This window comes from Lissotriton helveticus, chromosome 2_1, assembly GCF_964261635.1.
Source record: "Lissotriton helveticus chromosome 2_1, aLisHel1.1, whole genome shotgun sequence".
Taxonomy (NCBI): domain Eukaryota; kingdom Metazoa; phylum Chordata; class Amphibia; order Caudata; family Salamandridae; genus Lissotriton; species Lissotriton helveticus.
The window spans coordinates 2,095,516,176-2,095,588,264 of NC_136059.1; positions in this window are offsets into that span (position 1 = coordinate 2,095,516,176).

A 72,089-nucleotide genomic window follows, 5' to 3' on the forward strand; every position below is an offset into this window, starting at 1 on the left:
ATTACAGCTTATAAGTGTAACAAGGAGTGTCCTATGTTAACCTATGAGAGTGGTAGGCATCACAGTAGTGAAAACGAATTTAAGTGTTTTTCACTACCTGGATATGTAAAACTTAGAAGTACATGTCCTACCTTTAAATTACACATCACCATGCCTTATGGCTTACTTAGGGCCTACCTTAGGGGAGGCTTATATGTAATAAAAGAGGAGTTTAAGGCTTGGTATAGGGTATTAAATGCCAAGTCGACATGGCAGTATTCAATTTCAATTATAAATCTTTATTCGGCACTTAAAAAGACACCATAAAAGTACATACACAATATATACACATATTAAAAACAATTTAAAAAGTAAATTAAAAATTAAAAAATGGGCTAAAAAAGCATTTTATGAACGAAGGGGTTTAGAGGAAATTTCCTTACATGGGGCTCTATTTAAATAGCATTAAAATCAATTATTTCTCTCGTAATCCTTAACCGCATTGCAACCCTGATAAAACCTACGGTACAAAACAACGTATAAGCATCTGAGGCTTCCTGAAGAAACCTCAAGGCAACATTTGCTTGTCTAAGTTTGGTTTCTTTCAGGATCCCTACTAAAAACTTGCGTCTTGGGGCGGAATAAAAGGGGCATAACAGAACAAAGTGAAGGGTATCCTGCGGAGACCTAGAGTCGCAGCCGCGGGTACCCTTCACCTCCACTGTGAGAGTGAACCCAGAGGGAACAGCAAGTAGATGATGCAGCATATTTAGTCTGAATCGAGTCATATAGAATCGATCCTGGGCGTTATGCATCATAGTGAGGTATGGTTCCATACCTTGTTTCTTTGTTAATAAGCAGTAAGATAAAACAGTAGGTTTACATCTTTCCACCTCAACCCTAGTCATGTGTGACCATTCTAGAAAAAGTTTTTTAACCATTGTTTTGTTCTAGCCGGTTAAGGATTCTGGATCTGTAAAGAGATTTTTACAGCCAATTGCCTCCATGGAATCCCTTACATACTTCAATCATGGTATGTGACCCCCTCTGTCACGTTTCAAACAATCTTTTAAAATTTGTCTTGTAAGGTCCGCTTCTGGGTTAATTTTAATACGGTCTTCAATGTAGGGCTCCCCTACTTCCTCGTGAATGATGAAGGCCGGGGTGCTCTGCGGCAATTTCAAGATTCTTCTAAGGAATTTATTTTCTTCCACCTGGATCTGCTGCAATTGTTTGTCTATAAAGCCCCATACTTCGGCTCCATAGGTGACCTTAGCGCAGCATATCGATCTGTACAGGTTTAGCATTTGCTCTGGGGACCATCTGCCAAGTCTTTTCCCGTACCCCATGATGGCCCCTGATGACGCAGCCAGTTTCGCTGCGTGTTTGTCCACCAGGGGGTTAAAATTCAGTTGATCATCAAACAATACACCAAGGTACGAGAAAGTGTTAACCTGTCCAATCTTGTGTGACCCAATTTTATAGGTAAATTTCCCTTTTTCTTTAACTCCTGCTGACATGACGTAAGATTTTTCCAGGTTTGTCAATAAATCAAGTTTAGCCATAAAGTCGACGAAACCATCGATCAGCTTTTGTAGTCCTGGCTAACAATACCGCATCGTCGCCATAGAGTAATACCGGCACTGCTCGATGTCCAATTTGGGGTGAGTCCACATGCAATTTGATTAGGTCTTTGTCCAGGAGATTAATATATATAGAGAACAGGAAGGGCGCTAAGATGCAACCCTGCCTCACTCCACTGGTGCATAAAAAGGGCTCAGTCCTACTACCCTCTTGATTGTATCTCACTGTTGCAGAAGTGTTCCAATGTAAACATTTTAGGACGTCTACTAGCGATTGATCCACTCCTAGGTTTAATAATAGGCTCCAGAGTTTTTCTCTGTTTACACGGTCAACTGCCGCGGAGAGGTCCATGAACCCCATATATATAGCCCCCCTGCCAGCGATGGTGTATTTAGCCGTCAAGAGGTACAGGTTCAAACATTGGTCAGTGGTAGATCTGCCCTCCCTAAACCCATATTGGATATCTGTCAAGACCTGGTTCTCCTCCGCCCATTCCTGCAAGCGATGTAAAATGACACGGCCCAATACCTTGGCCGTAACATCTATGAGCGAAATAGGGCGATAACATTGGGGGTCATCACGATTCCCTTTTTTATAGATCGGGACTATAGTTGCCGTCGACCAGGAACGAGGTAGTCCTGCCACCACTGCCTCGTTCAAAACCCTCGTGAGCAGAGGGGCCCATAGATCTTTAATGCTCAGGTAGAGGTCGGGGGGTATACCATCAGGGCCGGGTGCTTTGTTCTTACTCAGTCCTGCTATTGCCAGTTCCACTTCTTCCAGGGAAAAGCCCAATTGTATATTTGGGTTTAACCTTGGTCCTTCCCCCTGGATTAATTGTCCTGTGTGGTTATAGAGGCTCTGGAAATGGGTCTGCCATTGTTCAGGTAAAATAGTGTTTATTATTTTGGGTGCTCCTGGGTCCTGGAAACATGGGGTATTAATGACTTTCCAGAATCCCGAGATATCTCGCCTTTCTGCCGCCTCCCTTAAATCCTCCCAAGCTTGAATTTGTAAGCTCTTTTTGCGGAATCTCAGTGCTTTTTTGTATTCAGCTCTATACTGTGCTATTTTAATATTGTCCCTAGGTTTAAACTGGAGGTTAAGTTTGAGATTTCTATGCGCCTTGGTACAGTCAGTGTCGAACCAGCGCGGGGTAGAGGGTGCTTTACTATCTTTAGAGGTCTTTAATAAATTATCTACATGGCGTGCAATTTCTTCAAATGCACTAACCACTTTTGCTCCCCCCATGTTAGGATCGAGGCATGTGTTTATAGCAATTTGTCCTTCTGTTATAAGTCTTCTATAGAATTTATCTCCGTCAATCTTAGCCCACTTGATCCTCCTTCCCTGGTCCACTGCCTTTTCTAAAATATCTGTTCTACGTATGGGTTTTTTAAAATTAAAACCTTTTAATACTAAAGTCAAAGGGTTGTGGTCGCTAAAGATGCTTATGTCTATGGCCAAACTGCTAATGCTTCTCTTTATGAGGGGTGAGGCTAAGATAAAGTCAATATACGAATGGCAGCCTCTGCCTCTAAATGTTGGGTTGAGGTCTCCATTTTCGCCTAACTCTATCAGGTCCATAGTGTGGGCCAATTATGCCTTTTTGTTAGTTTCTCTAAGTCCCACCCCTCAGTTTTGTGTGCAAAGTGTGGGCCTTTTGCTACAGTGCATCGTGACCAATCTTTGTTAAATGGTTTTAGGTTGTCACAAAGATGACAATTAAAATCCCCCATAAGTATTATACTAGGGGGGTTTGGTGTCTTATTTAATAAATCCTGCTTGTCTAGGCAGGAATCCAATTCTTTTGTGACGGTCCCCTTTCCCATCGTGCCTACGGCGTTATACCAATTAAGTAAAAGAAGATTGAACCATTTCAAAACGATACCCTACCGCTTGAATGTTTCGTGAACCCCAGTTATAATTAGACCAGGTTCCTTGCATATGGAGGTCAACATACATTATCAGTCCCCCAATCGCTCTCCCCGATGGGGATTTTTTTGCCGGGGCAGAAAAACATTTGTACCCCTCTAAACTGTACAGATTTGGGTCAACCACCCATGTTTCTTGCAGACATATGATTTGGAAGTTAATTATGTAATTCCGCCATTCCTGGGAATCAAATTTAGCTGCTAATCCTGCAATATTCCAGGATATAATTCGAAGATTATCATGATTATCTCCCAGGGGAAGCTCTTCTAAGCCCCTTAGTGAATGCTGTTCCTTATCTTCCTCTATAGATGTTATTTTAGTACGGAATTCTGGTATAGTGTCGCTGTTCCGTCTAATTCGATCGGGGGTTGTATTTTGATCTGATTGCTCTATTATTTTCTTTCCCCCTTTTTTTCTTATCAGATTCTTTTTACTAACTCCCCTACCGTCACTATGTCCTGAAGTACTCAGTGTGCCAATTCCTATTCCAGCGGGCCCTTCCTCCTTTAATCTCATTGTGAGATCGAAAGTGCTAGTTTCCTTCAGTGCAAGTCAGTCAACCTCTTCAAGAGCACTGAACCTATTCCAGTGCACATGTTGAGGTAGGAAAGGGTCATAGTCTGGGGTGGCTTGGTAAGGCATTTGCCATTGGGTGGGTCTATACTGTGGTTTTATCTGTTGAGCCCTGCTCATAGGGATTCTATTTGTCTGCACTGGTCTTTGAGGTGTATACGGGTAGAAAAACGATAAATGTAAAGGGTGGATTTGTGTATGAGCTCCACTAGGGGGTGCATTGCATATATAATTCACTGCTGCAATGTCTCTAAAGTTGACTGTTATTATGTCTCCTGCTATTGTTTTTATTCCTCTCCCAATCCACTCTCCCCTTCTTACTGTAAGTATTTCGCCACAGATATTTGGAGGTAGGGGTCTATTTATCTGCAGCCATTGCACACATTTGTTTCTTAGTTCCAAGTATGTTTCCCTTTTTCCCTCTTTTAATGGTGGAACTCCTGTCAGTACCACCACAAAGGGCAAAGCTTCTGGTGGAAGATTGATTGCCCGAAATCGGGTTGATCTTATTTTTTCAGGTGCATTCTTTGAAGTAGCGGGGTTTGCGGTAGTCTTTTCTTTTGGGGTTTGATCTGGTTTTTCATTTGGAACTTGGGGAGTTCTTTTACAATGTTTTGTTTGTCCCTGTGTTGTCTCATTAGAGCTGCAAGGGTTGGAGGGTATTGGGACTTTTTGTACTATTGGAGTATTCATTTGCCTGACTTTCTTTAGATTGTTTGCAGTAGATTCATTAACTAGCGCTGCCTTGTCTTTTAGTGTCTTGTTGGACATGCCCCCATCTTGTCCCGCTTTGGATAGTACATTATCCTGTCCCAGTTGCCTAGTGGGGCCAACCCCCTTATTGTTTATTAAAGATGTTAATCTGTCGATTTTTGACATAAGGGGTTTGATCAGGGCAGTGATTGTATCTTCTAGGTCTGCTTTCAGGTCGGCTACCATATTTGAAACCCAGCAGGGTATTCCTGGTGTGGAGGTGGTTATGGGTGCTACTAAATTATGATTTATTATTTTGTTTTGTCCCTTTTTTCTCCCCTGTTTTTGACCATCTCTGGACCTTTTTTCTTCCATATTATTTGGGATCGCCTTTTCTGTGTCACATATGGTGCTTAGGTTGGTATGGATATTCACTATGTCCCTCGTGGTCTCAGTGGGGGCCTAGGCACATGGAAGCTCAGCAAAAGAGGAAGTAACACCGAGGCTGGTATCTGGGTCGTCCGTAGCGTCTAAAGTGACTACTGACAAATCAGGTGTCGCTTCCTGTGTATCTTGGATAATTGTCATTGGTGGTAGGGACATCCTTCTCTCTGTATTTGCTATCGCCATTGGCTACAACCCCTATTGTCTGCTGTAGCATTTTGTCAATTGCTGTAAGTGTAGGTACTGACTGGGGGGAGTACACCTTTTATTTGGTACTAGATCTTAGGGTGGGCATCCTGGAGCTTTTGGATACCTTCCTCATACTTAGTCACCAGTCAGACACAGCGTGGGCAGCTTGAGTGTCCGTTTAGTGATCTGGTTGCAGTAATCCCTTTTATGCGACAATAGGAAGGATTTAGGGGGGTGCCCCAGCCCAGCCTCTTCTGGCCTCTGAGGGCGGTAGAGGGCCCGCCCTTTGCCCGGGCTTCGCCCGGCGCTCCCGTGAAGCGGGGGGTGACGTCGGTTTTATGGCGCCTCCTGGCACGAAATCCCCCTTGTCAGGGCCGCAAGGGAGCTTGGGATGTGTAGTTCCCAGCTCCCCTCGGACCTCCAATCACAGCGGCCGCGCACGAGTGGAGAGGCTGCGGCGGCGTGGAGTGACCGGGCGGTATCTGGCAGCGTTTGTGGGCAGTGCAGGACTCGCTTCTCTGTCCCCAGCGAGGTCGGCAGCAAGGTAGGGTGTCAGTTCAATCCCCTGCTCCACCGGGGGTGACGTCGGTTTTATGGCGCCTCCTGGCGCAAAATCCCCCTTGTCAGGGCCGCGAGGGAGCTTGGGATGTGTAGTTCCCAGCTCCCCTCGGTCCTCCAATCACAGCGGCCGCGCACGAGTGGAGAGGCTGCGGCGGCGTGGAGTGACCGGGCGGTATCTGGCAGCGTTTGTGGGCAGTGCAGGACTCGCTTCTCTGTCCCCAGCGAGGTCGGCAGCAAGGTAGGGTGTCAGTTCATAAACTGCCCACACAGGCTCTGCAGTGGCAGGCCTTAGACATGTTTAGAATGCTACTTGTGTGGGTGGCACAATCATTGCTGCAGTCCCACTAGTAGCATTTAATTATAGGCCCTGGGAACATGTAGTGCACTCTACTATGGATTTACAGATGAATAAAATATCATCATAATCATAACTTTGGGCCTCATTGTGATGGTGGACAGACTTTAGTCTGTCTGCCATCATCTCAGGAAGTGGGGCCGCCTGCCTACAAGGCGGCAGTCCCGGAGGAGGATATTAGGATGTGACCACCACTGTGGTGGTTGCACTTGCTATACTTTGCATTGCGGTGGGTGCTGCTGGCTGCAGCACTAACCACAATGCAAAAATGTTTACATTTCTCTCCTCTACGTGTCAGACACCATGCAGTGCCTGCCACATGGGGCAGGGAAATGTAGGGGGGGCACCATAGGTGCCCCTCAAACCCCAAACACAAGTGCCCCTGATGAAGAGGTGCCCGCCTCAGGCCTCCAACGTCCATCCCCGCCAGACTTTTCAATGGCAGGTGAATCTCCATGGAAAGGCTGGTGAGGATGGACCATTATAATCCCAACAGCATGTCTGGTAGGCACTGCTGCTATGTATGGGATTGAGAGGGCTCAAAGAGCCCATCGATGGATCACTGACGTATTATCGACAACCAAAATATGGAATGGACAAAATATCGGCATCATAATATCAACCACAATAATATTGGTTACCAATACTTACTTAAATAAATAAAAAAATATCGAAACAGATACAAAATAGCTAAAATATTGAATACAAAAATATAGATATCACAATTATCGATTTTTTAACAATATCAACTATGTAAAAAAAAGTAAATTAAATATATCTTTAACACATAACTTTACATTATAAAACTACTAAACACTTAAATAACATAAAAAAATACTTTACAACCACATAAACATATAAAATGTACACTTTTTTGCAAAATAACAATATTAAATATAAAATAAAAGCTTTAAAAATATAATGTTTGCATCATATCATATTCAAAATAATCTTTAATACATTTATAATAAAAAAAAGGTAAAATAATCACTTTATACTAATACGTTCTTAATTAGCATTTCCCTCATAAGGAAACAAACAGCCAAAGCAATAAAAACAATTAACTAGAACGAATGAAATGCTCACATTTTCAATTACACCAATCGCATAAAGCAAGCAATTGAATAACCACTATATAAGCATGACATGTTGCAACTCTTTTACACTTCTATCCTCCAATAAAGAAAAAGGGGAAACTCTGCCGACTGTTTCCTGACAGAAAATGTTTATCATTGAAGAAATTAAGTAAAACTGCATTTAAAATATAAAAATACTACTAGACTTCAACCTAAATTATTTATTACACATAATTTACAAACCTTTTATTTCTTACATTACATCTCCACTACAGATATCTTCTAAACCAAGAAAAATATTTTCAAAATCCTCACAAAGAAAATCACAATCAATGTAAGTATATATTTTTTCCCTGTTCACCTAAAAATAATTTGCAACCGTTATTCACTAATGTATAATTCTTTTGTTATTTATCTCCTCTACAGATAACTAGAAAAGCATCCAAAATCATCTTCTACATACTCACCAACTAAATACAATCAAATAGTGAGAAAATACTTTCCTTTCATTAAACACCCTTAAAGACACATCCAAATATCACTTTCCCCCTGAAATCCCTATCAGCTACAAACACAGTTATCAAATTATTAAAATATTTTTTTCTCTTACCAACAGCAAAGACATTAAGAAAATAGAAACTAAAGCTTCAAATTATTTTGTGAACCTTTTTATTTACATCAGACTAAACATTGTAAGTATATTCACTGAAATGCCAGTAGGTAGTTATAGTTAGGACATAGTTTCCATAGGAAATCAGCAACATTCTATTTGGAATAACTTTCGTGCCGGTAGACGAATCTTCGCGAAATTCTCCAAGAAAATGGCCTGCTCCGCTCCGCTCCTTCTCTGAAAGGGGGATCCCAAAATGCATTTTCCCCATGCAATTTTCCATAGGGTTCTTTAAGTGAGGCTACAGCCCGAACTGCTGAATGGAATTACACCAAATTTGGCAAAAAGGTAGAGTTTGGTTTGCAGAATACGCTTTTTGTTAAATGGTGTAAACCTGAGAACCATTAGGGCACGAGCTGCATGCTCATTGGCTGTCAACTGTCTGTCAACACTCCAAACCAGGAAGTGTTGGCAGCCATCTTGTGCCTTGGTAGAACCGAGGCACAAGAAAGCAGTGAAAGAACCACAAAAAACACGCAAAAGGGGCAGGGTAGAAACATCCTGACCTCTAGGACTGCTCAGGGGGTCCCACGAGGCCCTAAGGCCATAAAATGTTTTTTTTGGTTTTTTTTAAATCGCGTGATACGCGTATGAAACGCGTATGCGGTGAAAAAGAAAAAAAAACGAGGTCCGCTTTACTGTTAATTAGCCCCCGGGGGGGCCAAATCCTGGGGGCAATGTTTTTATTGAAAATGGGGGGCCCAGAGGGGCCCCCTTGCCTACGGACCGCCACCCCTGGGCTTTAACTATATGTATGCGGGGGGCTCTTGTCCCCCCCGCAGCCCCACAGACCACCACCCCCAGGGCTTATTTTATTACTTTTTTTATTAAAAAAACCTGTGTTGGGGGCTCAACCCCCCCACCACTTCCCCGGGGCTCTAATATTGAAAATAGGGGGGTCCGTGACCACCACCCCGGGGCTTTTCAATGTTGGGGGGAGGCCTGCGGCCCCCCTCCTGGAGCCTTGTGGTGGCCCTGGGGACCACCAGCCCCCAAGGCCAGCTCCTGCAGTGTCCCGGGTGCCTACCCCCGGGACACTGCTGTTTGCTATGGTAGGGCGGGAGCCTCGTGGCTCCCACCCTGCCATAGCAAACTGCTTTCCTATTTAACAAGAGAGCAGGAAACCTGCTTTCTTTTTCAAGTAGGAAAGCAGGTTGTTTTTCGTCAGCGAGAGCAGCATGTAAGCTGCTCTCTGTGACGAAAAGCAATGCCGGCTCCCGAAAGATGCCGGGAGCCGAGTGGGACCGTGGGGGCACGGGGGTCCCCCCACGGTCCCCAACGTTGTATTTCAGCACCAGGGGATGGGGTCCCCGGGGATTATAAAAATTTGTGATTGAGGCTATTTTTTTACGGTAGATTTACCGTGCGCTTACCATGCACGTACGTACGACGTACAGTGCAAAGTCTGTAAGTCGTTCCGTAAGGATACCTAAGCAAGAAAAAGAAAACATTTTTTCAGATATTTATCAAATTTATGTGTTTAGATGTTGGGGGGCTCTAAAAAGAGCCCTTGTGCTTATTGGAAGATTTTAGTACCTACAAGTAAGTACCGATGCAGAGTCTAAAGTTCTTGAGGAAGACTCTGTTTCTTACATCTGTAAAACGTACACCATCTCCCCTATAGATGTCTTGCATATTGAAATGCAGATTGTTGTTGTAAATGGACCCCATTCTATAGTTTCGGAGAAAAGCAGAAACAGATTTATTCACATGTTTCCTAGCTTTCTCAATTTTTGGACAAAATTGATTGGACCAGTTCTAATTCTGCCGTTGGCATATATTAGAAAAGACAAAGGTAGTTTTGGGGAAAAGTGACATCAGTTCAGTAAAGGTGTCCTTCATAAACATTTCCAGACCTACCCCAGTCAAAGTGTCTAGGTCATTGCCACCACAGTGCACAATTATGAGGTCAGGGTGTTGGAGATGCAAAAAGGATTTCACCAATGGCATCAATTGGTGCCACTTTAACCCTCTCTGTCCAATCCATTTAATGTCTACATTTGGTAAACCTAGGTTTTTGTGAATTCCTTTCTGTTCTGCGTACCTTTGACTCCAGAAAATATAGCTGTGTCCCACAATCCACACTCTAAGCATCTTGAAGAGAGGTCTTGATGCACTCAGATTGTCTCTGTAAATGAAAGGGCAGTTTGAAGATTTTTTTGTCTAAAATGGTGGATAAGTGAAGTTTAGAAAAAAACAAAGAAGTGATTGATTTTTTGAAAACTTCTTAGATAGAAAACTAGGGTGCAATTTTCTGTTTTTTGAAAGCCTGTTATTTATTGGTTAAGAAAAAGTGATAGAAAAAAACATTACTTAAGATAAGCTGGTATTTTGACAAGTCAAGCACACTTGCTGTTTTGATTTGCAACAATGTATGATGAACTTTTCACATGTGTGCTCAGTTAGGTGTTCCCTGAAGTGTTTCTATGGTAACAGGCAGAATGTGGAATGGGGGTAGGGTTGAAAGGTTTGTCAATTGGAAAGGGTTCAAAAGTTCAAGTAATAGAAATGTGTGTTTCCTTTTGATTTATGATTTGCTATTTATTTGTATATGTGTGTAGATTGAGTGTGTAGATTGTCAGGAAAAGTTTTCTATTTGCTGTGGGACTTCCTGACCCCCTAGGGCGGCTAAGGGGGTTTCAGAATGATCCCCAAGGTCAAATCTTTTTCTTTTAAATTATAGAATACGCGTATGGTACGCATACGGTGTGAAAAATGAAAAAAAAACAAAGCCCGCTTAATTGTTAATTAGCCCCCGGGGGGTCCAAATCCTGGGGGCAATGTTTTTATTGATAATGGGGGGCCCAGAGGGGCCCACCTGCCCCGGGGACCTCCACCCCTGGGGGCTTTAACTATATGTATGCGGGAGGCTCTTGGCCCCCCGCAGCCCTGGGGACCACCACCCCCGGGGCTTCTTTTTAAAAAAAGTTTTAATAAAAAAACCTGTGTGGGGGGCTCAAGCCCCCCCACACGCCCAGGGGACCGCCACCTCCCTGGTGCTCTAATATTGAAAATTGGGGGCCCGTGACAGACCCCCCAGCCCCGGGGACCACCGCTCCCCAGGGTTTTTCAATGTTGGGAGGGGGGCCACACAGCCCCCCTCTTGGAGCCTTTGATGGCCCTGGTGGTCCACCCCCCAGGGCTGGCTCCTGCAGTGTCCTGGGGTGCCTACCCCCGGGACACTGCTGTTTGCTATGGTAGGGCGGGAGCCTCGTGGCTCCTACCCTACCATAGCAAACTGCTTTCCTACTTGAAAGAGAGAGCAGGAAACCTGCTCTCTTTTTGAAGTAGGAAAGCAGATTGCTTTTCGTCAGAGAGAGCAGCATGTAAGCTGCTCTCTGTGACAAAAAGCATTGCCGGCTCCCGAAGGGCGCAGGGAGCCGGCTGGGACTGTGGGGGCATTGGGGCTCCCCCCATGGTCCCCAACTTTGTATTTCAGCCCTGGGGGATGGGGTCCCCAGGGATTATAAAATTTAGTGATTGAAGCTATTTTTTTTACGGTAGTTTTACCGTGCGCGTACCATGCACGTACGTACGATGTGTGTAAGTCGTCCCATAAGCGTACCTAAGCAAGAAAAATCTATTTAAAAATATATTTTACAGATATCTATAAGGTTTATGTGTTTATAAGTTGGTTGGTTTTCATGAGACCATTTCTCTTTATTGGTACTTATAAGTAAGTACCTATGCATAGTGTAAACTTGTTGAGAAGTAGTGTTTTATAGAGTGCTAAACTTTTGACCTCTGTGTACAGTTGACTTTTGCATTATCTGTTGGTGGTAGGGTGCAATGTTATGTCAGTTGGAAAGGGTTGAAATGTTGAACCAATGGAATTGTGCGTTTGGTTTTGAATTAATGTGTGAAGCAATTTGATTTATTAACTTGTATATATGTGTAAATTGAGAGGGAAAATATGCAATTTTTTGGTTTTGCTGCAAAGACAGAAGTAGAGAGATTCTGTATAAGAATATCTGTTGTGTGAGTGGCATTCTTCTTAATCTACAAATCAATTTGAGAGGTGAGTTGATAACTTGTAAGGGAATGTATGTGGTGCATTTTATTTTTAGTAAGAGTAATGTGTTTATCCTTCTAAAGTTTGTAGAATCATATTCTGAGTTTGTCTGCATTTGGATAACTATTGTGATAAAATCATTTGGTAAGTTAATCTGTTTAGTGAGTCACCTTTGTGCAATAAAGTGCAGTACTAAAAAATATAGAATGTGTACAGTCACTTATTTAGTTGTAGAGTAGTTAATAGTGTTGCTTGCTTAGAATTAGACATGCGTTCTAAATCTAAAATTTTCCAGTCAGTATACATAGACTGCTGCATACACTCTTGGGCAGATTTACAAGCCCCCTGCGCCTCTTTGTTGTTCAATTGTGTCACCTTTTGGATGTAATGTTGGTAAAAATAATGCATCAAATTGTAAATGTATTTGCAAAATGAGTCAGGGTTGTTCATATACATGGAATGTGTGTAGTCACTTAACTATTTTACAGTAGTAAATATGTTTTAGTAAAATGCATGGTCTCATTTCTTTTGTCTAATATCACACTGTGCGTCTGTGTACATTAAGGAATCATATTCACCCCTTTTTCCATATTCTCCCCCTCTCTTATCATACTCCCCCTCTCTCCTCATAGTTCACCTCTCTCTTCACACTCCCTCTCTCTCTCCTCATACTCTTTCTTCTCTCCTCATACTCTCCCCTCTTTCCTGTTATTCCACCCTCTCTCCTCAAGTGTCCCCCTTTCCTCATACTCAGTTCTTTCATCATACTCCCCCCTATTTTTTGATATTCCTCCCTCTTTCCTCATACACATCCCTGTCTCCATATACACATCTGTGTATTTTATACTCCTCTCTATTTCTTCATTCTCACTCCTCTCTCTTCATATTCTTTCCTGTTTCCTCATACTGCTCGTCTGTCCTCATACACTGAAGCACTTACAAATTCAGTCAGGCACTCTCCTTACAGAAGTGTAATCTTATAGTCAGTACTCAAGTATTGATGCAGTGAAGTAGGCCTTAGCAGATGAACTGCTTAATTTTTTTTATAATGTTACATATTTTTTATAACAGAACACTAAAAGAAATACATCATGCCTTCAAAAAGTGAAAAGAGGAAACAACATAATGAAGCTTATTGTTTAAAGAGAAGTCATCTACAAGATTTACCTGAACAACAATTTGTGAACAAAAAGAAAAAAAGTCCTGTTAAGAGAGCAAAGATATTTTTGAAGAACACTAATAGTAGTGTGCACAATGTAAAAAATATAAATTGTGTGTCTGCAATTAAAAAGAAAAGCAAGAGAAAAGAAAACAACCATGGGAATTCATCTTGTAAAAAAACAGTGTATAGTAAAAGGAGGAAAAATACATTTCAGGAAATTAGAAAAAAATGTGTTATAATAGAGTTTTGTCGAATTTGATCAAGGAAGTGAAGAAATGTAAAAAAACTGCATTTTATAAGAAGAAGAAACGTATAGAAAATATAGTTGAGAAAGCTTTCGAATTGAAAAAAAATTGTTTATTTTAGTAATCAATAGAATTCGATCACTAGATAAGCCAATTCATTTAATGAAGGCCAAAAGTAAGTGGAGAAGAGTAATTAACAGAAGTAATTTTTCTGAGTTTTTTTTTGGGTGAATGAAAACATAGTTCAAGTTCTGAGCTTTTTTTTAATGAAGAGAGTTATTTTCAGAGTAATGATTTGTTGCATGCAGTTGACACTAGTAGTCGTGCTTATGAGGTTAGAAATGGTTGTCCTATTGAGAAAGAGACAATTGTTCCTAGTAATGCTGAAGAGGTGTTAGCTGATGAAGTTTTAGGGAGACGTTCTAAAGCTCCAGTGTACACTTGGAATTGCAGTAGTATTTGTAGTGTACGGCAGGAATCTATTGATTTTATACGCAATTTCTTACGTATCTATAGTAAGAAAAGTGTTAAACAAAATATTAAAATGTTACAAGGACTAGACTCTTGCAGAGTGAGAGAAAATACTGGTTTGCAAGGTCATTCTCTGGCTTGTCTTTCTAAAAAAAGTATGCCGAAGTGTTTTTCTCCATTTCAGGATGTTAGCAGTACATCATACTCAAATGAGGAAATTAGTCAGAAAATTGTATTATGCAAAAAGTCCAGCACTAATGTTAAAAAAGTTCAACAGTGCTCTTTTGCGAGGATCTGTATCAGATGTAATGAACGTTTGTGATGCAATTCAGGTTAGTTACTTTGGTCCTGAGAAAGACAGTGCAGAAATTGATACATTAATAGAAGGAAATGTGGAAGAGAATGTACAACATTGTAGTACAGAAAATTTTGAGCAAGACATTACAAAGTTTAAGGTGATTTCATGTGAAAGGCCAAATTATTCTTGTATTTGTTGTCAACGAACTCATTATAAAAATCAGACCAGGACTCTTGATCTGTATTTAAAAAGTGAAAAGGAAAATAATAATGAGTGGATGGAATTTGCAACGTATTTGTTGGTGGAGAATTGTTTTGATTTGAGTTCTGACCAACGTATTTGTAAATATTGTTATAACAAATTACACGAGAAAAAGATGCCTGCTAGAGCTGTGCATGATATTCTTGGGTTGTTAAATGTTCCTTCTGAGCTGATGGATTTAACCCCTTGCGTGCTGATGACGGCTGCCGTCCGTCATGCGGCACAGTGCTCGTGTGCTGATGATGGCCGGGAGCCGTTATGAACATGCCTGCGATCGGAATGTCCAGCATAGGAGTGGAATTCCAGCCACGGGCAAGGGGTTAAATACCTATGAGTCTATTCTTATTCAATGTGTGCATCCATTTCAGGCTATTGTTCGTATGGAGACTAAGACAGGAAAATTGCCTCCTTCGGATTTACAGAGAGGATTAAAGGGAAGAGTTGTAAATTTGCCTCTAGATTTCAAGAAAAATATTGAAACAATTGGTGTAGAAAATGTAGAAGATGAACCTTTAGTTATTCTTGTTAATGGCCTTCCTACCAATAGTAAGAAAATCTGGCAAGAATTAGTGGATGTTAGGAAAGTGAAAAAGGCAACGTTGTATCTGGTAAAAAATAATCAATACTATAAAAATGTGTATGTGGGAGAAGATAAAATAACTGTAGAAGAACATAGTGACTCACCATCTGGACTATTTGAAAAAGTGGATGTGTCCAGAACTGAAGAAATCTACGAACATTGCCGTGTTCATCCACTTCATTCCAAAGAAGTGATGGGGAATACTATAGAGTTATTCCAAATGAAAGAAGCAAAGGGAAGTCCCATTAGTTTATGGGAAAAAAGCTTGGAAGCTCGTTGTTTCCCTCAGTTGTTTCCAACAAGAAAAGGAGGACGATATGATGACCAACTTGTGGAGATTGCTGCATCTGAATACTGGACATCAAGATTGTATGCAGAAGATCCAATATTTGGACAATGTATTCCGTATTTGTTTCATCTTTTGTTTGAGAATGATTTGTCTGGACTTTTTTATGCAGTGAACCATATACTGAAAACAGGTGTACATCTGCAAAATGTTTCGGCAAAGGAATCTATGGATAAAGTACAGCAGAAAGATAATAGTTTGGAATCTCAGCTAATTAATATCACGTCATGTCAGCATGGTACTAATGATTACTGGTACCGTCGTCATGAGGAACTTAAATGTATACTACATGGTTCCTTACTTTAAGCTGTGCTGAATATGCTTGGGATGATTTACTTCAATTTCTTCGAGAGGCAAATCCAAAAATACTAAATATTGAATACAAGACACCTGGAGAATTGTGCACTTTGGATCCAGTAAATGTATGCAGATATTTCAATTATAGATTTGAAGCTATGATGTCTTTTATCACCAATAAAAAATATCCTCCTCTTGGAGAGGTTCTGGATTTCTTTTGGAGAAAGGAGTATCAAGCGAGAGGTTCTCCTGACATACATATGCTAATATGGATCAAAAATGCTCCCAAAATTTGGAACAGACTCAGATGATTCTGTGTTGTCTTTTATTGAAGAATATGCTACATGTGATATACCCAAAAGTACAGAAGATAAGGACTTAAGACGGGTGTAAGTTGAGGGCACTGTTTACCTTGAACCTGCCCAACGCTAGTTGTTGACTCTCGGCGCCGCATTTATCATTGGCGATTTCTGATTGTTTTTAAAACTCTGCTCACTGTCACTCTAATTACCTATCCCGTGCACCACTTTGTTTTTTTAAAAAGAAAGTACTTAAGGAAACGCTACCAACAGGGAGTATCTGACTTACGAGGACTCCTCAATGCTTGCTCCGCCGTCTTCCCCGGTCCACCACGGGCCTTCATCCCGATTGTGTGGAGGGAAGTTACTTCCGGGCAGGCTGGAGGTCGGCACTCAGTCTCCTCCCCATTTCCTAAGCCGTTATAAACACATGCAGAGCATAGCGCTCAGCGAACGAGCGCAGCGGGCGCGCCAGCGCCGCGCCAAAGGCAAGCCCGTCTGCGCCCATCCGTGGCTGACAGGGGCTAGGGGCCACAACCCCTCCCCTTTTTTCCTCAGCTCCAAGGACCTACAGTTCTAGTAAGCTTCGTGAACTTGGAAGCATAGCCCCACCACCCTGCCATCACCCCTGGAACCCTGCAGTCCCCCAAACCGCCTGTTTACAGTGTGGTTTTCAATTCAAATGTGTGCTACCAAATAGCATCACTAGTAACCAACACAAGATGTTCCTCCTAAACTGCAGGTCAATTGTAAAACACTCTCTGGTAATCCACCTACTCATAGAAGAGCTTAATCCAGACATCCTATACCTAACAGAAACATGGCTGAAAGATCTGCCCCAGATCTGGTCAAGGCCATGCCCCAAGGATATCAAATCTCCCGCTTAAATCGTAAAGCAATTATCTAAAAGGACTGTTTCCAGTGTCGCAGTTCTTCCAATCTGATACCGGACTGCGAAAGTCTCTCGTTTGCGATAGACTTTACTCCCACAATCACGTTCTCGGGGGTCCTCTTATATCGCCCACCCAGAACCTTAGGTGAGTTTGCCAACAGCCTCCCCTCCATTATCGCCAGCCTAGCCTGTACACCAGCTAACTTCACTTGATTGGGAGACCTCAACATTCACTTTGATGACACCACCAACCACACTGCTTTACACCTGCTTGTGAGTCTCTCAGCCCTGCAATTGATCCCATTAGTACTTGACCCAACCCAGGTTAAAGCTCATCTACTCGATCCTATCTTTAGTAACTGCACAGACATGAAAGTAGGTACTCCCTCCCCCATCCCTTGGTCCGATCATCATGTGATCCCTTTTTTCTGGATTGCTCGACAGAGGTCCCCCTCTCAACACTAGAACACTTGTGCAAAGAAACTGGGCCAAACTCCCGCTGGATGACTGGTCAACAGTTCTAGATAACACCAGACCACATAATAATCCAGATCCTATCTTAGCAAATGAGGAATAAAACAACTGGATCTCTAACTCCCTAGATTCAGTACTCCCCTTGAAATGCGCGGAATCCAAGCGCAGTTCAAAAGCCTCCCAATGGTACTCCCCTGGATTACGTGAACTTAAATGTAAATGCAAAAGACTAGAAAGGAAGTGGAGATTGGACTTCTCCCCCTCCAGCAAAACTGCATACGGAGAAATGCTCAGAACCTATAAAAATGAGATTAAACTGGCACAATCAGCCTTCTTCACAGAAAAAATCAATGCAGCAGCCTCCAAACTAAAAGAGAGCTACTACATAGCAAAAACCATCCTTAAACTCCCAGAACAGCTTCCTGACCCCTCTAATACACAAGCCCGCTGTAAAAATCTGGCTGAGTTCTTCTTCCATAAAATCCAAATTATCTACACCTCTTTCCCCCCTATACTCACCACCGTCCAACCATCTACCCCTCCCACCACAGACATCTTGCCCCAGGTCTCTCTCGAATCTCTTCTCCCTCTCGGCCTTACAACATTAGAGTCCATTTTACCTCTGGTAAAATCAGGCTCTCCCACTAACCCAGCCCCCCATGCTCTTTGAATTTAGCAACAAGCTCCTTCCAACGATACTCACTTTGCTCAACGCTTCTTTGTCTACTATCTCTGTCCCTCCTACCTGGAAGTGCATCATGGTAAAGGCCCTTCTTAAAAAACCCAACCTTGACCAGAGAGATCCTAGTAACTACCGACCAATATCCCTACTCCCCTGGTTGAGTAAGATATTGGAGAAGCACATCAAGACCAGGCTGGTAAAATTTCTCGAGGCCAACCACATGCTCCATCCCTCTCAAACTGGATTTCATCCGATGCACGGGACCGAGACCGCCCTGTTGGCAGTGATGGAGGAGGCAAGGAAGATCTTAGACCAGGGGGGGATCAGCTGCTATAATCCTCCTTGACCTCAGTGCTGCCTTCGACACTGTCAACCACAGCATCTTACTTCACCAGCTCTCCAGCATTGGGCTCTCAGGAAAGGCCATCTCCTGGTTGAGATCCTATCTCTCTGACCTCTTGTCTACGGCGTACTGCAGGGCTCCTCCTTGAGCCCGACGTTGTTTAATGTCTACATGGGCCCCCTAGCTGAGGTAGTCCGCCCATATGGAATCAAAATCATTACCTACGCAGATGACACTCAGCTAGTGGTGGCCCTAAACCAACTAGATACTGCGCCCAACAATCTTAGGACCTGTCTGGAAGACGTCTCCAAATGGATGACTTCGTCGTGCCTCAAACTCAATGGCGAAAAAACCAAGCTTATGCTCCTAGGTAATCCCTCTCTGCTCTCGATCAAGTCACTGTGGCCCACTTGTCTTGGCTCACCTCCCGTACCAAAGGATAAAAAAAAGAGCCTGGGCATCTGTTTGGACAAATTCCTCAATTTTAATGCCCAAGCTGCCAAACTACCTGCCACCTGTTTTGGCCTACTCCGGCTCATATGTAAGATTCTTCCCTTACTACCTTTCCAAGCCAGACAGATAATGATCCAGGGGCTCGTTCTCTCCAGGTTGGACTTTGCGAATGCCTGGCATTTAGGAGCTCCCCAATCCACTTTGAATACGCTCCAGATCATACAAAACTGTGCAGCACGAACACTTCTTCAAATCCCCCGCTGACTTTCTGTGAAATCCGGCCTGAAAAGCCTTCACTGGCTTCCGGTCAGACAAAGAATTCAGTTCAAGACCCTCTGCATAACACACCGTGCTTACTGGAAAACAGGAGCTGCCATCAACCACTCTCTGATTACCTCATATAACCCTGCCAGACAGCTCAGATCCTCATCTTCTCTCCTAGTAATGGTACCCAGGATCAAGAGATCCAGGTGCAGAGGTCAGTCCTTCTCATACAATGCCTCAAAGCTTTGGAACTCCCTTCTCTACCACCTTCGTGCAGAGTCCAATCTCTTACCTTTTCGTAAAGAACTAAAAACTGCTTTTTAGGAAAACCGATTAACCTTATCCCGCCCCTACAAGCACAAGTCTGCAGCGCTAGGACGCATCAGGGTAGTTATCGCGCTACACAAATGACCTTTTCATTTAATTTCATTTCAAGACAACTAGTCTTACGATTCCAAAGCCATCGTTGTGGGAAATACTGTCGTCGAAAGTACAAATCTAAGGACAAATTCCACACCAAATGTCGTTTGGATTTCCACGTCCTGTAATATAGAAAGGATGAGTGAACAGTTTTATGTCATCTTTGCGACATACTATCACAAGAAAGTCTCCAAAAAATAACTACAACTTACGAAGAAATGAAGACTCAAAATGTATAAATGACTACAACCCAGTCATTTTGTCCACGTGGAATGCTAACATGGATATTCAATACATTGAGGACAATTCCATTGCTGTTGCTCAATATGTAACATCGTACATAACAAAATCAGAAAAGAAGGAATTGAAGGAAATGTAGGAAGAGATTTCCCACAAGTCTAAGTAAGAAAATATATACTTACAGTGTGAAGATGTTATCTCATCGAGAAATTGGAGCATATGAATGCTCGGATCGCTTATCATCTGCAAGTCTATACTCCAAATCTAGAAGAATCATTTGGGTGAGTCTAGGTCTTGCTGCAACACCAAATTGAGTACTTAAATCTGTACAAGAAATTGAATATTGAGCTGAAAAAGAACTAGAAAGTACAGATATTGTGAAAACTAATATGTTGGATATATAGTATCCAAATAGAAGTCATCATCTTGAGAACCTTTGTCTCTATGAAGTGCTGCAAAACTATATTTTTAAATGGAATATTACAGAAAACATCAATAATGGCATATATGCCGTGATTGGTTATGAAGGATGTTTGGTAAAACAAAGAAAAGGACATTTGATTAATCACCGTAAACTGAGTTGCAAAACTCCTGACAAAAGGGAATTTTACTATTTAGCTATTTTGCAACATTTCAAGCTGTGGCGTCCAGAATTGTAATTACTTGGATATTTTGAGAGCTACGAAGACTCCTTCAATGCAAGTAAAGATACTGTAGAATGTCATGTTTTTGCTAATTATGTGAAAATGTTGAACCACGAAATTAAGCAAGAAGCTACAAATGCAGCTGAGATTGCTAGAGACAGTTTTCAAGACAGTCAAACTTCTGCTCCGTTGAGTCAGGATCCACTAGGAGAACCAATTGTTCAAATGAAGGAGCAACTGCTATGGAAGAGATGGAAACAGCAATATATCAAGATCAAGAAGATGTAACAAACTTAGGAAACTTGGAAGAACAACTAAATGATGAGCAGAAACAAATATAGGAGCAAGTGAGAGAACAGTTTGACCATGGATTACTTCATGAAAAGAAAGACTGCTGTTGCTCATCATTTTAACCTATCTGAATGTACGTGAGTGGACAAGCTGGAACAGGAAAACATTTTTTAATTAAAGTAATTACAACTTATCTACAGAAAAGAACTGGGTCGCATTTGCCTTGTGTTGTCACTGCTCCAACCGGGTTGGCTGCACACAATAATAAAGGAATTAGTTTACATCGTTTATTAATGCTACCAGTAGAGCATGAAAACAAATTGGAATACCACAAGCTATCTGGAGAAGCTTGTTGTGAAGTTTCAAGAGTGTTGAAGAAAATGAAACTTCTCATTATTGATGAGGTAAGCATGATATCAAACTTAACCGCATGCGTGCGGGCGGAATTCCGCTCGTACGCTGAGATTTTCTAAATCGCACTTTACGTGACGAGCTGGGCTCGTCATGAGCGTGCGAGGAGGCTACACCATGACGAGCCCAGCTCGTCATCAGCGTCGAAGGGGTTAATGCTTGCCTTTGTGCATTTAAGAATGCAGCAAATTCTTAAAACAGAGTATGACATAATATTTGGAGTTAAGCACGTCACGTCATAGTTTTTGGAGATGTACTACAACTTACTCCTGTAAAAGTACAACCAGTGTTTAAAAAACTGGCACATGAAGATACCAGAAAGTCTTTTGGGAGCATTGGAAATGTTAACATTTGGTCATTTTTTTAATATAAGGAACTTATTACAAATATGCGACAGGCAAATGATGCTGATTATGGAAGTATTCTTCAAGATATAAGAATTGGAAAAGTGACTGAACATGCCCAAAAAGCTTTACAGAGACGATTTAATTTCCAATTTGTTTCCAAATGAAAATATTGTTCCTGAGAAAATATATATGAGAATTGCAGAAAACAAATCTGTAATCTGCTTAATGCCAACACTGCGTGAATGTTCTATATTCAATGAAGAAATTTTAAAGTTGGAAAATGAAGAAATTATTAAATTGGAAGCTATTGATAAAATAAAACATGAAGGAATCACTATTATTTTGACTGAAAAGTTGAAGAGGAACTTGGATTCTTTGGAGAAATTGAAAAGTAAAACTGCTGGTTTAGAAAAGAATTTATATGCATGTGTAAACTGTAGGGTAATTTTATGATGTAACTTGAATAAGGAAAAAGGTTAAGTGAATGGATCAATGGGTAAAAATGTTGATTTCGGTAATTATGTAAACAGAGATGGTATTGAATTTTTGAAAATCAAATTTGATGAAATTGAAGAAGTACAACAGTTTAGTCGTTGTTGAGCTCGGTTTTTGCTTGTAAAAGATTTGTATGTTTGCAGAAAACAGTTTCCTATTTCTTTCTCGTATGCGGTGACCATTCATAAATCTCAAGGTTTAAGTGTAGATAGTGCTTTAGTGAATATTGTAAGTACCGTGTTTAAAGAAGGTATGGCATATGTTGCTTTGTCTCGAGTGAGAACTTTATCTGGATTGTACTTAATTGATTTTGATGAGACAAAAATTAGTGCAGATGCGAATTGTGTGAAAGAGTATAATAGGTTAAGAAGAGAATATGCACCCAATTTAGGTCAATATCCAGTATTTGAAAAGCGTGTGGTAGGTAGAAAAAAGAATGTGTTGAAGAGAATGTTGGTTATCAGTTTGAAAATAGTTCTGGTGTCATCTGCTATGCTAATGTAGTTGTTAATGTTTTTTTCTTGAAAGTTTGCAACAGCAAATTGTTGAAAATCGGGACGAATGATTCTGTTCATTGTTGTATTCTGTTTATGAGAAATGTAGTAGTGATAAAACTAAAATACAACGTGTTTCTGATATTCGAAATGCTTTGGACATATGTTCTGGTTGTACTCAATTTATGCAGAATATTCAGCAAGATTGTCAGGTTTGTTGTATTAGAAGATGAAGGTATAGATATTGAAAACCTGTTTGGCCTTTCTTATAAATGGCAACATGACTGTGAAAATTGTTTGTTTACATGTAGCACTAACATAGACACTGACAGATTTATATATTTGACTTTACCAGACTGTGAATCAGTGTCTTTTAACAATCTAGTTAGAGGAGCAAGTCAAAACATGGAGTGTAGCCAATGGAAATCAGAAATGTCATCTACATTATTTATACAAAGATATGGACATTATGTAATTTTAATGGTGCAACGTTGTAGAGCTGTTGGAAGAAATTGGAAACTTTAATAAAAAAATTTGTAGCTACTCAAATATCAATATCAGGAAGAACTTTTGTAACTGTAGCAATTATTTTTCATGATAGACCTTCTACAACATCCGGACATTACACTGTTTATTTAAATGTCTGAAAGGTTGGATACAGTGTAATGGTAGTCAATTGGTTTTTAAACAACGTTGCCTAAAGAGTTACCAAATTCTTACCTAATACTTTAAAGCCAAAATTTTAAGAACAAAATTTGGCCTTTCAGGATTACTGCTGTTAAGGTAGGTTGGTCTGGTGTTGTAGAGTACTTTGTAAGTGAGGGTGAGGAGCTTGAAGGTGATCCTCTTGTCAACGTGAAGCCAGTGTAGATCTCTCAGTTGGTGGGTGATGTGGCTGCGGCAGGGGACATTGATGATTAGTCGGGCGGAACTGTTTTGGACTCGTTGTAGTCGTTGTAGGTGTTTGTCTGAGTTGAGATTTAGAGGGTTGATCCTTATGCAGTTGGTGATGTCTTTTGGTGGTATGTGGCTCCTTGGTGAGGGAGAAGATGAGTTGGGTGTCGTTGTCTTAGCAGATAATGTTAAGGTTGTGATGGCAGGCCACTTGTGTGAGGGTGCCATGTAGAAGTTGAATAGCGTCAAGTTGAGGGATGAGCCCTGGGGGACATTGCAAATGATGTTGGTGGTTTTGGATCAGAAAGGTGGGACACGGATGCTGAGAATTACAATTGCGGAACTTCAGAACTAGGAATTTGAGATATGCTATTTGGCCATGAGGAAAAGTATGTAAAACCATTAAGGACTATTTGTTGTATATTTTGGCAGCATATATTTGTAAGTAACTTTATTTTCAGTGTATGAAAATTAATGATAATGTTTTGTTATTTTAAGATTTTTTGAGATATCTCATAGTTACGTAAGAAATTGCTGTTAGAAAAAAACATTAACATATGTTTTATTTCCATGTTTCAGATTGTTATTGAGAATGTTGAATGTTTTTTTTAAGATAATCTTATAGATTGTCTATTTTTTGCCCGCTGTTATGAGATGAGTACTATTGAACTCACTGTTTCTAGTGAAATTCAATAAATTCTGAGAACTGCAAAAAAGGCAAATGAAATGCTTTACAAATGATTTTGTTTTGTTAAAGATATATTGAAAATATATATTTTTTTATTATGTATTATGGTTAAGGTAGGTATAAGTAACTGTAAAACATGGTCGATGGGATGTGCTTCTACAGAGTTGAAGTAACAAAATATGGATGGAGTACATAAGTGTGCAAAGATAGTTTGTATCTTTTAAAGACATTTGAAAAACGTAATATATATATATATATACTGAGTGTACCAGTATTCTTTGCATTTTACTACAAAACATCTACTAGTTTGGAACAGGTAAGGTGAATAGGCATATTGTACATTTTTTAGTATTTCATTTTATTATAACAGCCTGAGTTTTTTCCTATAGTGATAAGGAGTGACTGGTTTTAAAATTCAAGAAAATTTAAACACTGAACATTCATATAAATAATTATATTTATATAATCTTTTAAAGTAGTTGAGAATGTTTTTTGTATAATATTTTTTAAAGGGCAACATAGTTAATAAAAGCTAGTTTTGTATTATGTATTAGGAAAAATGATAACATGAATTGTTTATGTTTTTGTACAAGGACCTACAACATAAGAAATTCATTATGGAAAAACAAGAGAACAATATGGAAGAGGGTTTCGAAATTATAAACAGTCTCATAGAAGAGCTAAACATACGTTTCACAGGCAACGAGAAAGAAGATGAGTGATTTCCTAGACAAAAGCTTGGATGCTGATTTTGTGGAAGTATTAGATGATATCGAGTTTGATCATAAAACTTCCGAAATTAATAACCAGGAAAATTAACTACCTGATGAAATTATTTTAGAAGCTCTAATAAATTATGAGATGTTACAAGAATACATTTATTATTATATAATAATAATGGTTTGAGTACTATGTATTAAAAAATTCACAATAATAAAAGTGTAGCACTTATAGATTCCCTTATACATTTTTTAAATTCTTTGCCCAGTCTGTATCCTCTACACTTCCTTCAAACACTCTATTACTGTTGTTTTAGTATTATAGTGAGCCATTCAGTAGAATGTCCATATCTATGCACTGTGCTAAAAATTAAGCTCTTTTAAATTCAGTCAGACACTCTCCTTGCAGAACTGTACTTATCCAGTCAATACCCAAGTAATCATGGAGCAAAGTAGGCCTTAGGCCATTGACTGCTTTAAACCCCTATATACTATGCTTGCCGTCTTCTATGCACCTGCAAACATCTTTTATACCTTCAATTCTCCCAGCCTGTATCCTTACACTTGCAGCAAATACTCTGTCATTGCTGATTCAGTATTGTACTGAGCCATTCAGCAGAATGTCCTTATCGATGCACTGTTCTAAAAATGAAGCTCTTATAAATTCAGTTAGGCACTCTCCTTGCAGAACAGAACTGTAACCATCCAGTCAGTACCCAAGTAATTATGGAGCAAAGTAGTCCCATATAATAGACTGCTTTAAACCCCTGTAGACTATGCTTGCAGTCTTCTATGTACCTGCAAACTTGTTTTTTATACCTTCAATTCTCCAGTCTGTATCTTTAGACTTTCACCAAACACTCTCACACTACTGTTTCAATATTGTAGGGAGCAATTCAGCAGTATTTGCTGATCTATGTGTTGCGGTAAAACTCAAGCTGTTATAAATTTAGTCAGGCGCTTTCCTAGCAGAACTGTAATCATCCACTCAGTACCTAAGTACTCATGCATTAAAATAGTCCTTAGATCATAGAGTGCTTGAAACCCCTATAGACTATGCATGCACTCTTTCATGCACCTGCAAACTTGTCTTTTATACCTTCAATTCTCCAGTCTGTATCCTTACACTTTCACCAAACACTCTCACACTACTGTTTCAATATTGTAGTGAGTCATTCAGCAGTATTTGCTTATCTACGTACAGTGGTAAAACTGAAGCTGTAATAAATTCATTCAGGCACTTTCCTTGCAGAACTGTAATCATCCACTCACTAACTAAGTACTCATGCATTAAAACAGGCCTTAGGCTATAGACTGCTTCAAACCCCTATAGACTATGCATGCAGTCTTCTATGCACTGGCAAACTTGTCTTTTATACCTTAAATTCCGCAGTATGTATCCTTACAGTTCCAGCAAACAATATCACACTACTGTTTCAGTATTGTAGTGAGCCATAAGGCACTATGTGCTCATCTATACACTGTTCTAAAAGTGAAGTTGCTATACTTCAGCCAGACACTCTCCTTACAGAATTGTAATCATTCAGCCAGTATCCAAGTACTCATGGTGCAAAGTGGGCCTTGGGGCATGGACTGCTCCAAACCCCTATAGACTATGCATGCACTTTTCTAAGCACCAGCAAACTTGTCTTTTATACCTTCAATTCCCCAGTCTGTATCCTTACACTTCCAGGAAACATTCTGTGATTGCTGATTCGGTATGGTACTGAGCTATTCAACAGAATGTCCTTATCTATGCACTGTACTAAAAATGAAGCTCTTATAAATTCAGTCATGCACTCTCCTAGCAGAACTGTAATCATGCAGTCAGTACCCAATTAATTATGGAGCAAAGTAGGGCTTATGCCATGGAGTGCTTTAAACCCCTATAGACTATGCTTGCAGTGTTCAATGCACCTGCCAACTTGCCTTTTATATCTTCAATTCCCCAGTCTGTATCCTTACACTTTGAGCAAACACTCTGTCATTGCTGATTCAGTATTGTACTAAGCCATTAAACAGAATGTCCTTATCTATGCACTGTGCTAAAACTGAAGGTCTTATGAATTTAGTTAGTCACTCTCCTTACAGAACTGTAATCATCCAGTCAGTACCCAACTACTCATGGAACAAAGTAGGCCTTAGGGCATGGACTTCTTTAAACCCCTATAGACTATGCTTGTAGTCTTCTATGCACCTGCAAACTTGCCTTTTATACCTTCAATTCCCCAGTGTGTATCATTACACTTTCACCAAACAGTCTCACACTACTGTTTCAGTATTATAGTGAACCAGATGGCAGTATGTGCCTATCTATACACTGTTCTAAAAGTGAAGCAGTTATACATTCAGCTTGACACTGCTTGCAGAACTGTTATCATCCAGTCAGTACCCAAATATTCATGCGGTAAATTAGGCCTTAGGATATGGACTGCTTCAAACTCCTAAGTACTATGCATGTACTCTTCTATGAAAACTTGTCTTTTAAACCTTTAATTACCCAGTCTCAATCCTTACACTCCCTCCAAACACTTTGCACTACTGTTTCAATATTGTAGTTAGCCATACAGCAATGTGTGCTTATCTATACACTGTAGAAAAAGTGAAGCAGTTATACATTCAGCTCTACACTCTCCGTGGAGAACTGTAATCATTCAGCCACTACCCAAGTAGTCATGCAGCCAAGTAGGCCTAAGGGCATGAACTGCTTCAAACACATATAGATAATAAATGCACTTTTCTAAACATCTGCAAACTTGGGGCCATATGTATCAAGCTAATTAGCATTCGCAAAGGCCGAAATTCTGCGAATTTCGGCCTTTGCGAATGCTAACTTGACAAATGGTATGTATCAAACATGTTTGATGCAAAATAAGGAATAGCAAAATTTGCAATTCCTTATTTTGCGATTGCACTTAAGGAACCGCAAATTTTGCGATTCCTTAAATGCAATGTATCAAACTAAAAATATTCAAAAAATGCCATTAAGGATTCGCAAATTACCACCAACTTCTAGTTGGTGGTAATTTGCGAATTCTTTGCAAAAAGCTTTTTTCCAAAAAACAAAAGGTGCCATATGATGCCCATACATGCCCTCAGGGCATGTATGTGCGCCATATGCCCCCAAATGTCTTTTTCAGGGGTGCAGCAGGGTGTTCTTGAGACACCCCTGCACCCTTGAAGAAATTCCTAATTTGCGATTAGCTAATTGCTAATCGCAAATTGCACCATCATTCCTATGGGCCTCCTGGCCCATAGAAATGAATGGGTAATTTGTGATTAGCAATTAGCTAATCACAAATTAGGAATGGTAAATAATCGCTATTTAATAGCGATTTTGTACATACATACCATTTTGCGAATTCCAAATAGCGATTCCTTAAAATTCGCTATTTGGAATTCGCAAAACGGTAGTATGATACATATGGCCCTTGGCTTTTAAACTTTCAATTGCCCAGTCTGTATTCTTACACTTCCTCCAAACATTCTGCTACTGCTATTTTAGTAATGTAGTGGGTCATACAGCAGTATGTTCTTATGTATACACTATTCTAAAAGTGAAGGTGCTATATATTCAGCCCGACACTCTCCTTGTAGAACTGTGAGCATTCAGTCAGTTCACAAGTAGTCATACACCAAAGTAGGCCTTAGGGCATGGACTGCTCCAAATCCCTACAGATTATGCATCCACTGTTCTATTCACCGGCAAACTTGTCTTTTATACCTTCAGTTCCGCAATCTGTATCCTTACAGTTCCACCAAACACTATCACACTACTGTTTCAGTATTGTAGTGAGCCATACAACACTATGTGCTTATCTATACACTGTTCTAAAAGTGAAGCTGCTATACATTCAGGCAGACACTCTCCTTGCAGAATTGTAATCATTCAGCCAGTACCCAAATACCCACATTGTGGGGAGTGGGTCTTAGGGCATGGACTGCTTCAAACCCATATAGACTATACATGCACTGCTCTGTGCACCAGCAAATTTGTCTTTCATACCTTCAATTCCCCAGTCTGTATCCCTACACTTCCAGCAAACTCACTGTGATTGCTGATTCAGTATTATACTGAGCTATTCAGCAGAATGTCCTTATCTATGCACAGTGCTAAAAATGAAGGTCTAATAAATTCAGTCAAGCACTCTCCTAGCAGAACTATAATCATGCAGTCAGCACCCAAGTAATTATGGAGCAAAGTAGGCCTTAGGGCATGGATTGCTTCAAATCCCTATAGACTATGCATTCACTGTTCTATACACCAGCAAACTTGTCTTTTATACATTCAGTTCTGTAGTCTATATCCTTACAGTTCCACAAAACACTATCACACTACTGTTTCAGTATTCTAGTGAGCCATACAGTACTATGTGCTTATCTATACACTGTTCTAAAAGTGAAGCTGCTATACATTCAGCCAGACACACTCCTTGCAGAACTGTAATTATTCAGCCAGCACCAAAGTACTCATGGTGCAAAGTGGGCCTTAGGGCATGGACTGCTTCAAACCCCGATAGACTATGCATGCACTGTTCTATGCACCAGCGAACTTGTCTTTTATACCTTCAATTCCCCAGTCTGTATCCTTACACTTCCAGCAAACTGTTTGTGATTGCTGATTCAGTATTGTACTGAGCTATTCAGCAGAATGTCCTTATGTATGCACTGTGATAACAATGAAGCTCTTATAAATTCAGTCATGCACTCTCCTAGCAGAACTATAACCATGCAGTCAGTACCCAAGTAATTATGGAGCAAAGTAGGCCTTAGGCCATGGACTTCTTTAAACCCCTATAGACTATGCTTGCAATCTTCTATGCACAATACGTGGTACATCCCTAGGGATATGCCAGTTATTGTGCACTGTGACATCACCACCATGGAGGCGCCATATTTACAATGTGGTGCACTATGGGGCAAAAATGGCACAGATATGGGATGTATCTGTGCTGTGAAGGCGGCGCAGGGCTTGACTTGCGTTGCAAGCGCAACGCAGCTCCAGCAATGCTCTTGTGGCCCTATGCTCACAATGCTGTGTCAATCCTTACACCTTCTTCAAGCAGGTGCAGGGTTTTGATGCAGTATAAGCCCAAAAGTGACTAAATGGAATCTTATAGATTTCATTCAGTCACTTTTAGGAGGCGTTTCTGCGCCAGAACATCCCCCCCCTGCGCAGGAAAGCCTCCTTCTGGTGCAGGACTTTACAATGTGATGCACCTTCCAGATGCGTCACATTGTAAATACCACACACCGTGGCACTTCTTTTGCACCACCGCTACGTCACAAAAGTGAAGCAATGGATGTGTAAAAGAGGAACAAGGGGGTTGTAAATCCACCCCTAACACATACAAATTCACCCAGGCAGTTTCACTAGCAGTGCAAATTGAAGCATAGACTTGTAACATATTTATGTGCATTTGTTACATTCAAGTGCTTCGGAAGTACTACAGTATACTATAGGTAAACTCCTTATAGATTTATGCTGTAGCACTTCCCTATAGTTGTGCACTTGTAATTATTCATTCATTTATGCCCTAGACATTCATTCAGACATACACACTATCATAGAAATATAGCTCTTTCTTTGACACGTGGAGGTAGTTCTGAGAAGAATTTTTTTTTGTCTTTTAGTTTTGTATTTTTTTTAGTGAATTTCTAAGGTTTTTGAAATGCTAATTCCTAACTATAACGTGGCTGAAACCAATGTTTTTTTCAGTGAATATATATTCACTGAAAAAACCATAGGTTTCACACATGTCATAGTTAGGAATTAGCATTTTAAAAAAACATAGAAATTCAATGAAAAAACCATAGGTTTAACACATGTTATAGTTAGCTGGACATTTCACTCATACAAAACCATTGAAATTCCCCCGTTATAGTTAGTTCAGCTAACTATAACTCCCGCAATGCACTGCTGATGATGTCACATATTACATCACTCATGACATGGTCAGTGACATCACTCATGTTTACACTTCTACAAAGAGATTGTCTAGCTGAATATATAGCGCCTTCACTTTTAGAACAGTGCATACTTAACAACATACTGATGTATAACTCACTACAATACTAAAATAGTAGTAGCAAAATGTTTGGAGGAAGTGTCAGGATTGAGACTGTTCAATTGCCACTCGTGGAGAGAATCATGAGGGTTACTTGGCGTTTCTACAGATGGCTGGACCTGCCGTTAATTTACCTGGACTTTCTGCCAACCTTGGGCACGAGGCTGTGTCTCTGGCTGCTAGCGGGACTGCGAGGACCAGCCTGCTGTGCGGCTCCTGATCTGCCGCAGCTGGTCCTCTTCCCGCCTCCACCTCCTGCCATTAAGGCTCGCCCAGATCCGCGCACGCGGGACGCGCGCGGGCGTGCGCCGGGCGAAGCCCGGGCCAAGGGCCGGCCCGTTTTAGCCGGTTCTAGACCGGGCAAGACCGGAACGGGCTATACCCTTGTCATCTGTTGTTCCAGACTTACATCACCTCTGAGAAGCCTACTACGAAGACTATGTCAGGATGGGAGACGAGAAGTAAGTCAATTCTGGGAGCGATCCACACTACGGGAACCATGGATCAGTTTCTCGTCAGAGCCAATTCCCTAGTATCCAAAGAGATAACGGTTTTGGAAAAACGCCTTTCGCAGGGAATTTTGGCAGCTAAGAGATCCTCATTGGGCAGTATTGTGCACGCTAAAATACCGGAGAGGTGTATGGACACAAACATGCCTGAACTACCTGTTCCTGTGTCTGATGATATCCCGATAGTTAGTGAACAGGACACACAGGATATTGAAATATTGACTAACGATATATTGCCAGAAATTAACTTGTTACTTAGTGCCCATGGTATTAATTCAACTGATACCGAGGGTAAAGCTAACCATTCACAGACTAATGCAAATAGGGAGGGGGCAGTCCCTAAAAGGAAACGTGTGGCACAAAAACAAGATGGGAGGAAGGCCAAACAAACTAAACAACTGAGTGGTACCGCTCCCAAAGGTAGGAACCCTACTGATATGAGAAAGTTTATCGAACCATTGGGTGTGGACCAGGCCTCTTCTTCCCCAGGCATTCAACAACAGCCGGCATCGACAAGTTCTGTTTTGTCGTTTGAAGGCTTAGGCCTTAAGACCCTACTCCATCCCCTAGAAGTGAGGCTGGCTAACATAGAATCTAGGCTGGCAAGTATTGAGAAGGTTACTATTGGGGTTGTAGAAGGTATAAGCAAGGTTAAAAAGAAGCTGGAAACAGGTGGGAAAGAGAAATGTCAGGGGGGAGTGCATTTGCCTTCAACTGATATCCCAGTTATTTTAAACGCTGCTCTGCAGCCTCCCCCTAGTACGTCTGCCGGCGCCAGTGCCCAAGCGAACGCCCAGGTGAACGCCTAGGCATTTGCCAGTACACCCGATTTACCAGGAAAACAAAAGTTGCAGGTAGACAGTATCACGGAGAAAAAAATCATTATTTCCAGATCTGCCTCCTGAAGCTAACCCCTTAGTGGTTGTCTTAGCTGGAGTCCCTGTCTTGGAGGAGCAGGCTAGAGAATCCTTCGCCTCACTCAAAAATAAGGTAGTTAGCTGGCTTAACTTGTATAGACCATTGGCTCCCCAAATCTCGAGCGAGATTTTAATGGTACGAAGGATCCCATGGCTAGGTAAAACAGCCAAAATTATAAAAGGCGATTGCGTATTAGTGACTTTCAGAGACTCTAGATCTGTCTCCTATATATGCGCATGGCCTAATCAATTATCGGACACCACTATTCAGTCACTCCCGTTATCCTTCTTCTACCCCCCGGCTAGTATGGGTGAGTTTAAGGGGAGAATTGATGATTGGGTAAGAGTAGAATGTAGGGAAGGGAATAGGGGAAACTGGGGTAGACCATGTCTCATGTACATCCCAGACACCTTTTGTCATTACAACCGGTGCAGCTGCTTAGATGCAGTATATTGACTTCATCTCCCAAACCAGGAGCCAGGGATATGCTCGGTCTTGGAGGGTGGTATTGGATCGCTCTTAGAGTTTCCTGAGGTGTCTACTAGAGACCAAGCCACTATAAGGGAGGACCATCGTCCTGCGGAGAACAATGCTGTGGTACAAGAAAATGTGGACTCCATTGGGGCAGTTTTTCAGCCCAATACATTATAACCATTATTGGTGATCCAACCCCTAATGCAGTGTTAACAATGACATTAGATGCTACACCCTTGATAACCATTGAAGCCTCCGAACTTACTACAGGAGTTCATTGCAAACGGTATAACTTAGCCAGCTGGAATATCGCCTGTTGGAATAGTAAAGCAGATTCTCTTGGGTGGAGGGACTTTGTTAATAACTATGATATATTATGTTTACAAGAGACATGTTGTACGGAGCACATTAATTACGAGGGTTATGTCTCTTTTAATTTACCAGCACAGGGATCAATTATGGGCAGAGCGAAAGGAGGTCTTCTCATTTTACTTTCTGTGAAACTCCCTGTGCAAGTTATAACATATGAAATGGTTGGTTGCCACTCCCAAGTGCTCTGGTTACAAAACAAGAATGGCCGTAACGTTTTGTTGATCAACTACTTTATTAAACTGTTTGATTCTTCACGTTCTATAGTAGTTAATGAACTAGAGAATGTCCTTGACAAGATTTGTTCGGCTGCTCATGTCAATTTTGCTTTTATCTGGGGAGGTGACTTCAATATTCCCATGTGTCCCCTATCATTAACCAAGGCCTGTGGGTTTCATAACGACAGAGGGGAGGTTTGTACTCACTTTCTTCACAGTATCTATGGAGAATTGCTGAACTCTGTTATGGTTAAATTCGATCTGGTTGTACTGCAGGCTGCCAAAGATAGGGAGGGTAACTTTGTCCCTACTTTTACTGGCAGAAGTGCCTCTACCGTTATCAACTACTTGTTGATTTCAGAGGATATTAGTGGCCATAGTGATTCCCCGGTAGTAGTGGATTTATTTGTTAGCGATCACAACTGTATTACACTGGCATTATCCATCTGGGGTTACAAGGATCAGGCCTCTCAAACTGTTGTGAATGATATTGCCCCTTGCAGGGTAAATGGCCATAGGATTAAATGGAAAGGAGACAATTCGGAAAAGCTCATGATTAAAATCGTGGCTGTTTGCCTGCCTGAGTTGCATAATTGTTTGGATGGGAATACAGACTCTTCGCGCATTTTAATCTGTTTTAACAAAATTAATGTTCTAATTAATAACATCCTGCCCACGACAAAGGACAGTAGGAAGAAGGGAAAGATAGGGTGGTTTGATGGCGCTTGTACAGAATCCTTACGGATGTTAAAGAAGGCTCTATCAAGTTGCCCCCGGGATAAGTTAACCATTGTATCTCTCAGAGCTGCATACAAAGAACAGCTGAAGTGTAGGAAGCGTGAGCTTCAGGAGGAAGCCTGGGGCAAATTGACAATGGCTGTAGAACTAAGCTGTTTTGGGATACAGTTAACAGGCCCTTTCTTAGGAGTGATGATGCCCTAGTTTTATCTGCCCAAGTTAGCGAGGAAAGCTGGGTCTCCCACTTTTCTAGCATCTTCGACCCGGTGAGTGTGGCTACTCCGTCCACTCGGGTCGTCGATTATTGGCCAGTTGTCCCCCTCAACATTACAGTCCTTGAGGTAGAGCAGGCTATCAGGTCTAGTAAGGGAGGGAAAGCCCCGGGATTGGATGGGGTGCCAATTGACCTATATAAGGCTGACATGTTACTCTGGGGCCCTCTCCTGTAATGGAAAATGCACCACCAACCTGGGGTGAGTCTGTAATCATTCCTATATTTAAAAAGGGAAATAGGTCTAAGGCAAAAAATTATCGCCCGATTTCCCTTTTAGACTCATCCCTGAAAACTATGAGTAAGATCTTGCTGTTCAGGTTAGAAGAGTGGGCCGAGGACAACGGAATTCTCGCGCAGTCACAATTTGGGTTCCAGAAGGGACTTGGGACAATCGAGCAGTGCATTAACTTGGACCTCATAATAGGGAAATACACACGCGCTAAGCAGGGTTTGCTTTTCCTCTGCTTCGCTGATCGTTTGAATTAGTCAATCATGCCCTATTGTGGTCAACGTTATTAGAATTAGGTGCCCCTGCGGCGATTATTTATTTTCTGGCCAGACTCTATACTAAATTATCTGCCCGTATTCGGTATGGTCATGCTGGAGAATGTACTGATAAAATTAAGGTCAATTTAGGCATAAGGTAAGAGTGTGTCCTTGCGCCCCTTTTTTTTTTGCTTTTTATTAATGCTATAGATGCAGAGCTTAAACTGGTCAACTCTGACGCCCCGCAAGGTGAGGGTCAAGTTATCCCCGTGCTACTTTATGCAGACAATGTGGTGCTTTTATCAAGAACTCCCCTTGGCTTGCAGAGATTAATGGACAGGTTTTCAGTTTTTATTAAGACAAGGAAGCTGTAGATCAATAATACTAAAACATTCATTATGTCATGTGGCCAAAAAATGAGGAAATTGAGATCCTTTTATATTGAGGACCAAAAAATACAAGTTGTAGAAAAGTTCTGCTACTTAGGTATAACTTTTAGTAGTAGCGGTATGTGGTCGCAGGAGATAACTAATGTTAGAGCCAAGATGGCCTAAAGTGCTTTTGGCGTCTTCAACTTTGCTACCAAGTTGGGGGACCACCGAATCCATGACATGTTGTACATATATCGCCAAAGATGTGTGTCAATTGCACTTTATGGATCTGGTGTCTGGGGGCATTGCCGCCATGGGGATTTGCAAGTTGAAGAAAATTGTTTTTTTTTTTAAACTTCTTTGCTTACCTATGTCAGCCTCTACTGAGATAGTACATCACGAGGTAGGGTTGGAATACCTGACAGATTTAATCGGGTTAAAACCCCTGATGGTATGGAGAACGATATGGCTGAAGGAAGAAACTTGTTTTACTAGAAGTATTATCAATGACTGCCTTCGCCTGGATAAAAGTTCATTGATTCCATGGATTAATTATGTGGTAACAACCTTTAGGGACATATTTAACATGAATGTTATGGCTAACCCAGAAAGCATAATTGATATCCCCTAAAAAGAGATCAAGTGTATCTGTCTGGGGAAGAAAGCTCAAGCACGTAGAGATGCTAATATGCAGTTAACAATCTCTCAGTATTATCACTCTAATGTGGTCACTATCGGTTACCAAAAATATCTTAACGGTAGTTACCAGACCATTCCATCGGTTTGTTCTCACTAGGTTAAGACTAGGAATATTACACTACCTGGTGGCGTTTCCCTGTATAACAAAATACCCTTCTGCACCATGCCCCTGTGATGGGGTCACGAAACAGAGCACTACGCACTTTTTATTTATCTTTGATTTATACCTGCATTATTGCATTGTTTATCTTAAACCATTGTTTAAAACATATGCAGTAACAGCTGTAAAATCTGCTATGAGTCTGTTGTTCTCTTTTGAAGAGCCAGATATATGTTTTTTTAGGGCTACTTACATTTTGAAATCAATGGCTGCAAGGAAAAGCATGTTTTTTTAATATACACTGGATGTTCCCTGCTACATGGATATGCGCTGAGCTCTTCCAACGCTTGCTTTTAAACCTGTCTTTCCTCCCTCTGACAATTGTATTAGAGCATAATTTTATAGATCGTAAATGTCAAATATTTTATGTGCTTTTATGATTATTTTCCAATGATCGAATAAAGCTTTTTGAATCGAATCGAATCGACTGTTCAATTCAAAGTTTAAAAGCCAAGTTTCCAGATGTTTAGAAAAGTGCATTTATTATCTATAGCTCTTTGAAGCAGTCCATGCCCTTAGGCCTACTTTGCAGTATGACTACTTGGATAGTGGCAGAATGATTACACTTCTCCAAGGATAGTGTAGAGTTGAATGTATAACCGCTACACTTTTTGTACAGTGTATATACAAGCATATATTGCTATATGGCTCACTACAATACTAAAACAGTAGGGCAAAGTGTTTGGACAGAGTATAAGGATAGAGACTGGGTAACTAAAAGTTTAAAAGACAAGATTTTAGGTGCATCGAACAGTACATGCATAGTAAGCAGTCCATATACTAAGGCCTACTTTACTACATGAATATTTCACTACTGACTGGATGATAAGACTTCTGCAAGCAGTGTCAAGCTGAATGTGTAACTGCTTCACTTTTAGAACAGTGTATAGATAAGTACAGTAATGTCAGAGTGTTTGCTGTAAGTATAATGATATAGAGTGGGGAATTGAACATATAAAAGACAAGTGTGCAGGTGCATAGAAAACTGCATGCATAGTCTATAGGGGTTTAAAGCACTCCATGACCTAAGGCCTACTTTGCTCTATAATTACTTGGGTACTGACTGTATAATTACAGTTCTGCAAAGAGACTGCATGACTGAATTTATTAGAGCTTCATTTTTAGCACTGTGCATAGATAAAGACATTCTGATGAATACCTCAGTACAATACTGAATCAGCAATGACAGAGTATTTGCTGCACGTGTAAGGATAGAGACTGGGGAATTGAAGGTATAAAACACAAGTTTGCCAGTACATAGAACAGTGTGTGCATAGTCAAAAGGGGTTTTAAGAAGTCCATGCACTAAGGCCCACTTTACCTCATGAATACTTGGGTACTGACTGAATGATTAGAATTCTGCAAGGAAACTGTCTGGCTGAATGTATAGCAGCTTCACTTTTAGAATAGTTTATAGATAAGCACATAGTGCCGTATGGCTCAATATAATACTGAAACAGTAGTGTGATAGTGTTTGCTGGAAGTTTAAGGATACAGACTGGGAAATGAAAGGTATAAAAGACAAGTTTACCAGTGCATAAAAGACTGCATGTAAAGTCTATATGAGTTTGAAGCAGTCTATGACCTAAGCCCTATTTTAATGCGTGAGTACTTAGATACTGAGTGGATAATTAGAGTTCTGCAAAGAAAATCCCTCACTCAATTTATAACAGCTTCAGTTTTACCACAGTACATACTAAGGAAATACTGCTGAATGGCTCACTACAATATTGAAAGAGTAGAGTGAGAGTGATTGCTGAAAGTCTAATGATACAGACTAGGGAATTGAATGTATAAAAAACAAGTTTGCAGGTACATAGGAGACTACATGCATAGTCTATACAGGTTTAAAGCAGTCAATGGCCTAAGACCTACTTTACTCCATGATTACTTGGGTACTGACTGAATAATTACAGTTCTGTAAGGAGAGTGTCTGACTGAATTTAAAATAGCGTAATCTTTAGCACAGTGCATAGATAAGGACATTCTGCTGAATAGCTCTGTACAATACGGAATCAGCAATCACAGAGACTTTGCTAGAAGAGAAAGGATATGGACTGGTAAATAAAAGCTATAAAAGACAAGTTTGCTGGTGCATAGAAGAGTGCATACATAATCTATAGGGGTTTGAAGCAGTCCATGCCCTAAGGCCCACTTTGCACCATGAGTACTTGGGTACTAGCTGAATGATTACAATTCTGTAAGAAGAGTCTCTCAAACCATTATTATTATATAATAATAGGTTTATTCTTGTAACATCTCATAATTTATTAGAGCTTCTAAAATAATTTCATCAGGTATTTCATTTTCATGATTATCAATTTCAAAAGTCATATGATCAAATTCGACGTCCTCTAATGCTTGCACAAAATCAGCATCCAAGGTTTCATCTAAAAAATCACAGCTGATATCTGCAGCACTAATATTTTCATATTCATTCTCGCTGCCCATGAAAGATGTATTTAGCTCTTCTATGAGAGTGTTACTAATTTCGAAACCGTCTTCTATATTGTTCTGTTCTTCTTCCATAGTGATTTTTTTATGCTGTAGATCCTTGTACAAAAACATAAACACTTCATTTTATCATTGTTTCTATTACATAATACAAAACTAGCTTCATCAACTATTTTGCCCTTCAAAAAATATTATGCAAATACCATTCTCAACTACTTTATAAGATTATAAAAATACAATTACTTATCTGAATTTTTAGTTATAAAATGTTCTTACATTTTCAAACCAGTCACTCCTTATCACTATATGAAAAACTAAGGCTATTATAATAAAATGCAGTACTAAAAAAAGTACAATATGTCTATTGACCTTACCAGTTCCAAAGTAGTAGATGTGTTGTACTAAAATGCAAAGAATACAGGTAAACTCAGTATATATATTTTGATTTCTTCAAATGTGTTTAAAAGATACAAACCATCTTTACACACTTATGTACTCCATCCACGTTCAGTTATTTCAGCTCTCTAGAAGTACATCCCATCAATCATTTTTAACAGTTACTTATACTTACCTTCAAAATAATAAATTAAATGAAATATATATGTTATAAAATTAGCATCTGTAGAAGACAAAAAAAATACAGATACAATATATCTTTTACAACACAAAATAATTTGTAAAGCATTTTATTTGCCTTTTGTGCTGTTCTCAGAATATATTGAATTTCACTAGAAATAGTGAGTTCAATAGTACTCATCACATAACAGCGGGCAAAAAAAAGACAATCAAGAAGATTATATTAAAAAAAACATTCAACATTCTCAATAACAATCTAAAAAATAGAAATAAAACATATATTTTCTTACATAACTATGAGGTATGTCTAACAATCTTAAAATAACAAAACACTATCATTAATTTTCATACACTGTAAATAATGTTACTTAAAAAATAAATGTTGACAAAATATACAACAAAAAGTCCTTAATGGTTTTAGATACTTTTCCACATGGCCAAATAGTATGTGTATAATTCTTAGTTTGAAAGTTGTTCAATAGTAATTCTGAGCGTCTGCCTCCCAGCCTTCTGATCTAAAACCACTGACATCATTTGCACCGTCCCCCAGAGCTCATCCCTCAGCCCGACGCTATTCAACATCTCCATGGCCACCCTCACACAAGTGGCCCTCCATCACAACCTCAACTTCATCTCCTACGCCGACGACACCCAGCTCATCCTCTTCCTCACCAAGGAGCCACATACCACAAAAACCAACCTCCACAACGCAATTAAGGACGTCACCAACTTCATAAGGAGCAGCTCTCTAAACCTGAACTAGCACAACATGGAGGTACTCATCCTCAGACCCACCTCCTCAGCCTCGGATGACTCCACTGGCCAACTACACTGTGAACAGTACCAACACCTACCGACCATGTACACAACCTACGATTCATTCTCAACTCCTCCCTCTCCATGTGTAAGCAAGTCTACAACCTTTCCTCATACTGCTATAACACCCTCCACATGCTCTGCAACATTTACAAGTGGATCCTAACCAAAAGAAGAAGAACAGTAACACAAGCCCTCACCAGCAGCAGACTACACTGTGGCAACACACTCTACAAAGGAATTCCAGCCAAACACCTACAACGACTACAACAAATCCAAAACACCTCCACCTGACTGATCCTCAATGTCCCCTGCTGCAGCCACATCACCCACGATCTGATACACCTACACTGCCTTAACATCAACAAGAGGATCACCTTCAAGCTCCGTGGGAAATCTTCCAGTCCCGACTACTCATGTTCGTAACCTTGGGGTAATTGTGGATAGTACGTTATCTATGAACCAACGAACTGGCAATGTATCAGCTCTGTGTTTTACTATTCTAAAATGGCTGAAAAAAATTCTGTGGATGCTACCTGTTTTGACCCAAAAGACCGTAGTCAATGCTCTTATAACATCTCGACTTGACTACAGAAACATCTTATATCTTGGGTCAAACAAGGCTGTGGTATGCAGATTGCAGCTGATACAAAACTCAGCAGCCAGACTGCTTTGCAAGGTTCCCAAAACAGCTAGCATCTCTAGCCATCTACGGGACCTATATTGGCTCAGGGTGGAGAATCGCATCAAATTCAAAGCCCTGAGCTATATGTTCAAAATAAAAGCTGGTACCGCTCCCAAATACCTCCAAGCACTAGTGCATCCTTATGTACCTACAAGTCTTTTAAGATCCCAAACTGCTGCTAAGTTCTGTGTGCCGAGGTTTAAGCTTTCTAGAGTAGGTGGGAGATCTTTTTCTTACTTAGGTCCTTCCATTTGGAATACACATCCCACCTTCATACGGAAAGAATCTAACTATGTGAGTTTCCAAAAAAGCGTTAAGACATGGCTATTTGACCAATAAAATCTACGTTAGGCTGTTGTTCTGCTGTTTTTGCTCCGTCTGAGCGCCGGGAAACCCTTTTTGAGTAGCTGTGCGCCTTACAAACTTAACACATAAATAAATAAATAAATAAATAAAGCTCCTCACCCTCACTTACCAAATACTCTACAACACCAGACTAATGTACCTTAACAGCACTAATCCTGAAAGGCCACATTTTGGGCCCTATTAGGATGGCGGATGGACCTGCATCCCTCCGCCACCCCAGAGGTGGAGGGACCGTCCGCAGGGGCAGCGGCGGTCCCTCCATGCAAATTAGGATGTGACCGCCACCCTGGCGGTCACATCCTGCATTTTTGTCATTGCGTCGGGTGCTGCTTGAAGCAGCACCCGCCGCAAGGTTAAAAAAATGCATGTTTACCTTTGCATGCACGAAGCGGAAGGCACCGCATGGTGCCTGCCGCTTCGTGCATGCAAAGGCAGGGGGTACCGCCCATGTGCAACCACCACCCCCCCTTCACCCAAGGGGGCCCGCAACAGGCCCCCAAACAAAAGTCCGTATGCCTTTCCACGGCGGAAATGCCGCCGTGGAAAGGCATATAACTTCAGACATCCTAATAAGCCTGGCGGTGTCTGATAGACACCGCCAGACACGTTAGAGCTTTTCCGCAGCGGTCGGAAGGCGACCGCGGCGGAAAGGTGGCGGACGGTCTTCCAGACCCCCCAGCCATCCTAATCTGGCGGGGGGTCTTTGAAGGCTCCGCAGCGGTTTTTCCGCATCCTTCGGGCCGGTGGACACTTCCGCCAGCCCGGAGGATGCGGAAAAACCGCAATCCTAATCGGCCCCTTAGTTCTTAAAATTTTGGCGTTAAGAATATTAGGTAAGAATTTTGTAACTCTTTAGGCAAACGTTGCTTAAAAACTAATTGACTATCATTACAATGTATCCAACCTTTCAGACATTTTAAATAAACAGTGTAATGTCCAGATGTTGTAGACGGTCCATCATGAAAAATAATTAAAACAGCTACAAAAGTTCTTCCTGATATTGATAGTTGAGTAGCTACAAAATGTTTAATTAAAGTTTCCAATTTTCTTCCATCAGCTCTACAACATTGCAGCATTAAAATTACATACTGTCCATATCTTTGTATAAATAATATTGATGACATTTCTGATTTACATTGGCTACACTCCATGTTTTGACTTGCTCCTCTAACTAGATTGCTAAAAGACACTGATTCACAGTCTGGTAAAGTCAAATATATGAATCTTTCAGTATCTATGTTAGTGCTACATGTAAACAAACAAGTTTCACATTCATATTGCCATTTATAAGAAAGGCCAAAAAGGTTTTCAATATCTATACCTTCATCTTCCAATACACCAAGCATAAACATTAAAAATTCCTGACGATTTTGCTGAATATTCTGCGTAAATTAAGTAGAACCAGAACATATGTCCAAAACATTTCGAATATCAGAAACACTTTGTATTTTACTTTTATCACTACTACATTTCTCATAAACAGAATACAACAATGAACAGAATCTTTCGTCCCGAGTTTCAACAATTTGCTGTTGCAAACTTTCAAGAAAAAAAACAACATTAACAACTACATTAGCATAGCAGTTGACACCACAACTGTTTTCAAACCGATAACCAACTTTCTCTTCAACACTGTTCTTTTTCTTTTTGCTTGCAGGTGTAACTTCATCTTGTTTTTTTTCTTTCTCTACACTTTCACTACAGATATTTCCAAATCTTCTTTTTCTACCTACCACACGCTTTTCAAATACTGGATATTGACCTAAATTGGGTGCATATTCTCTTCTTAACCTGTTATACTCTTTTGTACAATTTGCATCTGCACTAACCTTTGTCTCATCAAAATCAATGAAGTACAATCCAGATAAAGTTCTCACTCACGACAAAGCAACATATGCCATACCCTCTTGAAACACGGTACTTCCAATATTCACTAAAGCACTATCTACACTTAAACCGTGGGATTTATGAATGGTCACCGCATATGCCAAAGAAATAGGAAACTGTTTTCTGCGTACATACAAATCATTTACAAGCAAAAAACGAGCTGAACGACTACTAAATGATTGTACTTCAGCAACTTCATCAAATTTGATTTTCAAAAATTCAATCCCATCTCTATTTACATAATTAACAAAATCAACAGTTTTACCCATTGCTCCATTTACTGAACATTTTTCCACATTAAAATTACGTCGTAAAATTACCCTACAGTTTAAACATGCATACAAATTCTTTTCTAAACTTATCGATTTCTCTAAATATTCCAATTTCCTCTTCAACTTTTCAGTCAAAATAATAGTGATTCCTTTATGCTTCCAATTTTATAATTTCTTCATTTTCCAACTTTAACATTTCTTCATTGAATATAGAACATTCACACAGTGGTGGCATTAAGCAGATTACAGATTTGTTTCTGCAATTCTCATATATATTTTCTCAGGAGCAATATTTTCATTTGGAAAAAAATTGGGAAGTAATCGTCTCTGTAAAGCTTGTTTGCCATGTTCTGTCACTTTTCCAATTCTTATATCTTGAAGAATATTTCCATAATCTGCATCATTTGCCTAACACATATTTGTAATAAGTTCCTTATATGCTTTCTGGTATCTTCAAGTGCCAGTGTTTTAAACACTGGTTGTCCTTTTACAGGAGTAAGTTGTAGTAGATCTCCAAAAACTATGACGTGTTTTCCTCCAAATAATACGGCATACCCTGTTTTAAGAATTTGCTGCATTCTTAAATGCACAAAGGCAAGCATTAAGTTTGATACCATGCTTACCTCATCAATAATGAGAAGTTTCATTTTCTTCAAGACTCTTGAAACTTCACAACAAGCTTCTCCAGATAGCTTGTGGTATTCCAATTTGTTTTCATGCTCTACTGGTAGCATTAATAAATGATGTAAAGTAATTCCTTTAAGATTGTGTGCCGCCAACCCAGTTGGAGCAGTGACAACATAAGAAAAATGTGACTCAGTTGTTTTGTGTGGATAAGTTGTAATTACTTTAATTAAAAACTTTTTCCTGTTTCAGCTTGTCCACTCACGTACATTCGGATAGGTTGAAACGATGAGCAAGAGCACTCTTTCTTTTCATGAAGTAATCCATGGTTAATCTATTCTCTCACTTGCTCATATATTTCTTTCTGCTCAACATTTAGTTGTTCTTCCAAGTTTCCTAAGTTTGTTACATCTTCTTGAGCTTGATACATTGCTGTGTCCACCTCTTCCATAGCAGTTGCTGCTTCATTTAGAACAATTGGTTCTCCTAATGGGTCCTGACTTAACGGACCAGAACTTTGACTGTCTTGAGAACTGCCTCTAGCAATCTCAGCTGCAATTGTAGCTTCTTGCTCAATTTCATCATTCAACATTTTCACATAATTAGCAATAACAGGACATTCTACAGTATATTTACCTGCGTTGAAGGAATCTTCATAGCTCTCAAAATCTCCAAGTAATTCCAATTCTGAACGCCATGGCTTGAAAAGTTGCAAAAGAGCTAAATAGTAAAAATTCCTTTTGTCAGGTGTTTTGCAACTCAGTTTACGGTGATTAATCAAATGTCCTTTTCTTTGTTTCACCAAACATCCTTCAGAACCAATCACGGCATATATACCATTATTGATGTTTTCTGTAATATTCCGTTTAAAAATGTAGTTTTGCAGCACTTCATAGAGACAAATGTTCTCAAGATGATGACTTCTACTTGGATAACATGTATCCAACATATTTGTTTTCACAATATCTGTACTTTCTGGCTCTTTTTCAGCTAAATATTCAATTTCTTGTACAGACTTAAGTACTCGGTTTCGTGTTGCAGCAAGACCTAGACTCACATAAATGATTCTTCTAGATTTGGAGTATAGACTTACAGATGATTAGCGATCCGAGCATTCATATGCTCCAATTTCTCGATGAGATAACATCTTCAAACTGTAAGTATATAATTTCTTACTTAGACTCTTCTCGTGGGAAATCTCTTACCACATTTCCTTGAATTCCGTCTATTCTGATTTTGTTATGTACAATGTTACATATCGAGCAACAGCAATGGAATTGTCCGCAACATATTGAATATCCCTATTACCATTCCACCTGGACGAAATGACTAGGTTATAGTCATTTATGTATTTTGACTCTTCATTTCTTCTTAAGCTGTAGGTATTTTTTGCAGACTTTCTTGTGATAGTATGTCGCAAAGATGACATAAAACTGTTCACTCTTCCTTTCACCATTACAGGACTTGGAAATGCAAAACGGCATTTGGTGTAGAATTTGTCCTTAGATTTGTACTTTCGACGACAGTATTTACCACAACAATGGCTTTGGAATCATAACACTTGTTGTCTTAAGTGCTTATCTTGTGTACTTTTGGGTATATCACGTGTAGCATATTCTTCAATAAAAGACAACACAGTATCATCTGGATCTGTTCCAAATTTGGGAGCATCTTTGATCCATAGTAGCGTATGTATGTGAGGAGCACCAAAGATGACACAAATACGCAATAAATTGTCAAAATCTTGGATCTTCTGCATATAATCTTAATGTCCGGTATTCATATGCAGGAATCTGCACAGGTCGTTCATCATATCGTCCTCGTTTTCCTGTGGGAAACAAATGAGGGAAACAGCGAGCTTCCACGCTTTTATCCCATACACTAATGGGACTTCCCTTTGCTTCTTTCATTTGGAATAACTCTATAGTATTCTCCATCACTTCTTTAGAATGAAGTGGATGAACACTGTAATGTTCGTAGATTTCTTCAGTTCTGGACACATCCATTTTTTCAATTTGTCCAGATGGCAAGTCACTATCTTCTTCTACAGTTATTTCTTCTTCTCTCACAAACACATTTTTATAATATTGATTATGTTTTTTACCAGATACAACGTTGCCTTTTTCACTTTCCTAACATCCACTAATTCCTGTCAGATTTTCTTACTCTTATTAGGAACGCCATTAACAAGAATAACTAAAGGTTCATCGTCTACATCTTCTATACCAATGGTTTCAATATGTTTCTTTAAATCTAGATGCAAATATACAACTCTTCCCTTTAATCCTCTCTGTAAATCTGAAGGAGGCAATTTCCCTGTCTTAGGCTCCATACGAACAATTGCCCGAAAAGGATGCACACATTGAATAAGAATAGACTCATAAGTATTTGAATCCATCAGTTCAGAAGGAATATTTACCAACTCAGATTATTATGCACAGCTCTAGCAGGCATTTTGTTCTCCTCTAATTTCTTATAACAATATTTACAAATACGCTGATCAAAGCTAAAATGAAAACAATTCTCTACCAACAAATAAGTTGCAAATTCCACCCACTCATTATTATTTTCCTTTTCACATTTTAAATACAGATCAACAGTCCTGGTCTGATTTTTATAATGAGTACGTCGACAACAAATACAAAAATAAGTTGGTGTTTCACCTGAAATCACATTGAACTTTGTAATTTCTTCCTCAAATTTTTCTGTACTACAATGTTGTACATTCTCTTCTACATTACCTTCTATTAAAATATCAATTTCTGCACTGTCTACTTCAGGACCAAAGTAACTAACCTAAATTTCATCACAAACGTTCATTACATCTGATACAGATCCACGCAAAAGAGCACTGTTCAACTTTTTAACATTAGTGCTGGACTTTTTGCATGATACAAGCTTCTGACTAATTTCCTCATTTCAGTATGATGTACTGATAACATCCTGAAATGGTGAAAAATACTTCGACATACTTTTTTAGAAAGACAAGCCAGAGAATGACCTTGCAAACCAGTATTTTCTCTCTCTGCAAGGGTCTAATCCTTGCAACATCTTAATCTTTTGTTTAACACTTTTCTTAGTATAGTTACGTAAGAAATTGCATAAGAAATCAATAGATTCCTGCCGTACACTACAAATACTACTGCAATTCCAACTGTACACTGGAGCTTAAGGATGTCTCCCTAAAACTTCATCAGCTACACCTCTTCTACATTTCTAGGAACAATTTTCTCTTTCTAAATAGGACAACCATTTTTAACCTCATAAGCACGACCAGTAGTGTCAACTGCATGCAACAAATCATTACTCTGAAGATAACTCTCTTCATTAAAAAAAGGCTCAGAACTTGCACTATGTTTCCATACACCCAAAAAACCTCAGAAAAATTACTTCTGTTTATTACTCTTCTCCACTTACTTTTGGCCTTCATTAAATGGATTGGCTTATCTAGTGATCGAATTCTATTGATTACTAAAACAAACAGGTTTTTTTTTCAATTCAAAAGCTTTCTCAACAACATTTTCAATACATTTCTTCTTCTTATAAAATGCTGCTTTACTACCTTAGTCAAATTTGACACAACTCAATTATAGAACATCTTCTTCCTTATTTCCTTATATTGGTATTTCCTCCTTTTACAATACACGCTTTTTTCAGAAGATGATTTTCCATGGTTCTTCTCTTTTCTCTTAGTTGCAGATACACTAATACTATTTTTGACTTTGTGCTCACTACTCTTAGTGTTTAACAATTTTCGTAGAAAAAAGGTCTTACAGCCTGATTCATGAAGCAAAATTGCGCCCGCAATCGCTGCGAAAATGCAATTGCAGGCGCAATGTCCGTAATCGGCATTCAACATGAAATCGCAAACACATAATAGCGAATTCGCAATAATATTCGCAGAATCCCGGTAGGAGAGCATTAGCGAATCGGAAAATGCGACAATCCACGGATCCTGCGAAATAAATTGTGATTTCGCTATACAATCGCAATCGGTATTCATGAAAAACCGCAAATAGCAAAAAACCCAAAAATCGCAGTTTGCGCGGCGCAAATTAAGGACAACTCAAAGCAGGTGGTAACCATAAAAGCCATTCAAAAATATTTTTCAAAAAACCGTTGGCCAATCAGTAACAGGTTCAGGCCTGACCAATCACACATAAGGACAATCAGCAGCAGCATTAGGAGTTCCACAATGCCAGGAATGTACATGGTGGTCAGGCGGCGAAGGCTACAGCGAGCAGCACGGAGGAGAGGCCGGATCCAGGACAGGATATTCCGCCAGCGGGTCACCTTGCTGGGCCAAACCAGAGAGCAGATATATGCAAAATACAGGCTGAATGGGGAAATGATAATCCAGCTAATACAGGACCTTGACCCCCTGATGCAGCACCCAACAAGGCGTACCAATGCGGTGCCTACACATGTGCAGGTATTGTGTAGCCTGCACCTCCTGGCCTCCGGGAGCTTCCAGGGGATAGTAGCGGCTGCTGGGGGGATATCCCAGCCCACCATGTCACGCTGCCTCAAGACTTTTGTTGACGCTATGCTTACCCAGCTACACCGACACATCAAATTTCCCACCAGCCAACAGGAATTGGACTTGACCAAGCTACAATTCTACAATGTAGCCCATTTTCCACATGTACTCGGATGCATAGACTGTACCCACATCGCCATCTGCCCACCAGCTGCCACGGAGTATATGTTCCGCAATCGCAAGTCCTACCACTCCCTCAACATACAGATGGTCTGCAATGCTAAGACATACATCACTGACATTGTGGCCCAGTACCCAGGGAGTACCCATGACTCCTACATAATCCGGCACAGCGGCCTCCACACACGACTGGCCAGGGGAGACTTTGGGGAAGGACACCTACTTGGTAAGTACACTTTGTCGACAATGTCACATTGCTATGAAGTAGCAGCGCAGCACAGGCACTCACCCTCTGCTCCTCTCATTCAGGTGACAGTGGCTACGCCCTCCGTGATTACCTCCTCACCCCATACCTCAACCCTGCTACACCCCAGCAACAGCGCTACAATGTTGCACACATTCGGACAAGGAATTGCATAGAAAGGACATTTGGGCTGCTCAAGAGCAGGTTCCGCATACTGCACAAGACAGGTGGGGCCATGTATTACAGTCCTGCAGTGTGCTGCCGCATTGTGACTGTCTGCGCAATACTACATAACATTGCAACCAAGCGCCGGATACCTGTCGACATCTCTGGCAGTGAATCTGAAGGGGACGACCAGCCACCTGCACATGCGCGCCATGTACACAGGGAGAATCCAGCTGAAGGCCACAGACGTCGCAACCACATCACACTGAACAGTTTCTAATGCACCCTCTTCCCTCACCCCACAAATCACAAATGCATGCAAAAAGTAATAATGACACAACGCCAATGTGTGCTGCTAAAATAAATATTATTGTTTCATTCACAATAATGGTACCACTTTAAATGTTGTCATTGCTAACAGTATTTCAGCATACTGCTGTGTGAAAGGACAGGGCAGGCTTATACTTAGCCTGTGCCTGTAATAGTCACATGAAGTCATGTGCGCCTCCTGCGCGTACCACCCAAGTGCCTCTGTGGCTCATCCTCATCCAAGGCACGTGCAGCTGCTGTGGGCCTGGTGCTGCGCCTGAGTGCCCCTACGTGTGAGGCAGAGTGGCTGCTCACACTCGATGTCTCCTCACTGGCATCATCACCCCCAACAGTGGCAGGTAGAGCAGGAGGGTGTAGTGCTGTCACGGCACTGGTCAGGTGCTCAAGGACCCTGGCCACATCCTCGCAGCACTGGATGAGCTGCTGCTGCTGCGCAAGGGACCGCCGCGACAACTGTGATGTGGCATTGCCTATGATATAATTGGACCTGGTGTAGGCGGTCAGCTGGGTCAATAGCTGACGGTGGCGGCGGCGTGCTGCGTTGCGCTGCGATGTATTTGCAGCAGTGCTGGCCTCCATGGCTACAGTCATGCGGGCCATACCCTCCCCCACACCTGCCATGGCTGCAGTCATGCGGGCCATTCCCTCCCCCACACCTTCCATGGCTGCCGTCATGCGGTCCATCTGGTCCCCCACTCCGGCCACATTGCGCCCAATGTTGTACAGCTGTAGCTGTATGGCACCTTGCTGGCGTGCTTGCAGCTGAGGAATACGGTGCATGCGTCTTTCCACGCTCATTCTCACCAGCTCCTGTCCATTCCCCCTCCTGCTGATAGGTGCATTGGTCTGCAGGCGAGGCCTGCCACGCCTGCTCTGCTGGCCTGACACAGTGGGTGGCCGCTGTGTTGCCGCTGTCGCAGGCCCTGATATTGAAGCACCAGCTGCTGGTGGTGTCACGGCAGGCGTTGTTGGTGCGGCAGGGGCTGGAGGCACCCTGGTAGTGGACCTGGCTGCGGGAGTAGTTGCTGCGCCAGACGCAGGAGGCACCCTGGTAGTGGACCTGGCTGCGGGAGTAGTTGCTGCGCCAGACGCAGGAGGCACACTGGTGGTGGACCTGGCTGCGGGAGTAGTTGCTGCGCCAGACGCAGGAGGCACACTGGTGGTGGACCTGGCTGCGGGAGTAGTTGCTGCGCCAGACGCAGGAGGCACACTGGTGGTGGACCTGGCTGCGGGAGTAGTTGCTGGGGCAGGGGCTGGTGGCTGTGTATGTGGCGGCACCTCCTCCTCATCCTGTGCCTCCTCATCTATTTGCAGCCTCTCGCTGTCGCTGCTGTCTGCACCACCTGTGAGGGGAAGTGGACATTCATTAGTTGCATGTATCTGTCACACGTGCAGTTGCTACATGCATGCTGGGTGACATTCCCTGACTGACTATGGCTTTCCGTACTTTGGAACCTGTCTGGCTGCATTGTGGTACATCTACATTGTGGAAACACTACATGTCCCACAATGCTTCAGGGCATTACCTGATGTGGAACGATGGCATGACTATGGAACAATATGGGAGGCTAATTGGTCATGGACATTCATAGGGGACAGGGTCGCAGTCGCATGCCACTTACCTTGGTTGTCTTGGGTGGGGCAGGATGAGTCCAGATGAGTCACTCCGATGACCGCCTCTGTCTCCAGGGTGTTCTCTACTTGGTCCTCCATGGGGGTGTTTGGAGGGACTGTAGGTCCTCCCCCTCCAGTGCCCGATGACTCTCCAAGGCGCTCAGCCACCCTCTCTTTGGCACGACCTCGGAGGTCGTACCAGCGCTTTTTAAGTTCGTCCAGTGACCTATCAGCCACACCCACGGAGTTCACCGTGGACGGTATACCCTGCCAGATCCTGCGTTTTCCTGCTCCGGCACCCTCCTAGAGTCCTTCCCAAACAGTTTTGAGTGGTTGGCCACCACCCCTTCTATTAAATGCTCCAGCTCCTGCTCGGAGAATTTTAACTTTCTCCTCCGCCCTGTGGTGTTGCTGGGCCCAGGAACTGCATCCTCAGACATTGCTGCACTGTACTTTCAGAGTTGTATCCAAACAGAATTGCAGGAGCTCTCCCAGTTGCTGACTCGAGGTCTGCCTCACTGTGGTGAATGGGGATGGGAACGGGCTGCTTCCTGGTTGTGATGTCATCACTGTGCTCGAAAAGCGACTTCCCGTTTTCCCGATCTCGCGATTTTGCGATCCCGCTTTTAGCGAATTCGCTATTTCGACACGGATGTAGCCGGAAATAGAGAATTTTCTGCGAATATCGATAATCGCAAACGGCTTTTGCGGCCGCGTGCGATTCGCTTTTTTTTGTTGCAAAACATCATGAATTCCGTTCTGCGATTTCTCAATTGCGATTCGCAGTTTTTCGCAATTTGAGACTCGCAGAGTCCGGTTTTCATGAATCAGGCTGTATGTTTTCTTATCAGGAATTTTTTTCTTTTTGTTCACACATTGTTCTTCAGGTAAATCTTGGAGATGACTTCTCTTAAAATAAACTACTTTCTTTTGTTGCTTCCGCTTTTCAGTTTTTGTAGGCATGATGATTTTTTTTCAGGGTTGATCAAAGGAATCTATCATAAAATATATATCACTTTAGAAAAATAAGTATAGGAAATACACTATTATATTACTTATAAGAAGAGTGGTGAGATTATGACGACAAACGTGAGAGTATGAAAATAGAAGGAGTTACAACTAGAGAAAGAGGACTATAAGACAACGGGAAATATAAATAGAAAAGAAAATATCAGCAGACACTGCAGTATAAGGGGATAAAGAGAGTATGAAAAGACTGGAAAGTATGAAGAGATAAGGAGGAGAATGAGGAGAAAGGTGGCACTATGAGGAAAGAAGGGAGAGTTTAAGAAGAAAGAGACAGAGTGTGAGGAGACAGGGGGCAGTATAAGAAGAGAGACAAGGACTATAAACAGAAAATAAGGAATATGTGGAAACAGGCACTAGTATACAGACAAAAAAAGAATATAAGGAAATAGGGATGTATATAACAAGAGACAGAAGAGTACCAGAAGAGAGCAGGGATAATGTGAGGAAAAGTGGTGCATAACAAGAAAAGGGGTGTACAAGAACAGAGGATACACTATGAAGAGTAAGGAAGGAGTATAAACAGATGGTGGATAATAAAGAGTGAAAAGAGTATGACGAAATAGGGAAGAGTATGACAAGAGAAACAAATATTAAGAGAGAGGTCAGTATGAAAAGACAGGGAGTATGAGGAAAGTGCTGCAGAGTATACACAGGGAGTCAAGGAGGAGTAAGAGAAGAGAACAGGCAATATGAACAGAAACAGGAAGTATAAAGAGAGACAAGACAAAATGAAAACAGAAAAAGAATATGAAGAGAGACAGAAGAAGACAAACACAAAGAGAAGGAGTATAGGACAAAAGGGAATATAAGAAAAAGGGAATAGTATGAGGAGACAGGGAGAAGTAAGAGAAAACAGAGGAGAATATGAAAACAGGGGGAGTATAAGTACAGGGAGAGAATGATGAGAGGAATATGACAATAAGAAAAGAGAGGAATATCAGGACAGAGTCAGGAGTATAAGAAAAGAGAGGAGAAGTGTGAGCAGAGAGAGGAGAGTATGAGAAGAGAAAGAAAAATAAGAGAAAAGAAGGGGAAGTATGTGTAAAGAAGAGCGAGAATAAAAAGAAAGGGAGAATATAAGGAGAGAAGAGTATGTGTGAAAAAAGAAGAAGGAATATAAAGAGAGAGAGAGAGAGACAAAGATGTCGAGAAAAGAGAAATATAAGAGAAGACTGAGTGTATAAGGAGAGAGAGAGAGTACTATGGGGAGACAGTAAAAACTATGACGAAAGGGGTGAATATAAAGACAGGAGAGATTATGAAGAGTAGGGGAACTATGCAAAAAGAAAGGCAAGTAAGTAGAGAAAAGAGAAGTATAAGGAGAGAGGAGAATATAAGAAAAAGGAGGTAGTATAATCAGAAAGAAAGGAGTAAGAGGATAGAAGAGGGAGTATGACAACAGAGTGTAGAAAATATGAAAAAAGAGGCAAATATAATTCCGTAATCTACACAGAAACACAGTGTGATATCAGACAAAAAAAATTACACCATGCGTTTTACCAAAACACATTTACAACTGTAAAAAGTATAAGCGACTATACAAATTCAATGTATATATCTACTACATTTCAGTGGACAACCCTGACTCATTTTGCACATACATTTCCAATTTGCTGCATTATTTTTTACCAACATTACATCCAAGAATGTGACACAATAGAACAAGAAAGAGGCCCAAGGGGCTTGTAAATCTATCCAAGAGTGTATGCAGCAGTCTATGTATACTGACTGGGGAATTGTTAAGAGGGAGGTATGATGAGAGAGGGTGGATTAAGAGGTCAGAGGATAGACTATAAAAAGAAGGGGGAGTATTAGGAGACAGAGGAGACAATGAGGACAGAGAGGGACTAAGAGGACAGGAGGGACTATGAGAACAAGCAGCACTATGAGAAAAGACAAGTGAGAATAAGGAAAGACGGGAAATATCAGAAAAGAGGGGACAGTATAAGCAGAGAGAGGTAGACTGTGAGGAGAGACAGGAGAGATTATTGAAAAAGGGGCAAGTATAAATCCTTAATGTACACAGATGCTCAGTGTTATTCTAGACAAAAGATGTAAAACCATACATTTTACCAAAACAGATTTACTACACTAAAACATTTAAGTGACTAAACACATTCCATGTATATAACTACTACATTTCAGTGGACAACCATGACTCATTTTGCAAATACATTTCCAATTTGCTGCATTTTCTTGCCAACATTACATCCAAAAATGTGACACAATAGAACAAGAAAGAGGCCCAAGGGGCTTGTAAATCTGCCCAAGAGTGTATGCAGCAGTCTATGTATACTGACTGGGGAATTATTAGGAGGGAGGTATAATGAGAGAGGGATGATTAAGAGGACAGAGAAGGGAGTATAAAAAGAAAGGGGATTATTAGGAGACAGAGGAGACAATGAGGACAGAGGGGTACTAAGAGGACAGGAGGGACGACAAGAACAGGCAGCACTATGAGAAAAGACAAGTGAGAATAAGGAAAGAGGGGAAATATCAAAAGAGAGGGGACAGTATAAGCAGAGAGAGGTAGACTGTGAGGAGAGATGAGAGAGATTATTGAAAAAGGGGCAAGTATAATTCCTTAATGTACACAGACGCTCAGTGTGATTCTAGACAAAAAATTTAAAACCATGCATTTTACAAAAAAACACTTTTACTACACTAAAACGTTTAAGTGACTTTACACAGTCCATGTATATAACTACTACATTTCAGTGGACAACCCTGACTCATTTTGCAAATACATTTCCAATTTGCTGCATTATTTTTTGCCAACATTACATCCAAAATGTGACACAATAGAACAAGAAAGAGGTCCAAGGGGCTTGTAAATCTGCCCAAGAGTGTATGCAGCAGTCTATGTATACTGACTGTGGAATTGTTAAGAGGGAGGTATGATGAGAGAGGAAAGATTAAGAGGACAGAGGAGGGAGTATAAAAAGTTGGGGTAGTATTAGGAAATAGAGGAGACAATGAGGACAGAGGGAGACTAAGAGGACAGGAGTGACTATGAGAACAAGCAGCACTATGGGAAAAGACAAGTGAGAATATGGAAAGAGGGGAAATAGCAGAAGAGAGAGGACAGTATAAGCAGAGAGGGGTAGACTGTGAGGAGAGACAAGAGAGATTATTGAAAAAGGGGCAAGGATAATTCCTTAATGTACACAAACACTCAGTGTGATTCTAGACAAAACATTTAAAACCATACATTTTACCAAAACACATTTACTACACTAAAACGTTTTGTTGTGTAGTTCCAATATTCCATATAGGCTCTGCGCATTGGAATAACATAAACGATAGTTTAGACGTAGGACTGAGGTCGACTAGGTCTCTATTCAATATGTTAGACTTAATTATGAATGCCAGCTAGCTCAGAGGTCACTAGAAACTTTCTTGAGTAAACAAGAAGGTGTTAACTTTCCTGAATAGACAAGAAGGGATTAGTTTCTGACAACTGCATAAACATGACAACTTTGCTCCCTCCAGAATAAGGAGTATATCTCCAGAGTCACGGAAACAATAGATAGCTATTTCACTCAGTCAATCGTGCATGCTTAGTTTCACCAGAAGTGCAGAGAAACAGAGAGACGGGCGTTTTCAATAAGAGAGGTTATTTATTGAACAGTCTTCTTTCTCATGCAAGAGAAGTGAGTTGCCACAATTGCAATAATTATCATAAAGTAAAGTGCGTACAGTAAAAGGAGTATTACAAAGTAATACTGTAAAAGCATGGTATGGTTTCTGAGCCATATGGTGTTTAAAATGGTTAAAATACATACAATGATAAAATCATAACTAAACGTGCTCAACTGGTTCTTCTAAGATACGCCTACCCCGGTGTACCTAACCTAAGCCTAGTACGTGGGAAGGAGTAACTGAGCTACAGTTTGAGTTAAGATAGTTTAGCCAAGAATCTGAATCAAGAATTCTCTAAGGGTCTAATCGGTTCCATACCTTGTTTATAGAATGAAGGAGGTCTTGTATCTCGTTCTCAGGACTCGATCTCCCAGTAACCCGCGAGGGTGAAAGGGAAAAACTGGAGCTGGATTTCTCGGCAGGAGAAAAGACAGCGTCTCTCTCTCAGTGAGTCTATGGGAGGGTCGGCGTCCTTCGGCACTCGCTTCAGCAGGGCGTCGGGCAATTAGATAGCCGATCTGCTCCAAACCACCGTGTGTTTTGCCAAGGCAGATGCTGGTATATTTATACCTGGAAGGTGCCGAGTTTGACAAAAGGTTGGACATAAGAGGTCACTAAGAACTCGCAGTTCTTTCAGGACTCCAGGAGTTCAAGGACAAATCAATACAGAAGCAGGGGAATTCCCGGGCTGCTGGAGGCTTGGTTTGTTTAAGAACACGTTGTGCTTTCTAGGAGTCTATGGGAGTAGCCTTGCCGTATTTGGACTGCATTGCCTATGACTTAATATGGGTATGATTCTTATGCCTTTATAAGGATATAATTTGATATAACTACATCAGGGCATAAATCGGGAATATTTAAATAGGGTCCTAGATACGTTTACAACAGTTTAAGTGACTAAACACATTCCATGTATATAACTACTACATTTCAGTGGATAACCCTGGCTCATTTTGCAAATACATTTCCAATTTGCTGCATTATTTTTTGCCAACATTACATACAAAAACGTGACACAATAGAACAAGAAAGAGGCCCAAGGGGCTTGTAAATCTGCCCAAAAGTGTATGCAGCAGTCTATGTATACTGACTGGGGAATTGTTAAGAGGGAGGTATGATGAGACAGGGAGGATTAAGAGGACAGAAGAGGGAGTATAAAAAGAATGGGGAGTATTAGGAGACAGAGGAGACAATAAGGACAGAGAGGAACTAAGAGGACAGGAAGGACTACGAGAACAAGCAGCACTAAGACAAGTGAGTATAAGAAAAGAGGGGAAATATCAAAAGAGAGGGGACAGTATAAGCAGAGAGAGGTAGACTGTGAAGAGAGACAAGAGAGATTATTGCAAAAGGGACAAATATAATTCCTTAATGTAAACAGATGCTCAGTGTGATTCTAGACAAAAAAGTTGAAACCATACATTTTACCAAAACACATTTACTACACTAAAACTTTTAAGTGACTAAACACATTCCATGTATATAACTACTACATTTCAGTGAACGACCCTGACTCAGTTTGCAAATACATTTCCATTTTACTGCATTATTTTTTGCCAACATTACATCCAAAAATGTGACAAAATAGAACAAGAAAGAGGGCCAAGGGGCTTGTAAATCTGCCCAAAAGTGTATGCAGCAGTCTATGTATACTGACTGTGGAATTGTTAAGAGGGAGGTATGATGAGAGAGGGAGGATTAAGAGGACAGAGGAGGGAGTATTCAAAAAAGGGGGAGTATTAGGAGACAGAGGAGACAATGAGGACAGAGGGGGACTAAGAGGACAGGAGTGACTATGAGTACAAGCAGCACTATGAGAACAGACAAGTGAGAATAAGGAAAGAGTGGAACACTGCAGGTAAGAAAGTGATATAACAGAAACATAGAAGAAGGTACATTTGGAGTACTTTGATGTGATTGTTGTTTAGTGAGACATGCAAAAGGAAATTTAATAAACCACAGAAAACCTAGGGGCTGATTACGAAGTCATGTTGAAAGGCTCCGACCGACAGTCGGATTCACCTAGACCATGTTGGAACTCATCTGCCCCACTCGGTCGGAAACGGTTCCGATCGACCGATTACGATGCTCACTGTTGGAAGGGGAACCAGTTGGCCATTCTGAATCGGTTCCAAACGGCAATTGGAGAATACGAGTTGGTCGGAGCTGATTCGTGCAGCTCTACGGGCAGCTTTTCCGAATGGCCGCTTACAATGCCAGATTTTGACAGCCTTTCCGACTCAGGCTGTCCGACATGAAAAGGCTGTCGGAAACTGACTTTGGAGCCACTAGCAGGCCGCCCTTTATACTGAGGCCTTCAGTTGGGGGCCATGGGGGTACCCTAGGGACCCCCTTGTGATGACCATGCAGTATGTGGCAGCCACCATGGGGTGCCTGCCACAGGGTGCAAGGTTTTCCGCAGACACCCCGTTTCACCATAGAAGCTGGTGTTGTTGGTCGGAACAGAGGCTCCTATAGAAATCATAGGAGTCCTTACATACGGTGTTCGGAAGAAGCGTAATCGGTTGTGTGGTACTGCCGATCGTGACAAGTCGACAAGGAATCAGGCAGACAGTTTCCGCACATTGTAATTGCCCCCCTAGTTGTCAAACTTCAATTTTTTCTCATTTGGTTCTTCACTGTTTAAGTATTGGCATGCTGAATCAGTACTTGGAGATTATTACTGCAATGAAGAGTCACTTAATGCTGTAAATGACAGTACTGAGTGTTTAGCTTTAATATGTATATGCACCTGTTCTGCACTAGTCTGTCACTAGTCTGTCAAGATCCTCTTAGACCACCTATTATTGAACAGGAAGCTCCAATAGCTATTAATGAGGTGGAAAGTGCAATGGAACAAGATAGCCAAGAAACTATACATCTGGAGCAGTTAGTTGCACAACTCAACAATGAACAGAAGGACATTTATATGTACGTAAAAGTGAAAATAGAACGTGGATTTCTCCACAAGAAGAAAGAATGAAGTTGTTCATCCTTTAAACAAATTCTATTATATATCAGTGGTCAAGCTGGCATTGAAAAATATTTTAAATTAAAATTCTCACCACTTCCCCACAGAGGACAAAACAATCAAATGTGTGATATGTAATAACAGCATTAACTGGGTTAGCTGTATACAATATTAAAGAAATTACTCTACATCGACTATTATTGCTACCTGTAGAACATAATAAAACTGGCATACCAGACGTTATCTGCTGAAGGATGTCATGAGGTAGCTGGAGTATTGAAGCAAATTAAGCTTTTTAATCATAGATGAGGTAAGTATGGTTTCAAGTGTAATGCTTGCCTTTGTTCACTTAAGAAAGCAACGTATTTTAAGAACAGAATTCAATGTTCTTTGTGCAGGAAAGCATTTAATTGTGTTTGGTGACTTACTGCAACTATCCCCAGTGAAAAGCGAGCCTGGATGGATTTAGGCCCAGATCTCTGTACTGGGGTGAATGTATGACATTGTTCTGCATTCTGTCCATCAACTGTTGTTTTTGCATTTGTCACCCCGAGTGGGACGGGTATGCTCAGACGTGAGTCCCGTGCTCTCCACACCACTGGAGTCAAGCTATCCTGGCTGAAGACGGCTGATAGCCAGAAACCGGTCCTAGGATGCTTGATTCCGGTCCAAGGAAGACATGGCTTGGCAGTTTGGGTTAGACTGTTCCCATGAGGCACAGGGTCAAGGCTGATTTGCATATGGCCATGTCTGAATTGGGCTGGTGTGGTGAGCAAAAAAACGATGGATTTAGACCCAGATCTCTGTACTGGGGTGAATGTGTGACATTGTTCTGCATTCTGTCCATCAACTGTTGTTATTCCCTTTCTGCACTTAAACAATCCTGAAATGCTATTTTTGTCACTTTCATGTGTGCTTATTAATGCAGAACACACGAGAAAGTTACAAAATTGTGTTTTTTTTAAAAGATTGTTTATGGCACGCAATAATGACAGTCAATAAATGACAGTCCAGGCTGGGATTTTTCTTTAGAAAAAGGAAAAGTACATGTATTACACTCACACTAGAAAATATTAGGCATTACAAATAGATAGATAAGGCTCTCAAAAATATCTTGGACTACATTATGAATCACATTTGACCTCAAAGACTCATGACACTAAAAATCACAGTGCCCCGCTCACCTATACCAGACAACACATCACAATATAAGAGGGTATCACTTTAAATAAAATAGACTGAGAATGACTTTATCAAAGGTTCACCATATTACAAGAACAACCAACCACATGTTAAAGACACTTTCTTTTTGTGCATAAATGCAATAATTATGAAAAACTATTTATAAATGCAATTATTATTATCAATAAAGGTTGTCAACCTTGATCAGTAATCACTGCCAGTATTATAATTCAATAAAGCATTTTGGAATTAATATAACATGGGTCTATGTGCTTTTTATATATGTTCGGGACACGTAAAATGTAACCATAAAACTAGCTCCTAGATGGTGCTGCACTCAATACGTCTTTAAACACTTTCAGGCCACAAAAAATTTAACCATAAAACAGCTCGCAACTAAATGTGTTTTTAAACAATTTCAGGTCACAAAAAAACGAAGCTATAGAATCAGCCCCTGGAAGGCGCTACATTCCCAACTCTAGAGCCAAAGCACCAGCTTTAGGAATGCTTAAAAAATAATGAAAAATCTAGAGAGGTCAACATTTTCTTGACCCTGCAGACATAGGGTCAGCACCTTAAATATCCTTCTGGTGGTCTTACTGCACTCATGTAGCCTAACCACCCTTTCTTTTTAATATTGGTGGTGCCCCAGCCATAATGGGACCACCATAGGGCAAGAAAAGTATAAGCAAGTTCCACATGTCATTATGGGGCATGCCATACTGAAGCAGTGAGTATTGGAATAGGAGGTCTCCCACTGCATTCGGGAGCCCATTTTTCTGTCTTTTTTGTTGCTTTTAAGAACAAGGGTGCCCTGTCCCACCAGGGTAACTCTGACATGCCTCCCACATTGGGGGCAGCACAGGGAGCCCACTTGCGCCTGCCCCAGCCAGCTGCCCACCTGGCCTGCACTGGTGTGGGAGCCGGCAGCTGTGTTTTCCCCTGTCCACTCCATGTGGGCAGGGTGCTTGGTATGCGGTGGCTGCCCAGGCCCCCAGACATGGGCACAACAGTGCTCCTTTATGTCAGCCCCCTAGAGAGATAGGGGCTCCCAGAGAAGAAATGTAGAACTGAGGAGGGGTTCTAATGCTCGCCCATTCCCTTCAATAAAGGGAGAATCTTCTTGCACCGACCACTGGGAACTAGGCCAACTACCAAATCATAGCATAGTCTCACATGCTCTATCGTCTGAAAAAAGCTCAACAACCTTAAAATGGCAATAACTTGGGCCCTTTGGAGAGATTTGGATGATTGTGGGTTCATTTCACTCCTAGTGGCAAGCTATAGTCATTGGGAGCAGTTCTATCAGGCCTACGAAATGGTGTATGTTGCATGGAGCTGGTTCTTCTGGCTCCCTGAATCCGTTTTGCTCCTGGTCTTTGCCTCTGGGCACAGACACCAAGGGCTTTCCCTCAACTGGCCCTCAGGGAGTGAAAGGAGGCCAGCCTCACTGTCTTTCAGAGAGACCCACTGGTCCTTTTGGTGTCAAGGGTTTCTTCTTCCAGTTGTCCAGCAGCAGAAAGTAAACCAAGCACCAACAGCCCTCTATCCCCTTGTACAAGAGCTTTTAATATGGGGGGGGTGGACGTTTCTGGATGTCAGGCATGCCTGGTCAATCCTAGGTTGCAGCATCAGCTCTTGACACCTGTACCAACCCTTTGCACAGCATGCTGGGACAGTTCAAGATAGCATCATCCAGGAGTAACGGGTCACATCTGCTCTGGAGATATCAGCTCTGCCCACATAGGCATCACTGCCAGGGCACCCCACCAAAACTTCAAAGAAGAGCCCCCTACTGTGCTGGCTCCAGTTGTCGGGGCATCCACCTTTGTTAAGTGGGCCTGGGCTGTCCCCAGACCTTGTAAATTGTGACAGGTAATTAACAGATGCATATTTTTATCCAACCCTTTCCTCCTCAGTAGCTGGGAGAGGCACTTTTAATGACTCCTTTTGTGTGGGGCAACCTTTGCTCCCTCTGCTGGGTAAAAATTGAATGAAGGTGTCCCAGCCGGGTGACAAAAGAAATGCGCTCTTATCCTGAGCTGAGCTAGAGAAATAGGACAATTCTGGATGATCCATAAAATGTACTCCTCATAAAATGTTCATGTGTGGTCTTAGGTATAGTGAATATGAACTGAGCACACCTTTTCCATCAGAGTTTCATACATCATGGGCTTTGTAGGCCTAAGGGAAGGAGAGTTTAACCCTAAGGCAGACTTCCCTCTATGTATATAATAAAATGCCCACATCTGACAAAACAGTAACTCATCCTGCCTTTACCTATATTTTCCCACAAATAGTATAAGCATATCCAAGGTCAATATGTAACCATGCAGAGTCCCTCTGCATCAGGTTACCTGTGTGCAGTTACAGGGCTGCACATGACAGTAGTCTATCATGTGCAGCCCAAAAGTAACCATTCAAGTGCCCTTTACCCTAGCTGTGTCACGGCAGCCTTATCTTAAAATGTGGACACTGGTGGTAAGCACACGCAGTCAATTTGCCATGTGATTACATTGGGTGAGACATATGTATTGAGGCTCACCCACAGTAAAAGGTCCAAAACTGGGTGATCAAAAAGCAAAAAAACTGGATGTATTAAAATGACAGAATCTATTTTGCAACAACGGCAATGTGCAAGGTAAAGCAAATAGTTGGCACCATGGTAAAATTATTTCAACACATGTTTAAACTAGTGATCAATGGCTATTTAAAAATTCAATACAGTATTAGAAAAATTAGTAGGACTACACAAAATGTTATAAATGCTCATTGATGTTATAAAAAAGTGAATCATTGCTTGTTTGATAGAGAATTAAAGCTACAAAATGTCAGCATTACATAAAATGACATTGGCATATTTTGAAATGTAACATGTCAATGTTCAAACTATGGTAAATGGTGGCATATGCACAGAAAATTGTAAGCTAACAAGAACTTTACATTGTGCCAGCAAAATATTACCTTTTAAACATAAAATTGTTTAGCATCGAAAAATATATATAAAAAGAACAATCATTTAATTTATTTGCTTAATAAAACAAGAAATGTTACAGACATCATGCAGAGTTCTCTACCTCATATGTGAAGGATTCTAAAAAAGGGAGAGGAGGAAGTGTACAGGGAGTTTGTTATTACATTGTTAAACCACCAAATAAGAAAGCACCTTAATGACGATGACGTTAATTCACTTAAAAAACAATGGTTTGGATACGTTTATATTTCCCCAGCTAAAGACAGGAAGAATGGAGTGGTGATACTATTCCATAAGTCCCTTTCCCTTACTATAGAAAAGGATGTAAATGGATGATGGCTTCACCTTCACACTCTCATAAATGGGTCAGATATTCCTCTCCTCAACATTTACGGTCCCACTGGTATTGACTCACAGTTCTGGCAATCCATGTCACTCACTCTTCACTCATGTTCTGACTCTAATCCCATAGTTGGCGGGGATTGCAAACAGGTCATGGATCCTTTTACAGATAGTAAATCTTCTTCTAGGTATATTCCTAATGAAATACAAAAGACCTTTGCAAGCACAAAACTTTCGAGAGGCATGGTTGATGCTTTGAGGATATATAACCCTGACAGTTTGGAATTCACTTTTTATTGCCCCACTCATAACTCTACATCTAGAATTGACTATATTTTTTGGAGCCCACACCTTCTTTCCAATTTACAACATGCTGACATTGGATCTATTCTAATTTCTGATCATACCCCCATCTTTATTAATTCAGATCTTCCTTCACTACCTTCTAAATCCCAGCAATGATGCTTTAATAACTATCTTCTCAAAGACCCTACCTTTAGTGGACGCTTTAAAGATTTTGTGTCAGAATTCTTTCTCTTTGATGTTAGTCCAGATATGCCCTTCCATAATATCTGCAAAACAACAGTTGATGGACAGAATGCAGAACAATGTCATACATTCACTCCAGTACAGAGATCTGGGCCTAAATGCATTGTTTTTTTGCACTCCACACCACCCCAGTTCAGACACGGCCATATGCAAATCAGCCTTGACCCTGTGCCTCACGGGAACAGTCCAGCCCGAACGGCCAAGCCATGTCTTTACTGGACCGGAATCAAGCATCCTAGGACCGGTTTCTGGCTATCAGCCGTCTTCAGCCAGGATAGCTTGACTCCAGTGGTGTGGAGAGCATGGGACTCACGTCTGAGCATACCCATCCCACTCAGGGTGACAAATGCAAAACAACAGTTGATGGACAGAATGCAGAACAATGTCATACATTCACCCCAGTACAGAGATCTGGGCCTAAATCCATCGTTTATTTGCACTCCACACCACCCCAGTTGAGACATGGCCACATGCAAATCAGCCTTGACCCTGTGCCTCATGGGAACAGTCCAGCCCGAAATGCCAAGCCATGTCTTTACTGGACCGGAATCAAGCATCCTAGGACCGGTTTCTGGCTATCAGCCGTCATCAGCCTGGATAGCTTGACTCCAGTGGTGTGGAGAGCATGGGACTCAGGTCTGAGCATACCCATCCCACTCGGGGCGACAAAGGCAAAAACAACAGGTGATGTCCATCAATTGTTGTTATGCTGACCTGGGGTGATGTGGAGTGCAAAAAATGATGGATTTAGGCCCAGATCTCTGTACTGGGGTGAATGTATGAAAATGTTCTGCATTCTGTCCCTCACCTGTTGTTTTTGCCTTTGTCGCCCCGAGTGGGATGGGTATGCTCAGACGTGAGTCCCATGCTCTCCACACCACTGGAGTCAAGCTATCCAGGCTGATGAAGGCTGATAGCCTGAAACCGGCCCTTGGATGCTTGATTCCGGTCCGGGAAAGACATGGCTTGGCAGTTCGGGCTGGACTATTCCCATGAAGCACAGGGTCAAGGCTGATTTGCATATGGCTATGTCTGACCTGGGGTGGTGTGGGGTGCAAAAAAACGATGGATTTAGGCCCAGATCTCTTTACTGGGGTGAATGTATGACAATGTCTGCATTCTGTCCATCACCTGTTGTTTTTGCCTTTGTCGCCCCGAGTGGGATGGGTATGCTTAGACGTGAGTCCCATGCTCTCCACACCACTGGAGTCAAGCTATCCAGGCTGATGAAGGCTGATAGCCTGAAACCGGCCCTTGGATGCTTGATTCCGGTCCGGGAAAGACATGGCTTGGCAGTTCGGGCTGGACTATTCCCATGAAGCACAGGGTCAAGGCTGATTTGCATATGGCCATGTCTGAATTGGGCTGGTGTGGTGAGCAAAAAAACGATGGATTTAGACCCAGATCTCTGTACTGGGGTGAATGTGTGACATTGTTCTGCATTCTGTCCATCAACTGTTGTTATTCCCTTTCTGCACTTAAACAATCCTGAAATGCTATTTTTGTCACTTTCATGTGTGCTTATTAATGCAGAACACACGAGAAAGTTACAAAATTGTGTTTTTTTTAAAAGATTGTTTATGGCACGCAATAATGACAGTCAATAAATGACAGTCCAGGCTGGGATTTTTCTTTAGAAAAAGGAAAAGTACATGTATTACACTCACACTAGAAAATATTAGGCATTACAAATAGATAGATAAGGCTCTCAAAAATATCTTGGACTACATTATGAATCACATTTGACCTCAAAGACTCATGACACTAAAAATCACAGTGCCCCGCTCACCTATACCAGACAACACATCACAATATAAGAGGGTATCACTTTAAATAAAATAGACTGAGAATGACTTTATCAAAGGTTCACCATATTACAAGAACAACCAACCACATGTTAAAGACACTTTCTTTTTGTGCATAAATGCAATAATTATGAAAAACTATTTATAAATGCAATTATTATTATCAATAAAGGTTGTCAACCTTGATCAGTAATCACTGCCAGTATTATAATTCAATAAAGCATTTTGGAATTAATATAACATGGGTCTATGTGCTTTTTATATATGTTCGGGACACGTAAAATGTAACCATAAAACTAGCTCCTAGATGGTGCTGCACTCAATACGTCTTTAAACACTTTCAGGCCACAAAAAATGTAACCATAAAACAGCTCGCAACTAAATGTGTTTTTAAACAATTTCAGGTCACAAAAAAACGAAGCTATAGAATCAGCCCCTGGAAGGCGCTACATTCCCAACTCTAGAGCCAAAGCACCAGCTTTAGGAATGCTTAAAAAATAATGAAAAATCTAGAGAGGTCAACATTTTCTTGACCCTGCAGACATAGGGTCAGCACCTTAAATATCCTTCTGGTGGTCTTACTGCACTCATGTAGCCTAACCACCCTTTCTTTTTAATATTGGTGGTGCCCCAGCCATAATGGGACCACCATAGGGCAAGAAAAGTATAAGCAAGTTCCACATGTCATTATGGGGCATGCCATACTGAAGCAGTGAGTATTGGAATAGGAGGTCTCCCACTGCATTCGGGAGCCCATTTTTCTGTCTTTTTTGTTGCTTTTAAGAACAAGGGTGCCCTGTCCCACCAGGGTAACTCTGACATGCCTCCCACATTGGGGGCAGCACAGGGAGCCCACTTGCGCCTGCCCCAGCCAGCTGCCCACCTGGCCTGCACTGGTGTGGGAGCCGGCAGCTGTGTTTTCCCCTGTCCACTCCATGTGGGCAGGGTGCTTGGTATGCGGTGGCTGCCCAGGCCCCCAGACATGGGCACAACAGTGCTCCTTTATGTCAGCCCCCTAGAGAGATAGGGGCTCCCAGAGAAGAAATGTAGAACTGAGGAGGGGTTCTAATGCTCGCCCATTCCCTTCAATAAAGGGAGAATCTTCTTGCACCGACCACTGGGAACTAGGCCAACTACCAACTCATAGCATAGTCTCACATGCTCTATCGTCTGAAAAAAGCTCAACAACCTTAAAATGGCAATAACTTGGGCACTTTGGAGAGATTTGGATGATTGTGGGTTCATTTCACTCCTAGTGGCAAGCTATAGTCATTGGGAGCAGTTCTATCAGGCCTACGAAATGGTGTATGTTGCATGGAGCTGGTTCTTCTGGCTCCCTGAATCCGTTTTGCTCCTGGTCTTTGCCTCTGGGCACAGACACCAAGGGCTTTCCCTCAACTGGCCCTCAGGGAGTGAAAGGAGGCCAGCCTCACTGTCTTTCAGAGAGACCCACTGGTCCTTTTGGTGTCAAGGGTTTCTTCTTCCAGTTGTCCAGCAGCAGAAAGTAAACCAAGCACCAACAGCCCTCTATCCCCTTGTACAAGAGCTTTTAATATGGGGGGGTGGACGTTTCTGGATGTCAGGCATGCCTGGTCAATCCTAGGTTGCAGCATCAGCTCTTGACACCTGTACCAACCCTTTGCACAGCATGCTGGGACAGTTCAAGATAGCATCATCCAGGAGTAACGGGTCACATCTGCTCTGGAGATATCAGCTCTGCCCACATAGGCATCACTGCCAGGGCACCCCACCAAAACTTCAAAGAAGAGCCCCCTACTGTGCTGGCTCCAGTTGTCGGGGCATCCACCTTTGTTAAGTGGGCCTGGGCTGTCCCCAGACCTTGTAAATTGTGACAGGTAATTAACAGATGCATATTTTTATCCAACCCTTTCCTCCTCAGTAGCTGGGAGAGGCACTTTTAATGACTCCTTTTGTGTGGGGCAACCTTTGCTCCCTCTGCTGGGTAAAAATTGAATGAAGGTGTCCCAGCCGGGTGACAAAAGAAATGCGCTCTTATCCTGAGCTGAGCTAGAGAAATAGGACAATTCTGGATGATCCATAAAATGTACTCCTCATAAAATGTTCATGTGTGGTCTTAGGTATAGTGAATATGAACTGAGCACACCTTTTCCATCAGAGTTTCATACATCATGGGCTTTGTAGGCCTAAGGGAAGGAGAGTTTAACCCTAAGGCAGACTTCCCTCTATGTATATAATAAAATGCCCACATCTGACAAAACAGTAACTCATCCTGCCTTTACCTATATTTTCCCACAAATAGTATAAGCATATCCAAGGTCAATATGTAACCATGCAGAGTCCCTCTGCATCAGGTTACCTGTGTGCAGTTACAGGGCTGCACATGACAGTAGTCTATCATGTGCAGCCCAAAAGTAACCATTCAAGTGCCCTTTACCCTAGCTGTGTCACGGCAGCCTTATCTTAAAATGTGGACACTGGTGGTAAGCACACGCAGTCAATTTGCCATGTGATTACATTGGGTGAGACATATGTATTGAGGCTCACCCACAGTAAAAGGTCCAAAACTGGGTGATCAAAAAGCAAAAAAACTGGATGTATTAAAATGACAGAATCTATTTTGCAACAACGGCAATGTGCAAGGTAAAGCAAATAGTTGGCACCATGGTAAAATTATTTCAACACATGTTTAAACTAGTGATCAATGGCTATTTAAAAATTCAATACAGTATTAGAAAAATTAGTAGGACTACACAAAATGTTATAAATGCTCATTGATGTTATAAAAAAGTGAATCATTGCTTGTTTGATAGAGAATTAAAGCTACAAAATGTCAGCATTACATAAAATGACATTGGCATATTTTGAAATGTAACATGTCAATGTTCAAACTATGGTAAATGGTGGCATATGCACAGAAAATTGTAAGCTAACAAGAACTTTACATTGTGCCAGCAAAATATTACCTTTTAAACATAAAATTGTTTAGCATCGAAAAATATATATAAAAAGAACAATCATTTAATTTATTTGCTTAATAAAACAAGAAATGTTACAGACATCATGCAGAGTTCTCTACCTCATATGTGAAGGATTCTAAAAAAGGGAGAGGAGGAAGTGTACAGGGAGTTTGTTATTACATTGTTAAACCACCAAATAAGAAAGCACCTTAATGACGATGACGTTAATTCACTTAAAAAACAATGGTTTGGATACGTTTATATTTCCCCAGCTAAAGACAGGAAGAATGGAGTGGTGATACTATTCCATAAGTCCCTTTCCCTTACTATAGAAAAGGATGTAAATGGATGATGGCTTCACCTTCACACTCTCATAAATGGGTCAGATATTCCTCTCCTCAACATTTACGGTCCCACTGGTATTGACTCACAGTTCTGGCAATCCATGTCACTCACTCTTCACTCATGTTCTGACTCTAATCCCATAGTTGGCGGGGATTGCAAACAGGTCATGGATCCTTTTACAGATAGTAAATCTTCTTCTAGGTATATTCCTAATGAAATACAAAAGACCTTTGCAAGCACAAAACTTTCGAGAGGCATGGTTGATGCTTTGAGGATATATAACCCTGACAGTTTGGAATTCACTTTTTATTGCCCCACTCATAACTCTACATCTAGAATTGACTATATTTTTTGGAGCCCACACCTTCTTTCCAATTTACAACATGCTGACATTGGATCTATTCTAATTTCTGATCATACCCCCATCTTTATTAATTCAGATCTTCCTTCACTACCTTCTAAATCCCAGCAATGATGCTTTAATAACTATCTTCTCAAAGACCCTACCTTTAGTGGACGCTTTAAAGATTTTGTGTCAGAATTCTTTCTCTTTGATGTTAGTCCAGATATGCCCTTCCATAATATCTGCAAAACAACAGTTGATGGACAGAATGCAGAACAATGTCATACATTCACTCCAGTACAGAGATCTGGGCCTAAATGCATTGTTTTTTTGCACTCCACACCACCCCAGTTCAGACACGGCCATATGCAAATCAGCCTTGACCCTGTGCCTCACGGGAACAGTCCAGCCCGAACGGCCAAGCCATGTCTTTACTGGACCGGAATCAAGCATCCTAGGACCGGTTTCTGGCTATCAGCCGTCTTCAGCCAGGATAGCTTGACTCCAGTGGTGTGGAGAGCATGGGACTCACGTCTGAGCATACCCATCCCACTCAGGGTGACAAATGCAAAACAACAGTTGATGGACAGAATGCAGAACAATGTCATACATTCACCCCAGTACAGAGATCTGGGCCTAAATCCATCGTTTATTTGCACTCCACACCACCCCAGTTGAGACATGGCCACATGCAAATCAGCCTTGACCCTGTGCCTCATGGGAACAGTCCAGCCCGAAATGCCAAGCCATGTCTTTACTGGACCGGAATCAAGCATCCTAGGACCGGTTTCTGGCTATCAGCCGTCATCAGCCTGGATAGCTTGACTCCAGTGGTGTGGAGAGCATGGGACTCAGGTCTGAGCATACCCATCCCACTCGGGGCGACAAAGGCAAAAACAACAGGTGATGTCCATCAATTGTTGTTATGCTGACCTGGGGTGATGTGGAGTGCAAAAAATGATGGATTTAGGCCCAGATCTCTGTACTGGGGTGAATGTATGAAAATGTTCTGCATTCTGTCCCTCACCTGTTTTTTTTGCCTTTGTCGCCTCGAGTGGGATGGGTATGCTCAGACGTGAGTCCCATGCTCTCCACACCACTGGAGTCAAGCTATCCAGGCTGATGAAGGCTGATAGCCTGAAACCGGCCCTTGGATGCTTGATTCCGGTCCGGGAAAGACATGGCTTGGCAGTTCGGGCTGGACTATTCCCATGAAGCACAGGGTCAAGGCTGATTTGCATATGGCTATGTCTGACCTGGGGTGGTGTGGGGTGCAAAAAAACGATGGATTTAGGCCCAGATCTCTTTACTGGGGTGAATGTATGACAATGTCTGCATTCTGTCCATCACCTGTTGTTTTTGCCTTTGTCGCCCCGAGTGGGATGGGTATGCTTAGACGTGAGTCCCATGCTCTCCACACCACTGGAGTCAAGCTATCCAGGCTGATGAAGGCTGATAGCCTGAAACCGGCCCTTGGATGCTTGATTCCGGTCCGGGAAAGACATGGCTTGGCAGTTCGGGCTGGACTATTCCCATGAAGCACAGGGTCAAGGCTGATTTGCATATGGCCATGTCTGACCTGGGGTAGTGTTGAGTGCAAAAACCGATGGATTTAGACCCAGATCTCTGTACTGGGGTGAATGTATGACAATGTTCTGCATTCTGTCCATCACCTGTTGTTTTTGCCTTTGTCGCCCCGAGTGGGATGGGTATGCTCAGACGTGAGTCCCATGCTCTCCACACCACTGGAGTTAAGCTATCCAGGCTGATGACGGCTGATAGCCAGAAACCAGTCCTTGGATGCTTGATTCTGGTCCGGGAAAGACATGGCTTGGCAGTTCGGGCTGGACTGTTCCCATGAGGCACAGGGTCAAGGCTGATTTGCATATGGCCATGTCTGACCTGGGGTGGTGTGGAGTGCAAAAAGACAATGGATTTAGGCCCAGATCTCTGTACTGGGGTGAATGTATGACAATGTTCTGCATTCTGTTCATCACCTGTTGTTTTTGCCTTTGTCGCCCCGAGTGGGATGGGTATGCTCAGACGTGAGTCCCATGCTCTCCACACCACTGGAGTTTAGCTATCCAGGGTGTTGACGGCTGATTGCCAGAAACCGGTCCTTGGATGCTTGATTCCGGTCCGGGAAAGACATGGTTTGGCAGTTCGGGGCTGGACTGTTCCCATGAGGCACAGGGTCAAGGCTGATTTGCATATGTCCATGTCTGACCTGGGGTGGTGAGGAGTGCAAAAAAACTATGGATTTAGGCCCAGATCTCTGTACTGGGGTGAATGTATGACAATGTTCTGCATTCTGTCCATCACCTGCTATTTTTGCCTTTGTCGCCCCGAGTGGGATGGGTATGCTCAGACGTGAGTCCCATGCTCTCCATCACTGGAGTCAAGCTATCCAGGCTGATGAGGGCTGATCAGGGTCAAGGCTGATGTGCATATGGCCATGTCTGACCTGGGGTGGTGTGGAGTGCAAACAAAACGATGGATTTAGGCCCAGATCTCTGTACTGGGGTGAATGTATGACAATGTTCCGCATTCTGTCACCTGTTGTTTTTGCCTTCCATAATATCTGGGCCTCTTTTAAAGCTACAACCATCAACTATATAGCCATTGAAAAGAAACAATTTCGTAAGGAGTCTGACTGTATTCTGTCTTCTATTAAGAAATTGGAACATGCATATTTTTCTTCCAATGATGAACCTCAAGAATTTGGTCCAAGCAAAACTAAATTTTAAAGGAAAATGTACAGAGGAAGCTTCAGGGTCGTTACTAAAAATTCATTCAAAATTTTAAGACGGTACCAATAGAGCTGGTAAACTGCTGGCGAATTATTTGAAGATCAAGTCCCAAGGATCTAGAATAACTAAAATCACTGATGATAGTGGTGTTCGTCGCTTTAAAGATGAAGCTAGATTGGAATGCTTTACCGACTTTTACGAGACCCTTTATACCCCTGAATACTCCCCCTCTGAAGCGGCCTTGGACTCATTTTTTTATTCACCACCCCCGCTCTTCCCAATCCCCTGATTGTTCTATATTTGATACTGATATGTCCCTTTCTGAGATTAAGTCAGCCTTGTCTAAGTTACCCAAAGATAAGGCCCCAGACCCGGACCGCTTTACTGCTGAATTTTATTCCTGTTTTTATCAAATTGCCTCATCTTTTATCTCTCTTTCATTATTTTGTTTCTCACAAGT